This window comes from Cavia porcellus, unplaced genomic scaffold (genome assembly GCF_034190915.1).
Source record: "Cavia porcellus strain 051 isolate PalLab524CR breed Dunkin Hartley unplaced genomic scaffold, mCavPor4.1 scaffold_9, whole genome shotgun sequence".
Classification (NCBI taxonomy): domain Eukaryota; kingdom Metazoa; phylum Chordata; class Mammalia; order Rodentia; family Caviidae; genus Cavia; species Cavia porcellus.
Window position 1 is genome coordinate 75,390,292 of NW_026947492.1, and position 53,789 is coordinate 75,444,080.

A 53,789-nucleotide genomic window follows, 5' to 3' on the forward strand; every position below is an offset into this window, starting at 1 on the left:
GGATTGATGGTGTCAGTGCTCCACCCACAAAGGGGTGGAGCCAGGATGTGATGTAATGGCAGGAAGAAGGTGTGTCTTGCTCTTTGCTGGTTCCTGCTGGTTGTTTGCAACCGCCATGAACTGGAGCCCAGCCATGCCAGACTGTCTTGGAGCCAACTGAGTACAGATTGAACCTCCAAAAACTGTAAGAAATAAACCTTCCTTTCCCAACTTTGGGCTTCAGGTATTTTGTCTCAGCGAAGAATAAAAAGTAACTAAGATACCAGTGTAGCACTCACACCCCCAATCCAAGCACTAGACAATGAACCAATTATAGATGCATAATGCAAAGGCATGAGGCCTGGGGGCCACTGACATAAACCATAACATATGGTTACTGTAGGTTTAACTTTTCCTTTTTTGTTGTAGTGGGGACGGAACCCAGGACCTCACATGTGCCGGGCAAGTGCTCTGCCAGCCAGGTACACAGCAGCTGTGCCTTACACTGTGAGGCTTTTCCAAACCATTTCCTGCATTCCAGTGACCCTGCATCCTTGGCGTCCTTGCCCGGATGGTCTTTTTGATGATACCTCCTCTAAGTTTATTTGTACCCTGTTACAAGGTCAGCACTTGGTACTGGAAGGCATTAGACAAGGAAAGTATTCACTCGGTAGAAAAACAATTTAATTGTCTAAGAAATGATGCTTAACAGAAAGAGGCTGCCTTGGTTTATCCCACACTTACTACCTTTTTAGTTTACTGCAAAGGACAGAAACCTACTTGGAGGAGCGACTGTACCCCAGTCTCGTGAGTCCCATCGGAACCAGAAGTCCTATGTGGCAGTCACAGTTTGGGGTACAAAGTGGGGTGGGGGGACAGCCGGTAGAAGGGGCTCCCTGGGGCTGGGCCGGTGCCGAGCCCCGTGTATCCTAAACATGAGAGCACTTACCGTTTTAAATTTGCCATCGAGTAGGGCATAGGGGTACACGCCTGTAATCCCAACACTCCAGAGGCTGAGGCGAGAGGAGCACCTCATGTTTGAGGCCAGCCTGGACTACATAGTGAATCCAAGGCCAACCTGGACTACAGAGCAAGACCCTGTCTCAAAAACAAAACAGAAAAATCAGCTCGCCTTCAGAGACATGGGGTGCAGAGGTCACGGTGCAGCCGTCACCACCCCAGGTTTCTGGGCTAAGCTGTCTTTGGCTTGAATCTTTCTGCAGGTCTGGGTTAGAGGCTGAGTCCAGCCTCTTCTGTTAGAGCAGCATCACCCCAAGCTCCACAGCCATTTCCCAGGCCAAGTAAAGAGCTGATGGATGTCTGAGTTTCCTGGTGCCAGCTCTGGCCCCACAGAGACCTGTCCAAGGTTATCTGGAGATGAACTGATGCAAAGCAGATGGAGCTGCCCTTGGCCAGGGGCGCATCCAGGCCCCTCCAGCCAAAGGCAGGCACCATGGCTGGCTGGCTCCATCTTCCCAGGTCAAGGACAGTGTTCACCCTTCTGATGTTCGGGTCCCTGCTCTCTCCCTCCCAGCTGCCAGGGCCTGAGCTCTTTATCTCAGAGTGCAGTGGCACAGAAATCTGTCTTCCCAGTGGGGACTAGACCTCAAGATTTCACCGCTCGAGGGCAGGGGGAGTCCTGGGCCTGGTGGAAACAGCCTTAATGCTTCTATGTATAAACCAGAAAGGGATGGCAGCCTGCTACCAGCAGACAGGCTGGCAGTCAGGCAGTTACACTCAGCCTCCTCTTCACTGTGTGACCTAGGCAAAGTCTCCAAACCTTTCCAGCATCAGCTTCATTTTAAAACTAGAAAGCCTGATTAGATAACCGCGACAGAATCACCATGCCCACATCTGCGGGCTCCAGAACAAAGCCTGCCCAGGGCAGGGCCCAGTTCCTCTTCACACGAATGGAGTGCCCTGCTGTGAATGTTCCCTGCTGTGCGTGTGCCCTGCTGTGCGTATGCCTGGCGGTGCGTGTGCCCTGCTGTATGTGTGCTTGTCTAATGGCACAGTTGCTGTGCATGTTGTTGACTGCTTGTTTGTTGACTTCCACAGTTTCTGAGTGGTGATCTCTATTTTATGCTTTGATCCCCCGCAGTTCTTGTCGCCCCATTTCACGCAGCCAGGGTAGAGAGAGGAAGTGACTCGGCCCAGATTCCCCTCCCCAATTCAAAAAGCTGGAGCCCGGCTAGCATCCCCTCCTCCCACGGGCTGGGCCTCTGCTGCTTCCCGCACATGGCACATCATACAATGCATGAATGTATCCTAGGCCCGTGGAGGGACACTGTGTGCATTTCAACAGCAGATCCCGAGTGTGCCTGGAGAGGGGTCCAGGCCGCGCTGAGTCCTGTTGGTGGCTGCAGCTGGCACTGTCCCTCAGCCCTGCTCCCACTTGGCTGCCCTCCTCCTCCTCCTTGCTGGCCTGGGGCTGCATCCTCACTCCGGAGCTCCTTCCCAACCCCTCTTCTCGGGGAAGCGAGTGTGTAGTGTGCCCAACCTGGCAGCTCCTGCCCACAGCTGTCAAGTCTCATGTAGTGCAGCCAGTGCCTGGGGACAGGCCATGCCCACGATGCACCTGTGACCTGGGCCCTGACAGCAGCCCGAGTCAGGAGAAGACGCCAGGCCTGTGACAAGCCGTGATGCAAGTTCAGTCATGAATGGGACCCAGACCTGAGGACAGGAGCCGAGGGGGTGGCAGCAGGACAAGTGGCAGCAGTGCAGGTGCCCTGTGCCCTCTGGGTGCTGTTCTGCTCTTCTGCTGACTTTAAACTATGTGTGCATGTGCATGAATGTGTGCATGTGTACATATGCATCTCTGTGTGTGTGTGTATGCATGCATGAGTGCCACTGAAGGTTGAATCTAGGCCTTCACACTGACCTACACCCCCAGCTTTTTCATTGCTTTGAGACAGACTCACTCACTTGTCCCAGCTGGACTCTGACTTGGGTTCTAATGGCTCAGTCTCCCAGAACACAGGGATTACGGGCATGCCCCATTAGACCCAGCTGAGTGACCACCTTCTGTTTACCCTGCATACTGAGGCTTGTAGTCCACCTTTGCCATTCATCCTTTTCTCCTGACAGCTGATGGGCGCTGGTGTCCACTTCCTGTCAGCCCTCCCAGGCCCCTGGGCCCTGTGCAAGGCCGAGGCTCTATTGCTTGTTCATTTTGGGGTGATCTCCACTCCATGGCCTTCTGGGCCTGGGCTCCTCCAGCCGGGGGGAAACACTTTCCCTGTGTCTGCCAAGCGCCCCTCGGGTCACAGTCCAGGTTCACAGCCTTCCTCCTCTCAGCTGTCAGGACGACCCTTAGGAGGGATCCTCTGGAGAATCCTGCCCTCACACCTGAGTTAGGGTCCAGGAACTAAGCACTTCCCTGCGCAACTGATGCCCAGCATGGGAAGGCATCCTCAGGTTTGGAGGGGTGCGGACGTGGAGCTTCCACCTTATAGCAGACGCAGTGGGTCGGGCAGCTGTACCCTGAGACGTCTGCAGCTCTGGGACCTGGGAGCCCCATTAGGGGCTGCATCTCACCATCCAGAGTCAGGAGAGCAGGACCACACAGGACACATTGAGAGGCCAAGGTCGCTGTGACCCTGCTGACCCTGCATGTGGGGGACACTGCTCAGTTCGGCTCAGCTCAGTGTGCCAGGGTCCCTGGTGGTCACTGTGCTGGGCAGCAGAGCTCCGAGCTGAACGTGCCTGTGAGACCGACCTCTGGAACCCCTGCCCTGCTGCCCAGAACTCTTTCATTATCTGAAAATCTTATCCTTTATTTATTTCAAATTTATATTTCATTCTTCTCCACCAATAGAATTCCATCCATGTAAATCATTCTAACCCTGAGAGACTTCCGTGGATCTTCTACATCTCTGCCACAGAAGTATTTTAGGAAATCAAAATAGATTTAAAAATTTCTATCATTACAAACTCTAAAATGAAGCTTTTCCATCTGGACTAAGTGTTCAGTACAGTTACAGAACAATGTTCCCTCGGTTCCCCAACTTAATTCTTCCCAGGATTCTGGCTCACAAACCAACTGGACGAGAACAGAATCCAACCCAATGGTCAGTTAGGGTCAACACTGACCTTATAGGCAGTTCTCGTCCGGTTCGGTTTGCCACCAGAATAGTGGAGGGAGTGCAGTTCACGGACCAAGGTACTGCTGTATGCTGCAGTGCATAATTAACCAATTAGCAGTCACCACAAGCTGGAGATCAGAGCCCAGACAGGCCTAGGTGCTGCTGTGGTTCGGGGCAGGTGTGGCCTGGCGGGGAAGCAGGAGCAGAGGCCAGCAGGCCCTGCCCTGTGCGTCCTTGGGGTCATGTGACCGACCAGGCGGGTTTCCACAGCCCAGAGCTGGATTCCCCTTACACACAGGCTCGGAGCAGCCCTGCAGGCTTAAAGCACAGCCAGGAAATGTCAACTAGTACTTTGAGCTGTTTCCAAAATATGTGCTAAGAGCGCACTGTCACCCAGTGTTAAAATGCTCCACATTCTTCCGCTGGCTCACAGCGAGAGTGTATCATCTTTTAGTCTTGCAAGAGGACCTGTGCTTTGGCTGTTAGGATAATTTGGTTTCTCAATTGTTAGGATATGGATCTGGAGTTTTTATGAAGCCTCAACAGTGTTAGGATTAAGAAAATCTTTTTCCCAGAAACACTAAATCTATTGGAAGACAAATTAGGTAGAAACCTTGGAGACATAGGAGTAGGTAAAGAATTCATGAACAGGACTCAAACTGCACGGGAAATACTTCCCAGAATCAATAACTGGGACCACTTCTTATTAAAAAGTTTCTGCATGTCAAAAGAAATCTGCAGCATAGTGAAAAGAAAACCCACAAACTGGGAAAAGATTTTAGTGAACTCTCTCTCAGACAAGGGCCTCTTGTCTAAAACATATAAAGAATTAAAGAAACTCAGACCTCCAAAATTCAAAGATCCAATCCAAAAATGGGCATCTGAGATGAATACCCAATTCTCAGATGAAGAAATGCAAATGGCAAATAAATACATGAAAAAATGCTCATCATCATTGGTCATTAGAGAAATGCAAATTAAAACCACACTGAGATACCATCTCACTCCTGAAAGAATGGCCAGGATCAAGAAAACCGACAACAAATGCTGGAGAGGCTGTGGGGAAAAGGGAACTCTCCTGCACTGCTGGTGGGAGTGTAGACTGGTACAGCCTTTGTGGAGATCTGTCTGGAGATTTCTCAAAAAGTTGGGACTGGAAGTCCCATTTATTCCAGCTATTCCACTTCTAGGCATATTCCCAGAAGAACTGAAAGCATCACACCACAGTGATATATGTGCACCTATGTTTATAGCAGCACAATTTGTAATCGCCAGATCATGGAAACAACCCAAGTGTCCATCAACTGAGGAATGGATAAAAAAGTTGTGGTATTTCTATACAATGGAGTATTATTCAGCTATAAAGAAGGATCACATTGAGATATTTATCAATAAATGGGCGCAGCTTGAGACCATACTCATAAGTGAAATAAATCAATCTCGCATGTGTGAATACCGAATAGTTTCCCTAATGTAAGTAATGATTCAAATATATAAAAATATGTGGTAATCATGATTCCCCATTAGGTGGCCTTGGAGCCTTATAAAGTTTTCACTCATTAATTAGAAAGGCTTTATTCTGGGCTTCTTGATTTGAAAATATTTGAAGCTAGAGTATATGAAGTTTTATCCAAATATTTCAAGGAAAAAGACACTATGGTAACTACTATTAAGTCAGGTTATATGGTGGTGAAGTACTAGGTTGTTGAAACAGTCATGCTGTGACCTCTATTGTTATATTGTTATGTCCTGTTTTATCTCAATCTCCCCCTTATTGTTTTAAAAAAATTAGTCATTTCTTATGTTTGTCTTAATTAAAGAAAAAATTCAAATAATTAGGATATATAAATAATAACTCTTTTTGATTTCCTATTAACTTGTTTTGAAGTCCTGTAGTACTCCCACGATCTTGTTTTGACTGATTAGACTCTGTTCCATTCTATATGGTAGTATCAAGTTTGAAGACATAGGCAACTACTTTGAAGACAATAAGATTCACTAAGATACCCATTCTGGTTTGACTATTGTCTTCTTTGGAAGTCCTGTAATGTTTACAATGCCTAAGTTGTATTGGTCTTGTTCTCTACTGTTTTGTCCAACTTTATAATATCTAATGAGATAGACAATTCTTTTTAAGGAAACAAGGGACAACGTTGATAACCATAGTTGATAAACTTGTACTGTGTTCTACACCATGTGCTATGTCTATCCTTGGTATTGACTGACAGCTTTGTTTTGCCATATTTGACTGTATTCTCCCCCCCCCCTCCCCAAAAGTAATAAGCACTAAGGAGTAATGAAAAAAAAAAAAAAAAAAAAAAAAAAAAAAGAAAATCTTTTTCCTGGGGCTGGGGATTTAGCTCAGCGGCATAAGCGCCTGCCTTGCAAGCAGGCGGTCGTGAGTTCGATCCCTGGTACCGATAAAAAGGAAAAAGACAAAAAAAAAAAAAAAAAAAAAAAGGAAAAAAGAAAATCTTTTTCCTGGGACTCAGTGCCAATCCTGCTTAATGAGGGTACACAGCAAAGATTGTGGTGTCAGCACGTTCTTCTCTTCATACACCTTTGGGAATCTTTTTTGTTTTCGTCAAATGTCAAAATAACTATTTTACAGTATGCCATGCTTTAAATATATTTTTATCAATTCCTTGGTGCCGCGTCTCAAACCTGGCCTGCACAAGTGGCCAGTAGAGAAGTCAGGCCCCCTCAATGGGAACCCATGCTGAGCTCAGGGCCATTCAGCCTCAGCCCAGGACTGTGTCTTCTCTCCTGGCATCTTAACCTGTTGGGGTCTGTGCCTAGATCCCCGATTCCCCAAATGGGTGCATGGTGAAGGCTCAAAGGAATGAGACAAGCGGCATGGTCTTAGGGCTCCAGGTGGACTAAAATCCTTGGCAGAGCTTGTAACTCTGCTAGCTGGTCAGCTGGCTGATCCTGGATAGCCCATATTTAATCAGAACAAGCAGGCAGTTGAGTGGACAATGGAGGAAACCTGAGCAGGATCTTGGGAGGGATTCAAGGACCCCTCAGAGTAACAGAGGATGCTAATTAAGAAAACTATCCAGAAGTCTTCAGGAGGCCTCAGCTGTGGCCTGTCTTGCCTCTTGAGGTGTCTTCTTGTTCTCAGGTCCGCCATGTCCAGGCCACACCACAGCCCTGCACATCTATTCAGCTTCAGCAGCTCCAACAGTAACCCTGGCCACTCTGCTCTTTGACTTTATAGCTCGGGTCTTGCTGGACTAAGGAAGGACAATTACTGTCTGGAAACTGAACATCAGAATGAATTCATTCAATCTAAAAACTAATTTCCTCTGAAGCTTTTATTATTCCAGGGTTACCAGGTGCTGTAGGACATAGAATCACACGGATCCCTCCCTGCCATGATCAAGTGTCAGTGTGGCCACCGCACCTGTCTGGACCCCCCAGGATGGTCACCCCCAGCCGGTGTTCCTTGAACATCCCCAGGGAGAAGGCACAGCCGAGAAGAACGTCCCCAGAGGGCACAGACATTGCTAGAAAAACTCCCAGGGACCCGTACCCACTGCCCAACTGCTTCCGGTTCCTCAAAATGGAAGCTGGGCACAGCAGGTTATGGGCGCCCCAGGCCAAGGGTTTCCTGTGAGACCTGGGCTCCCTCAGGGCTTGGGCTGCCGTAAGAGTGGACAGATATTTCGAAAGGAGTGGACAGGGAGAGGTAAGTGGTGTCGTAGCAGGTAGCAGCCCTGGAGAGGTTTGGCCTCGTTGGTTCCGCACTGCACTCAGCCCACCCTTAACGGTTAAGTCTGGGAGCTCTCAGCGCACAGAGTCCAGCAGCAGGCGAAAGGCCGAGGGAGACTGTGAGTGACCTCACTCCATGACCCTCAGAGGACACACTCAGGCTGAGCGCCTATAGTGGAGAGGTCAGTGAAGCCACTGAGGGTGGCCTAGTCTGTGTTGCGGGGCCGGGCCGTTTGATGCTGTAGCCCTTGGGTTTTGTTCCCAGCCAGGCACATTTACAAGGTCGCTTTGCTCCTTTAACCCTGGGTCTGCGCTGGCCTGTGGGGCCCTCCTCCTGCACGGGAGGGAAGTTTCGGGACATGCCTGGTTCCCAGACTGCCGTTTTTTGTGGGTGCTGTCTCTGGCCCTGCAGGGCTCTTGCTGCAGACTGGGGTCCCAGGTCTCTGCCACAAGGCTCTATCTGGTCCTATGGGCAGAAAGGAGCCGGACCCCATATCCTGTGGATGCACAGACCATGAAGTAACTCTCAAGTGCCGGCTTCGGATCTTCCCACTCTCTGTAGATGGTGTGACTGAAACCATGGTGAATATATTTCCTTACCTTAATTTATTATGGTAGAGCACACATTACTGTGAGTCCTCAAATTCCCTCTTCTTGCTCCAAACATGTGTATCCTATTGTTTCTTTGTTGCTGTTGTTGAAATTTTGAGTCAGGGTCTTGCCAAGTTTCTAAGCCGCCTAGGCTGGGCTTGGACCTGTGACCCTTCTGCCTCAACCCCAGAGTGCTAGGGTCATCGGTGTGGCCACGCCTGGCCCTGCTTTTCTAACGTCACAACACATCCTCCCTGTAGACGGGGTCTCCCAGGCAGCCCCTGCCTGGCATGGCATCCTCATCTCTCTGCAAGGCCAGAAGCACAGCGAGGCTTCCTGACTCCACGGTGGGATAAAGAAGCAGCCACCACAGCAAAAGCCCAGGCAGGAGCCTCAGCAGAGAGGTGAGTGGCCAGCAGGGGAAGATGGGGTGGTGCTGACCGGGCTTCAGGCTGACCTCTGGCTCCCAGCGTCTAAAGGCCTCAGCAGGCACTGCTGGTGCAGTGGTCAGGCATGTGGCCGGCTCAAGCTTCGGCGTGTCGTGTTTCCTGAGACTGTAGCAGGCAGGGTGGTGCTCTGGTTCCGTGGGTACTGCTGTGTCTGATCCAAATCAGGCCCTGTGGCCACCTCCTGCTGTGTGCTGCTACGCTGTGAGGGCATGGCCCCCTCTTCTCTCCTGCCCCTCCTGACTCAGCCTCCCCAAAGTCAGTCCCTGCCCCCATCTCTGGCGACCGTCACTCTGCTTCCCACCTCTATGAGAACAACTTCTTAGATTCCACAGCTGAGCAAGGCCACACCATACTTGTCTTTGTGGGTCTGGCTTATTTTATTTAACATTATAATCTCAGTTTCACAAATGACAGGGTTTCCCTTTTGTGGCTGAATAGTATTCCACTGTGTGTATGGATATAGAGTCACTTAAGACCGTCAGATAGTTTCTCCCAAAATTAGACATTCACCGTCCTGTTGAGCCAGCAGTTCTGTTCCAAGAGTTATCGAAGAGAACTGAAATGTTCGTCCATGCAAAGACTCAGGGCGGCTCTGTTCATAGTTGTTCAGAAAATGGCTAAGAAGTATACTGGAGGTACCTCACCCAGTGGAATATAACTCAGCCTGCAAAAAGAGCAAACTGCTGAAATGAGCAGCTACATGTTAGAATCTCAGAATGCGGTTGTTTTTTCATGCAGTTCAGAGGTCTTGGTATAATTCCATTTCGGGTAGCTCTAGGACAGATCTTACTCCTGATAAAAAGGGGAAAATCAGGGCAGGTGCAAGATGTCCAGCCTCATCTACCTTGAACTGAGTGGTTTTACTGGAGGTAAGTTATGTCTCCATGAAGTTGATTTAAATACATTTTATAAATTATTTGCACTAAAGCATTTACAAGCTTTATTTAAAAACAGAATTGATAGTATCTTCCATTTAGTGAGCTTTACTGTGACTCAGCCTGCATCTCTGGGTTTATAGCATAAACAGGCTTTCATAAAAGTATACTCTACAAAAATCAAAGGTATACACAGTTTCAAACTCACTTTTAAAAGCAACTTGGGAGTTTTGACAATTCCTAAAACAATTCTTTCCAGTCAAGGAGTGCATAGCTCTAATTCTAGCATTCTGGGAGGCTGAGGCAGGAGGATCCAGAGTTCAAGTCCTGGCTGGGCAAGTTGATGACTTAACGAGACATTGTCTAAAAATAATAATAATAATGAAGGGGCTGTGGAAGGGGCTCAGTGTGACTGAGTTCAGTGCCCAGGACTTTAAAAATAGCTCAAAGGCCCCAAAACTTTCCTCCGAAAGACGCTAATGCCATAGTGTCATGGAGAACCTGCTCTGTGTGAGGCTGAGTGGCCGAATTCACCCTCTCAGAACTTCAGGCCGCTGACAGAAAAGGGTCGAAGCTCCTGCCTCAGGGTCCCTGACACCTCTAGATGGAGATGGATACGTCTCAGTATTAAATAATTTTATTTTTGGAAGGACATAGTTTTATAACAGAACTTTTTAAAAATAAAACTTACCAGTATAAAAAGTGTGTGACCCAGTGTGAAGTCCGGGCTGGCCTCCAGTGGGCCTGCTCTGCGGAGGTTGTGGTCACTGGTGGAGCAGGCAGCGTGAGTTTGGAATCGGGGCAGGGGGCACTGACAGGCATGCAGCCTCTGCAGGTCCCAGCCAGGCTGGGCGGTAGGAACAGTCCTGACACAAAGGCCACATGGGCCACACTGGGCCAGGCCAAGGACAGCCAGTGAGCTGCTGCCCCGCAGCCCTCCTGGCAGCCCCAGAGGCTTTCAAGAGTTCGCAGATGCCCAGCGAGTCACAGCCTGACACCGGGCCAGTGGGTCTGTCCGCCTGGCCCTCCTCGTTCCCCCGATTGTGAGCGACACGCTGGGCACCGTCCCGGCTCGCAGGACAGCAGACACGATGCTGAGGCAGTCACAGAATAAGATTGAGGATGGAATAGGTGGCCCAGGAGGTGGAGAGCTGCGGGATCCCAGGCAGGCAGGAGCAGGTATCACCCGCAGAGCGCAGAGCGCAGCCCAGGGTCCACCGGAGGGAGGGAGCTGGGGAACAGCACAGGTGACAGACCAGCCGTTGGAAGCCCGAGGGGTGTCCCTGTCGGGGCTGGTGCTGCGCAGGTCCACACTGGGTCAGGAGGGGTCACAGGCCTGCAGCCCTCCCGGCCCCATGTCTTCGTGAATGCTGGGGGTTTTGTTTTGTTTTTGGTTCGATGTCTCCCAGAGCCTGGGGATGTTTAATTGACTTGTTAGGTATTTGAGTCTTTTTGGTGGTTGGGAAGAAATATTTTTTGCTGTGGCTGAATTAAGGGTGAGCTGAAGGCCACAAAGGCCACGTCCCCATTTTAGGTAGACTCATTAGTGTTTTAGGGATGTGAATGAGGGTGAAATCCCCAGTGGGATGGTGGTGGAGCCTTAGGATTGGAGCGGGCTTGGCGCATGTACAAAAGGGAGCTGGAGGTTATTTTTAAAACTAGAAAAGAAGCATTGAAGTTATTTTTTTTTTTTTTTAGATAAGTTGATTCTGGAGCCTGGAGCCAAGGTGGGCAGATGCTGTGTTAGCCATGGCTGAGCCCCTGGCTGACAAAGCCCATCAGCAAAGACCTCGGGGCTTCTGCACGTGCGGCCCGACATGAGTGGTCCTGCATTGCACAGGGCTTTGGAGTCCTCCCTTCCACCACACGCTAACATGGCTTCTCCCTGCTCTGGCGCTCTGACCCCCAGATGGACACGAACTGTGGCTCGGATGCCCACCGCAGATCGCAGGACCAGCTTGGAGACTGACGGGGGCCAGCGAGGGCCATCAGGGTTCATGTTTTCTGAATTGGTTAAGACAAATGGGAAAATGTGGTCAGTGGTGGGTCCATCATGCTTTCTGTCCACGGAGAACACAGAGCCTGTGCAAGCGTGCAGGCACCAGATCTCCATGCACACACACAGCAGTTGTGTCAGGACACAGGGATCAGAGCTGCCTGTGCACAGCAAGGTGCTGGAGACCCGGGCCACACATGAGGCACGTGCTCTCTGGGCTGCACCGCAGCTCCAAAGTGAGTCTTTGAATGCACAGGACACTTGTGGTGCACACCCAGGGGAACCATGGCAATGCCATGTTGGTGCTTCTGGGACTGCACACACCGGCCATGCCAGAGCAGTTCTGATGGAAGCTCCAGAGCTGGGTGCTCAGGGACACCCCGCAGCCTGCACCAGGACGGCGATCTGGACCTCAGGAGGCTCTTGTGGGCTCTCTATGGTCAGCAGGCTCCAGGAGACTCAACTGGGTGTCTGTGTCATCTTGGGGACCCTGGGAAACAACATGGCTGAGATTTCCAAACCCCACACTGGGACAAGAAGCATCTGGGTGGACTCTCCTGGGTTTTGAGGGGGACTTTGTCCACAATTCCTCAGGACTGAGGAACTCATCACCCCCTGGGGAGACCACAGTGCCAACGGCAGCACCCACAGCAGGGGACAGACCAGCTTCCCCTGTGGTGGGCATGTCCCAGGGCTGATACCTCTGTGGGGCACCCCCACCTTGTCAGGGCTCCCCACGGCTCTCCGTGCTGACAGGTCTGGTGTGGATGCAGCCACCACCCTGCAGAGAGAACCCAGAGCCAGCCCTGCACCCTTGGCGATCACAGGCACAGTGTCACCCAGTCCGGAGTGCAAGTACAGGAACGGGCAACCCTGACGCCTCACAGATCCCTGAGGTGAGAGACCTCACCTGGTCATGTTGCCAGGACAGTGTCTTCTCGGTTGGGCCAGCAGGCGGCCATCTGAAGGCAGTCCGAGCTGCCCACATGGCTTCCTGAGGCTGGGCACCCACACGCTCTGTGCTCAGCCTGGGTCCAGGACAGGCCCAGAGTGTCATGCACTGGGATCCGGTCCTGCAGGTCCTGCCCAGGTAACCCTGCCCCTGGGAGAGCAAACAAGATGGAAAATGGAGATGTAGATCAATAGCACTGTGAGGAAGTCCTCAGAAGACCGCCAGGATGGCTACTGCAGAGGCCAGTCCATGGAAGGCCGGCCTGTTGCTGAGGGAGGAAGAAACACAGTCATGTCCTCTCTCGGTCGGGAGCATGGGGGTGGCACCCAAGGACTCAGGACACAGGTGCATGGGTGCAGGTGGCCTGGGTCCTCTCCCCTTCCCTTCTCTCCTCCCACAGAGAACCGACACGCAGATGCAGCGTATGATCCCAGTGACTCAGAAGGCAGAGGCAGGAGGATCCCAAGTTGGAGGCTGACCTGAGCAACCCACCTGACCTTTTCTCAAATGAAACATCACAGTGTAAAGGGCAGGAGGTGGCTCAGCAGTGCCCACCTGGATTCCATCCCAGCACCGTGTGAGAAAAGCAAGGCTCTGGTCTCTCCGTAGCTTTACCCTTGCAGCCTGGTGGCAATGTTTTCTTTACCAAAGTTCGGGGGCCCCATCCACACCCCTGGCTTCCAGGGCTTCGCTTCAGTGCCTTTGTGCTCCAGGGCCCTTCAGGAATGAGCTCAATTACCAACCCCGAGAGTCTGGAACCCAATCTGTCTTCTCAGGATCCTAGAGGGGGCTTGGTCACTGTCACCCCAAAGCCGTGGACCTCACCCAGGGTGGCTGGCAGCACCTCCTGCTCGGGCCTGGGACCTGTCTGTGTGTGTGGCAGGTCCAGTGGTTACCAGCATCTTGGGATTAAGATTTTACTGTGAAAAGCTTTCCTTCAGATACGTGCCACGCACATTCCAAAATAATCCTGTCAGCAGACCACGTTTTTCAAGTTAATGATTTGAGTTTGAGCAGAGCTTATTACCCATTAGTCTCCCAATTACTCTTGTGTTTTGAAAACACAAAAACAAAACAGAAAGTGCTGAGACAACCAACTCTGGGGGCTGCGATGTGTGGCGGCCCACGGGGACTTCCAAGACACACGGACCTCCTCCGCCCCAGAGCTCCCCCCGCTGGGGCCTGGACTCACTGAGGATCTCACCTGCACCGTGGGGTCCCTTCCTGGCCAGGCCATAGCAGGACAGCATACCACAAGTAGACTCCTGCTTTGTGCAAATGAAGTTAGGGCCTGGAGGAGCAGGGAACAGGACTCCACGGGTGCTCTCTAGGTCCATGCCAGCCTCAGCCAAGGACAAAGGGCCGGCCACATGGTCCCAAAGTCAAGAATGTGACTCTGGGGCTCAGACAGCCTTGCATGGCAATCCCTAATCACATGACCCACTGTGTGACCCCAGCCTTCATCTCCTCCCGGGACAGGGGCGACCTGGACGCTGTTGCTGCTGCAGATGGTAAGGACCTGGGGTACCAAGGCTTCCAGGGTGAAGTTGTCCCCACCTTGGGATGGGGACACCTGCCTTATTCCCTTTCACTGCATCTTCATCTTTGCTGAGCCGGAAGCTGAGCGCTAGACAGGGGTGAAAAAGGAGGGACGTGCAAGGAGGACCCAAGTCTGCCCTAAAGCCACAGCTGACCACTCGGCCTCTGTGGGGAGCCTGGATGCACCATCCCCACCATGCTGAGCCTCACATGTGACCGACCCAGGGCTCTCTGGGGTGCAGTGGATGCTGACTCCACCACACTGCCCATCATAGCATGGCCCCGGCTGGGCAGTGTGGTGGCCTTGATGCCATCCTCCTGGGGCACAGTGTGCAACCTGTCTGTGAAGTCCGGTGGGAAGGTAGGGAGTAGGTACCAACAAGGCTGTGGGTAGTGTGGCCTGTACACACATGTACACACGTGCACGTGTAAACACACACACAGGAGTGGCCTGACCCAACAACCAGTGTGATAAAATGCAGCTGTGTATCAGTCAGTTTCCCGTTACTACAAGGGAAGCCAGGAGGTGGGTCGCCTTATAGCAGAAGAGGTTTACGGGGCTCAAAGTCCCAGGGGTCCTAGGGAGGATCTCGGGTGGGGTACATGTGGGAGGAGGCCCAAAGAAAGGAGGCCAGACTTACACCCCACTCCCTCAGTGCCACCCTGAGTACCAGGCCTCCAACATGCAGAACTGGGGAGAGAAGCAGGGCCCACAGGGGAGGTCACTGGCCATGCAGGGAGTCCACAAGTGTCCTCTGGGTCTATGTGGTCACTACTAAATAGTGTGAACAGAGGTCTGGAGTCGATTTGCACACTAGGAGTGTGCAAGTGTGCAAGAGTATGAGCAGACTCACCAATAAGTCACTTAGAAGTTCAATTAGGGAAACAGATCACCCATCCCTAAAATACCGTGGCATTTCTGCACATGACATCTGTGGTACAAGGTCACTTCCTCAGCTCCGTGACATCAGCCTGGCTGTGTTCTCACTTGCTTGTGAGAATTTAGCAGCAATGCCTAGACTTCTTCCTTCCTAAATTAATTATGGGGATAACACAGCAGCAAATTTGTCAGCCTGTCACAGTAACTGGTCACCAGGAATAGATCGAGGACCTCGAGTGACCAGGAGTCCACCCTAGGGGACAATTGAGAAAGGACAGGGAGGGAATGGGGCCTCTGTGTAACAGATATAGGATTCTGGTCCCACAAAATGAGTTTAGATATTTGGTGTACAGCATCATGCTTGTAAGCAACAGTGCCTTCTTTAGTTAGAATTTGTTAAATTTTTAAGAAGTAAGAGAAGGAGAAAGGGGAAAGGATGGGAGGGAAGAATAAGGAGGGAAGTGGGAGGGAGAGGGGATAGGGAGGGAGGGGGAAGCAAGGGGTAGATTTCAGGAAGCGCTTGTCCTCCAGACACCCTGGCCCAGCTGTCTCGCTGCCTTAGAGAAGCCTCATGGTGCAAACTTGCCCTTCCCAGCGGGAGGGTTCAGGAAGGCACAGAGCCCGCAGCCTTCTCTTTCTGGGGAAGAAAAGAGACAGTGTTCGCTAGTGTCCTGCACGAGGCCTGATCTTCTTAACCTCAGGAGTGCTGCAGGCAGGAAATAGTTTATCTTTTTAAATTATTTAAATTTTAAAAAACGTTGAACTTAGAGAAAGCAGGAAAGGTGCACAAAGGGTGGCACCGCCTCACCGTGCAGCCCAGGGCTCTGAGGCCCTGCTGTGTGGTGCAGCCCGGTTCCCTCTTCCTCTCTGACTGCAGTCTCGGGGAAAATGTCCCTGGGTTCTTCTAGCACTAACCGCTCCACCCTCCATGCAGTGGGTCCAGTCTGTATTGAGAGGGGAAGCTTGTGAAGTCCTTGGCTCCGTGGGGCAAGGAGGTCGGCTGGCCACAGCATCAGGCTCGCTGCTCTCTGTGCTGCTTTGGTGGCAGGTTTGTTTGTTCCCTTCAATGCAAGTTTATTTTTGGAATAGGTAAAACATTTAAACCGGCTACAGAACCCGAAGCAAGGTCAGCAGGCAGCCGCCTCTTCCTCCCATGCAGATCTGCAGGCCAAGGCTCCTTGGGGCTCCTGCACAGGCGGAACAGCCGAGGACTCCCACAGCCCTGCTGGGTTTCCTCCGGATTCCGTCTCCAGTTTTCTGCATTGCCGTGGTACCAGGAGTGTCCAGCGGGGCTGGGCTGACCCAGTTCTGGGACCCCAGGAGCTGGGGCCACGCTGGTGCCTGAGAGCTACACAGCGCTGTCACTATTGTGGAGGCGACAGATTTGGGGTTTCGGAGCCGGCATCACTTGTTCCCAGATGACCCTACCCTGTGGGAAAAACAGCCACAGCTGTGGGTGTGCAAGAGTGTGTGTGTAGCTGTGTATTTGCACGCTCACCCCTCACTGGCGTCCTCCTCTCTCTGGGTGCCACCTCTCCCCAAAGACTCACCCAGGAGCCTCTGTGTCCTTGGAAGAGACTCGGCCTGCAGCAGGTGGGAGGCCTCGACAAGCCGGAGAATCCACTCCTCCGCTGCTGGGTTCCCACACCCTTTTCCTTCTCTCAGAGAAACACCTGAGTTTGTGGCCTGGAGTGAGAGAAAAACACACAGAACCTTTGCTCCCCTCTGATAAGAATAAGTAGTGCCCCTAGGACTGGAAAACTAGCCCTGCCCCAGGGCGATCCTGGCAGGCTGCTCTGAGGGGCTTTGGTGGCCTCTGGCCTCTTGCACAGGCTAATTTATGTGGTGAATCTGATGGTTGGAAAAATCACCAGCAGCACCATGTGCAGTGGGAGGCGGAGGCTGCTGAGAAAGGAGCTCAGGAAGTGGGGCATCAGTCTGGTCCCCCATAGCCTGCACGGAGCCTTCGGACAGCACTCTGATCCCTGTTCCTGCATGCGTGGGCCCCTGGCGCTTCTCTATCCAGCTGGGCCATGAGCAGTGTCTTCCACTCCCACTACCGCAGGGTCTGTCTGGAAGCTGCTGCAGGGTTTTCCACAGGAAGAGTCTTTTCCCTCTCAGCACACAGCGGGTTGGCCTTTCCCCTCTGTTCTTGTCTCTCACGTGGTGCTGGGCCCCTGATGGCTCTGGTCAGGAGCATGGGGTGGAGGCGTCCCTGCCTGGCTCTAGAGGGGAGTCTGATGTTGGTGAGGCCGCTGAGCTGCGCCTCAGCACTGTCCTCCTGGAGAACCGTGCGCAGTGACATTTCTCTCATCCGTCTCTCTTGTGGGAGGCAGGACATGGTTCAGGCCACAGAGTCATTCATAGACAATGGCCTGGAAACACAGGAAGCACTTCCTGGCCGGCCGGTGCAGCCCACGTTCTGCTGCCCGGTCCCTCCTGTCCTGTCCACAGGCGCTGAGCCTCCTGGGTTGGTGGGGACCTCTCCGTGCTGCCTGTGCCCCTTCACGCAGCTGCCCAGGTGGCCTCAAACAGCCTCTTGTGCCCTAGTGTGCAGCAGTGCACAAGGCAAGTGTGCACCTCACCCTCCGGGGCCTCGGGACCAGGGAAGCGAAGCTGGGGCACATGTGAAACATGGCTGTGTCCTCATAAACTGCAACAGGTGCTGCCAAGCAAGAGAGTGGGCTTCGAGGACAGAGGGCGGCCTCAGACACAGGCAGCCACAGACACAGACACAGGGACGCGAAGTGGAGGCGCTGGGAGGGCGAAGATGGGACAGGTGTGTGCAGGGTGGCAGATGGCTGGGGCGGTACAGACGCAGATGGAAGAGCGTATTCTGTGGGGCCTTGGAGCGTGTGGGAAGCCCCAGACACTGTGCCGAGCCTCAGGGCCCACTGCAACAGCCCCGGTGCCCAGCAAATTGGGCTGATGTCTCCTCCCTGCCTTCTCAGAGCATGCTGCCCCATGCATGTGCACTACATGGCCGTTGTGGTGTGATGTGTGCACTACGTGTACCCCCGAGTGTGCCCCTGACATCACACATGACTTTTAACAGCCCCTGCAGTTCCCAGGGCGATGCCTCCTATTTAAGCTCCTCTCCCACTAGGCACGTGAATCTAACAGCTAAATAATGCTGTGCATCACTCACTCTGCCATAAATAACGTGAACCCCAAGGAGAACTCAGTTGTGCGATAAACTTTGCTTGCAGGTACCTGAGGTTTCCTCAGGGAGGACTGGAAATGGAGCTGTGAGCCGAGGGTTCATGCATTCCAGACAGGCACAGAGGGCCCAGACAGTGCCCTGGGGTTCACCGAGGGACCTGTGAGTGAGTGCAAGGGTCACCACTCCAACAGGACTGTGTCCAAACCCGTGGATCAGGCTGCAGGGGAGACAGGAAGCCCCGAGGCCCCAGCTTGACTCTGTGTCCTCGGCCTCTCTGGAGCTTGGTCTGCAGCTCAGCGTGAAGCCAGTGTGGTGCTTGCTTCCTGGCTTGGTGCAAGGTGAGGGGAAAATGTGTTCGGCCAGAGTGGATACAGGAAGGATATTAGTTCTTACTCTAGACCTGGGGAACACGTGTGCCCTGCTCCAGCTCTGCAGGCTGGCCGTGTGGCCTTGGAGCCCGTGGCCCTGCCCTGACACCAGTAGTAACACCACCTCTGCGTGGCCCTGAGCCAGGGTGCTTGCCCTCTGCCGAGTGGAACACAGTCTCGGAGCCCCAACCTCTAACTGCTTCCCAAGCAGCAAGAAGCTCAGGTCCATGCAGAACATCTGCAATAATGGGGAGCCAGCTGCTTTGAGGGGTCGCCTCCACTCCTGTTCCTGCAACCATCAACTGCTTCTACCCGTTCCCACTGATTCCTGAGGTGAGAAAGCTTAAGCGCTTAGGACAGTGGAATCTCCCAGAACATTAGGGGATGGCAGTGACCACGCCGAGTTGGCATCCTTGTCCTCTACTCCTAGAGGAACCTCAGGGTGACCAAGGTTCATGGTGTCCCCAACAGGGCAGTGTCACCATTCCTGGGGTGTCTGCCAGAAAGGCCACTCAGGCCTGTCCTAGGGGGCAGCATGAGAAGGAAAAGGGCGGGCAACCAGAAAGGCTTGGGAGGACCGAAGGCTGAAAAGTCCTCACATGAGGGTGGGGATTTTCTAATTATTACTCTCTCCTCCTTCTGGAAGGCTGTTCTGCCCACCCCTGAAGGCCAGGCCAGGTCCCCAGGTGTGTACCGCAGGCCACACCCATGTGGTCGGGCACAGGGCTCCTCACTGGTGGCCAGATGGGCCCAGCTCAACCTGTCAGTGCTGGCTCCTCCTGCTCCTGGGGCTGGTTTGGTTTTGGTTTGTGTTGGTCCTTTGTACTCCTATTCAAGCTTCTGGAAGTTTCCATGGACAAGGCCTTCAAAGCCTGTCCACGCAGACAAACGCTTTCCCCGTGGCTGGCTGGCTGCCATGGATCTGGGACACCCATGAGGTTGGATGGAGGGAACAGAGAAAGGCAAAGCTTTGATATTCTCTGGCTTTTCTTCGATTCTTTCCTCCCTGCTCCTTTCAAAGGTTTACCCTGAAATGTATGAGACACTCAGGAAATCAGAGATGCTCAGGGGCTCTGCAGAGACTTCCACAGTCCTCCAAGTCTTGATATTTAAAAGCTGAGTTTACCATCCTTAGTAAAACATCGATGCTTATTTGGTGCATTTTTAGCTTTAATGTATATTTTATAGTGGCAAAGGAGGCAAAACCTCCTGTTGAAATCATGCCTCTTCATCCAGGCTCTCAGATTGGGTTCTCAGATTCTGAGTTACAGCTGTTGGAATTGTCAGCTGCTAACTGACTTTCATTGCAAAGGCCCATGCTCACTGGTCACCTGTGCCAATCCAGTCATCCTTGGACATTTACTGGACTCTGATAGGTGCCAGCTGAAGAGACAGGTGGATAAACTAGGGGCTTCCTCTGAAGAAGCTGTGTCGCTGGACAAGATGACTCACTGTTACAGATGTCTGCTGATTCCCCTCAGTGCCCAGGGTGCCTCCATCATTGTCCATGCTGGGGAACTGTCACCCACAGGAGTGTTTGTGTGAGTGTGCGCAGACATATTCATTCACACTCACACACACATTCACTGCACCCAAATAACTGGGTGGAGGGAGTTAAAACAACTTCTTTAGAAAAAAAGTTCTCAAATGCAGCTCGTAGTTTAGGAAGGCATATCTATTTGTTTCCCATAATGCTTCATACTACAGTACTGTAATCCAGGTCATGAAAAAATTTAGATCATTTCCATAGTTTGGAACGCATTATAACCTTTACATAAATATAACCTACAAATGGATAGCTATGATTTTACAGCCTCCTAAATCCTCTCTTGTGAAACGGAGCCTTTGTTCTCAGAAAATGTCTGTAAAATAAACCAATAAACCTGTTGGGGAATGCATAGGCTCTTGGTCCGGCACACAGTTGAAGCCGTTTTATCAGCCTCCTGCCTTTCTGCTCCAGGAATTCTCAGCGTGGCGGTTTAATGGCTGCGGTTTTCTAGGAGTGCACAGTTAAGGACGGTGAGACCCTCCTTGGCCTCGATCTTCTGTGCCCTGATGTTTCTCATTGAGCTGCATAGAACGAACCAGGTTTCTCGTCCTCAGTGTGGGGGGCTGGTCTGGTCTTTGTTTGGGGGCCTTAGGGCTGGGACCCCTACTCCACACTGGATGCTGACAGCAGCTTGTCCCCACGTTGGGTGGTGGCTCCCAGGGGCTACAGTGCCGCAGTCCTCACAGGGCACTTCGGCCCCTCCAGTTTTCTGGGGTGTTTTCCCATTTGCACATGCAGTGAGGGCAGGTCCAGGAAATAACAATTTTACTTTCATTTTAAGATAAATAAAAGGTTGAACTACACTAGCTAGCATTGATTCACATAATGTTGGATAAGTGCTAAAAAAAAAACAAAACTCCTACAATTCAATGGCTCCTGAGGACCGAGGCTGGTGCACACATGTGTGTGACTGTGCATGTCTGTATGTGTGAGACTATTGGGCAGAGGGTGTTGTGTGACCCTTGATTTGGATGTGGGGCTCCCGGAAGCAGGAAGCAGGAAGCAGGAAGGGGAACGTGTACAGTGAACACAGCCCAGGAAAAGACCACACGACAGAGGGATACACTGCAGCTGCGTACTGTGCGTGGAGGAATGTGAGCCGCTACTTTCCAATGACAGTTTACAACTCTCTCTCCCTCTTCATGAACTCATTTGGCTTCTGCCTTCAAACTCCCAGAAGCAAGGATGAAGTGAGGAGCCCCCTCTGAGCTGCCCCTGGTCTCGAGGCTTCACCTCCGCATTAGCGAGGGGCCTGTGGTCCCACTCCATGCCCCAGCCAGGGTCCACGAGGTCACAGCACGGGTGAGAGAGGCAGAAATCTCACGCAAGCGCCAGACCATCCCTTGGCCCGGTGGCCTCCCTCGGTGGCCAATCCGGGCCCCTGGGCTGGCGGATAGTGGATTTATGTTAGCGAAGGCGATGTAGGAGAGGAGATTAAGTAGCCTTCAAAGGGTGCTGGAGGGGTCGCGCCTCTGTGAGCTGCCTGGGCGGGCAGGGAGCCATCTGTGGGGACTGGGCCAGTGCCAGCAAGGGGAGGCGGCGGCTGCGGATGAAGGTCACGGGCGCGGGTGCTGTGAAGATCTGAGCCCGGTTTCCTTGAGGGCCCCATGTCCTTGATTCTGGCTTCAAAGTGCGCTCGCTCCCTATGGATCGGGACCGTCACACCTGCCTGGCTGCAGAGTGCACAAGACAACAGAGAGCCTGTTGACATCCTCAAGGCCACAGCCGAGCCGGCCCTGGACCTCCGCTCCTGCTGCCCCCTCTTTCCAGCGAGTGTGGAGACGCTGTACACCCAGGAGGATGCAGCAATGGCCCACCTTCAAAGCTTTGCACTTCATGGGTTGCACTCTAGCTGGTGGCCACCACCAGCCTGTCCTCTCCCTGGCCCGGAGGCCACTTGGGCCAGAGCTGAGCAGGTCGGAGAGGGTCAGCGGTCCATGGCAACGCAGTGTGGGATTTCCTTTCCTTTCCTTTCCTTTCCTTTCCTTTCCTTTCCTTTCCTTTCTTCTTATCCCCTTCATTTCCAGAAAAGTCATAGGCACAGCAAAGAAGTGGGAGCCCAGCTGTGCCTCTGTCTCCCTCTGGTGCTTAGGCTCCTGTGGGAATAGTAGGGAGGGAGGCGGAAAAGCCCGGTTCCTTCCTGGGCGCCGTGAGTAATTCCCTGCAGCTACCTGCTGCGTCTCCTGGCTTCCCGCCCAACTTTCCAGAGCCCCCCCCCCCCAGCACTGGCTGGCGTTTTAAATTTCCATTTGTTGAAGACCTGCTGACCCACTGGGTCTGGCTCCTAAGACCCGCCCAGAGAGACCACATAGGACCGTAGGTGACATGTCCCTGTGTCACCTGGCAGGCAGGTGCCGGGCAGCACCTAGATACTTGGGAGAGAGACATTTAGGATTTGCTGACAGTTTCTTGTTTTGACTTGGATGAGTTTTGGTTCCACATATGGAATGTTCCCTTGTTCTCTGACTTTTGCTCTGAGATAGTGAAAACACAGTCCAGCCCTCACACCCAGAAGGAAGACTCAGCCACCCCACCCCAGCCTCCCCAAGGCCCCTAGGTTTCCTATTCCCTCCCCTGGAGTGGGCATCGCCATTCCTAGCAGGGATCCGAGCCTCACCTCCAGCACCAGCTCCCACCGCCTGCCTGTCAGGCCCGGCTCGGCTGTAATTCAATGCTGAGACCCAACGGGGCAGCCCAGGTGCTGTGTCTCAGCCCCTGCAGACTGCCGGGGGAACATTTAATCTGCTGACTTGATTCAGTTAGGCGGGTCTGGCAAGGGTACCTGAACTGTAAATTACTCCAACGCTTAATTTATTTGGTGCAGAAGGCTCTCTCTTCCACCTTAGCTGTCTCATAGCTGGAGATGAAACGCCTCTTCGTTTGCAAGTCGTAAAAGCTTTAACAGACTTGTGCCTCCCTGAGTAAGAGACCCCTTGGGCTTCGAGCTTTGCAAGTACAGACCTTGCCGGCAGGCACGGCTGGCGCATCTACCCCCGAGCAAAGCTGCTGCGGTGTAAACAGAGTGCAGGGAGTGGAAATGGTGGCCAAGCTTCCAGGGTGAACACAGGACCTGGGGGAAACTGAAAAGCAGGTGGAAGGCCAGCAGAGTGCCCTCCACATGACCACCCCTGGGGAGGAGGATAAGACCCGGAAAGTATGACCTAAACCTGTTCCTATGGGAAGTCACTACCCAGCGGGTGGGTATGTCGCTGTTGCACATATTGATCTCACACTTAGCATACGGCTTGAAACAGGACCTTTGTGATTTCAGCAGGAGGCTGAGGCAGGAGGATGGCAGTCTAAGCCCAGCCTGGACAACTCAGCAAATGAGAAGGCCCTTTCCTAAAATAAAAAATACCTGAGGAGGTAGTGCAGTATGAATGTCCTGGATTTGATTACAAATGCCAGAAAATAAAAGGAGAAAACAAACAGCAGGTCCCTCCAGCAAGTGCCCTTCAAGGGGGTCTGTCGCCTTGCTGAGGCTGGAATCTGAAACCAGGTCGGAATCTCAGAACTCTGACACAGAGCAAGCCTGAGAGCCAGGCATGCGCTGGTTGGGTGAGAAGAAGCAACTCCATGCAGGCCACGCGTGTTACCAGCCACCACAGCAGAATCAAGATCATCAACCCCAAGCAGAAACCTCAGGTCCAGCTGGGGAGCTGGTGCCCGCTGCACAGAAACATGGAAGCAGAGTCTTGGCTGTAGACACCAAGGGCGGGTTTGGGAAGTTCTCCTAATGCACACATCACGGTCCAGATAAAGGACTGTTTACGTTTTATCCACTTCCATGGAGAATGGCTCCTAACCAATGCCAAGAGCCCCACGGGCAGGGCTTGGGCCTCACTTTTACTACACTGTATTTCTGGTATGAAAAACGCAACAAGTATCGCTGTCTGTGATTAAAATTCCCCTCTGTGCCCAGGGTCATAGTTCCTCATCACATAATTGATGCGATTGCATAAACACCACGTGGTGCTGCAGATCCCCAAAGCGCATTTCGGGTCTGAGAGGAGACCTTATCTCTGGAACACTTGCAGAGAACACGGCAGGCTTGCAGGGTTTAAAGCACCTCCACCAATCTCGAGTTTCCTTACTATCTGCAGTGCGCGCTCAGGCTTGAACAGAGCCAGACTGGGAAGATTAACGCACAGCCAGAGAGAGGAAAGAAGCCTTTAATTTTTCATCATCTCAGTATACAACCTGGCTGGAGTTCGACCTTTAAAATCCTGTGATTGTTCAGCGCCTCAGAGAGGTTAAACCTCAAGCATCCAGCAGAGTAGCTATGGGGACCGTCTCCTCCCCTCCCCTCCCCTCCTCTCCCTTCCTGTCCCCTCCTCGACTCTCCCCTCTTCTACCCTCCTCTCCCCTCCCCTCTTCTCCTCTCCTCTCCTCTCCTCTCCTCTCCCCTCCTCTCCTCTCCCCTCCCTTCCTCTCCCCTCTCCCCCTCTCCCCTCTTCCCCTCTCCTCTCCCCTCCTCTCCTCTCCCCTCCCTTCCTCTCCTCTCCCCTCCCTTCCCCTCTCCCCTCCCCTCCCCTCCTCTCCTCCCCTCCTCTCCTGTCCCCTCTCTTCCTCTCCCCTCCCCTCCCTTCCTCTCCTCTTCTGAATGGGATATTAAGAATAGTGGCAGCAGGAGTACGAAGCTATTAAAAATGATGGCGCATTCTTTACCTGCACACACCACCCCCTGCTATGTTGGCAAACACACAGTGATAAAAAATAATGTCAGCTTTGCACTGGAGTTCAGAGGGCAGCCTGGGGTCCAAACCTACCTCTGCCAGCTATGTGACTATGGGGGGTTCTGCCATCTTGTCAGTGGGGTGGGTGCTGGTGCCTGGTTGTTGTGATGCCAGGAAGTACGAAGTAAGGGAATGTGTGAAGTGCTGAGTGCACAGTTCTGCCCTGTGATGCTGGATATTTAGAATTTGCTTTTCACACAGAATTGAACTTTCACAAAAAAGTCAAAGAATCAGAGTTTTACTAGGGAAACAGATATGATACGGGACATACAAATGTGTAATAACTTATAGCAGTGGTCAGCCACAGGGTCGGATAAGGAAGCATGTGGAGGGCATCTGCACACTGGAGCCTGAAGGGCGCAGTCCAGGTCTACAGCGCACTGCAGTATCCATGCGAGTCCGTATCAGGAGGCCAGTGGGTCTGTGATGGAGCGCCGAGGAGTCCAGGCCGGAAGGCTGAAACCTAGGCTGCAAGGCTGAACAATCCAGGCCAGAAGCTAAAGGGTCTGTGCTGGAAGCCAGGAGATACACAGAAGCCGATCTGTGCTTCGTGTTTCCCCTTTTACCATCCCAGCTCAGCCACCTAAGTGGGTCCTCTACACCCTAGGCTGTGGAAACTCTAAGCAAGTTTAGTGAAGCTTCAGAACTAAACTCCTCAAACTGACACAATCACACACCTGTCCCAAGGGTGAGAGTTTAAAACTAGATGTGCTTCCCAGATCAGGGTTTTTACCTTATAGTGGAAGTCTCTTGTGAAGTAGAATCATAAGCCTACAGAAACCACAGCTTAGACCCCAGAGATTCATTCCATGACCTGACACACAGAAGGAAGGAGACAGTAAATAATCAATTTTTAACCAGAATAAATTTGTCCTGGGAATCAAAGAATGATGTTCTGAATAGCAAGCCCTAAAAAAGCGTTCCTAGCTGGTGGCCTCAAGAAACATCAAGGAGACTGGTCCTGCCCACCTCTCCATGAACAGCGCTGTACGGGGTGCTGCGTAGCAGAGGTTTGGTATCTGCAAAGTGAGCAAATGGCCGAATGTCAGCAGCCCGACCCTCTAATCTGCAGGATTTTAGAGTAGGAAGGGGCTGCCTGCTCATGCCAGCACAGATAAGGAGCCCACAGGAAAATGACCTAAAACTAACTCTGTGGGGAGCTATTAATGGAAAGTTCTGGGGCATTTTCACACGAGGCATTGCTTCCTGTAGTGTTTTCCTAAAATATGAAATTAGAAGCACTAGTCTCTTGAGAATATTGGGGAGGGAAGGGTAGGAGTTAGTCGATATTCAGATAATTTTATTATTATTTCTATTACTTTTTGGTCTTTTTGAGACAGGGTCTTGCTATGTAGTTGAGGCTGACCTTGAGCTCACTTTGTAGCCCAGACTGGTCTCAAACCTGTAAGGATCTTCCTGCCTCAGCCTCCCGAGTGCCGGGATAACAGGTGTCTGCCACCACACCTGGCTTCCTGTGCTCAGATAGCCTTGGGAAGTGCTGACAGGTGAAGAATCATGTAACAGCAGGTCTGCAGGAAGGAGACAGCACCATGAGTGGGGTTTCCGAACATTCTGAAGGGTGACCCTCTGGAGTGCATGTCCTTTGGTGGTGCTAGTGTGTGGGACACAGGCCAGGAGATGGATGGCTCGGCTTCAGCCGGGGCCCATTTGGCACCTTGTGCGTGATCACATCATCGCAACAGAGGCTCAGCTGGGTTAGAGAGCCAGGAGCCTTTCACAAGCAGAAGTGGACGAGGCAAGAAGGGGGTAATAAATGGGGTAGCAAAGGTCAGTATGCGCATGCACTTGGTGAGTGTCATTAGAAAGCTTTGGATTCCAAAGATGAGGAACCCGCCAGGACTGATGGGAAGAAGTTGCCTTGGAGATAGATCTTGTGGGTGAATGTGTCTTCAGCGTGGTCTGCAACTTTGTTTGCTATGCCTTTATCTTACCCGTATTTGTGATGGACAGATTTCCCAGCCAGGCACTGGCAGCCTCTTCTCACAGCCGCCATGACCATTTCCACCGTCTTCTGTGTTCACTGCTGCTCCTGGGAAGTCTGCAGATGCTCTCGTAGCCTGCCCTCCCCACACGATCTTTCTTTGCCACGAGACTGCTTCTCATGTCCTTGTTTCTCTGTGACAGTCGGAGGGGTGACTTATTCTGCTGCGTCTGTGGATTTGAGCCTTTGCATCAGTTCAGAAAAGCTTCCAGGTACTAATGTTCCACACCACACCTCCTGCACTCTGTTGTCTCTGCAAAATCTAGGTAAATGCATATTAGAAAACTTCTCATTCTGTCTTCTGCATCTTTAACCTTTTTGAGGGATTTTTTTGCATATTTTCTGTTTCCTATTTTTCCTAGTACATTCTAGGTATTTTCTTCATGTATTTCTTTGATTCACAAATCCTCTCTTCAGATATTTAACCTAGTTATTAAATTACTTTCATGATTTAATTTTCCGTTTTAATTAACCTTTCCTTTTTTCCTCCTTCTCCACTTCTTCCCTCCCTTCCTCCTTTCCTTCTGATCCACCTGATCACCCCAAGAGTCTTTCATTCTGGCTTCTCTTTAGAAACCCACTTCTTACTTCATAAATGTTTTGTGATTCTCTGTCAGAAAGGCAACAAGACATAGTGATAAACTCTAGTCTTAAACAGCCTGAATTCTAGTGTTTTCATGTAAGAGAAATTGAGGACAAATTACTTAATTTGTCTATGGCTCATCTTTTTCATTTATAAGATGAGATAACAATAGTACTCCATAGAGTTTTTAGGAGAACTAAATATGTCAAAATTATAGAAATTTTTATAATAGTACCTAGCACACAATTGCCCTATACATTTTTGCAAATAAAAAAATTCTGCACCTGCACATTTCAGTGTCTAAATTCCTTGGGGCATAAGCTGGCTGTTCATCACCACCGTGGCTTGCTGACCTTTGATCTGGACCCAGGCGTGGTGAGAGCCAATGGCTGTCCTGCCTGAGGAGCTGGGGAATGGCCTCTTGCAACCCCGCCCCGTACAGAGTATAAAATCTCCAAGTCTTGGTTCCTGCCTTCTTGATGTTCCAGGGATTTGTGCTGGGCTGAGATGACACTGATTTCCTGCGGGGTCCCACTGTCTTCTTTCATGAGCATGGCTGGCTCTCAGCTCCTGTTCCAGTTCACTCTCTGGGAGTACAGCCATCCTTAAGGGTTCACATACTACTGACAAATACAGCCATGCATTTTAAAAATGTCCCTTTTCTTGGATTTTAGAGAGGCTTTTGTTGACCCACCTGTCCATCCGTATCAACCAGGATGAGTAGCAACAAGCAGCCCCACGCTCAGTGGCTTTTCCTACTGACTCCAGTGCCCGTCAGGAGAGGACGTGCAGCCGCCACACCTGGGGCTCAGAGACTTTCAGCTCTGAGCAGCACGAACAGCTGCAGCTCGCTTGGGATGGACCAGAGTTCATCCAGGGCACATTCAGCTCCATGGGGTTTGGGGAGCACGCTTGGAAACGGGAGAACCAGGAAGACTGTGAACGCCACCACCAACTACTCCATCCTTCTGCAAACACCTTTATATTAGGCATGACTGTAACTGTACATTTTTAAAGTTTTATATAAAAATCTCAAACATATGAAATATAAAAGAACAGTATATAAATAACCACAATTATATTTTAAATGCCCATATAACTGTTCAGATCAGGGGAAATTCAAGTAAATATTTTTCCTTTTTCCTCCTTTTTTATTAGTGTATTTGTGCAACAAAAAATGGAAGACATTCACTGGGGGAATTGGTAGCTGTGGGTATTGCATCTTGATCCTTTTTACTTCCCTTTTGCCTCCTCTCTCCCATTTTATCATTAAATATTTCAAACATACTGAATTTAAAACACTTAAGAGGTTTTTAAATCACAAAAGTAATACAGCCTTATCAATTAAAAGGTTACATTTAGGAAAAAAAGATAAGCGTTATGCCGAGCACTTTAATAACGTGCATTCCAAAGGAGAAGGAAAGACAGTGGGGTGCATGTGTAGAGTGCGTGCAGGAAAGCCGGGGTCTGCTTCACTGGGACACTGGCACCAAGGGCAAATGATAGTAGAAGGTTAAGTGGCAGCCGCTTGGGGGACTCAAGAGGCAGGGTGGGATGCCCCCCTGTAGAGAATAAGAAGCCACTGGAACATTTCAGCAGAGAAATAACCAATTCAATCCGGGTTTACTAAGTGTCTGCCATGTACCAGGTACTGCATTAGACCAAGGGATTCTTCAGGGAGCTTACGACCAGTGACCAGACCGAAAACACACCCAATGAGAAGGATCCAGACGACAGAGGGAGACAGCAGACCCCACTGTGAGGGACCCAAGATGGCAGCTGCAGTAAGCAACCAGGTCCATGCTGAACAGGGCCCGAACCAGAGAGCTGGTGATGGAGACGCCCGTGGCAGGGAAATCTGTCCAGTGTTTGAGTTATGCAGATGTAGGAGACAAGGAAAAGGAAAGATGCAGAGCACATCTGAATGGGAAAATGATCCCATTCATAGAAAGAGAACTATCAGGAAGAGCAGTTGGCCAGGAGGAGAGGATTCTGGGACTCCATGACCATGTGTGGTGAGAGGACCCAGCCCAAACTGGGTATATGCAAGCAGTGTGCAGGGGAGGGCAGCTGGAAATCACAGCCTCGACCCAACAGGAGGGTTTTGACCATCGCAGATGGTGCTGCCCAAACAAGGGAGCTGCAGAGCAGGAGGCTGTTCAAACTCACAAGATAGGGATGTGAAAATGAGAAGGTTGCTCTCCTGAAAAAAGAGGGGCACAAAACTATTGGATCAAGTCTCGTCAGTCATAGTGAAGGACACTCACCCCACAGATCTGTTTCTGAGGCCTGTTAGCCTCCAGGGAGTCTACAAAGTACACTGTACAGATCCATGGTGTAATAATATTGATACTGTATTTTTAAAAAGGGATTTGCACTTGGAGGGCTGTTGAGGCTAATGTAGAGAAGGAGCCCTAGGGCAGCTGCCTTTGAGTAGTGATGAGTTTAGGAGGTGCCCCTACAGAGAAGAGTGTGGAACATTCTAGAAGATTCTTTCTTACTCCTTGTTAGAGCCTGGCTGGTCAGTTGCCAGCAGGAAGTGTCTTTGCTCCAGGTGAGGCCTGGCTCAACCTTGGTAAATATTCTTCCCTGAGGTGCTGCTGGGCCTAGAATGAGGGGTATGCATATTAGCTCTGTGTTAGTCATCTTCCCATCACTGAGACACAATTCCCAATCCCCATGGCTTTAGTGAAGTTTGTTTGGGCCCCGCAGATTCCATCCTTGTTTGGTCAGACTCCAGGCAGAAGAAGCATGGTGGAAGGGTCTGATGGAGGACAGCTGCTCACCTTGAGCAGACAGGAAGCAGAGTGAGAGAAGAGAGGAAGCAGAGTGAGAGAAGAGAGGAAGCAGGAAGAGACACAAGCCAGTGACCGGCCTCATCCGAGCAGAGTCTACCTCCTAAGAGCACATTTAGCTACTTCATGTCTTGGTTTTTCATGACTTCATGACTTTTCTTTTGTTGCTGAGACAAAATACCAGGTGCCTAAAGTGAAGCAAAGAAAGGTTTATTTAGCTCACAGTTTTTGGAGGTTTCCGTCCACACAGCTGGCTGCAAGGCAGGGTGGCGTGGATGAGGGGCAGCTGTTCATGGCAGCTGCAAACAACAAGAACAGAAAGCGCGAAAGGGAAGAGCACAAGCTGCCTTCCCTCCCTTATAAAATATGCCGGCTCCGCCCCTGGGCGGGTATAGTGCTGGCACGGCCAATCCCAGCACCAGACAAGGAGCCAATCACAAACACTAGGCTCAGGTGCCTTCGAAAGGCCCGCCCCCTACAACTGGATGAGGCTTTGGGGGACAATTAAACACAAACCGTAACACCCCATAGGTCAATCACCTTTCCAAAGCCCCCCTCTGAGCATTGGAGGCTCTGCGGTGACCTCCAGATTTACACTATAGAAACTTCTTTTTGTGCATAGCTGCCAATCTGCTCCCAAGAGGCCTGGCACAGGGCAAGTGTTCGGTGAATGTGTGGGCAGATGAGAGCTGAGGGCGAGGCCTGGACTCCAGACACTTGGGGACAGGCACTGAAGGCTTGACCTGGAGTCCCCGGGCTTCTCTCTCTGTGCTTGCTGCCTCCCTGGGAGAACACAGACCTTGGGGAGACAGTGAGTTTGGTGTGGTGGGGTTCAAACCTTTTTACTGTCTCTGCCTTTGAAGCCCTCTGACCCCTTCCTGGTGAGCTGCTGACCTCCTCAGGTCTGAGAGTGCTCTGTATCCCTAACTCTTGTGCAGAATGAAGTTGTCATCACAGTGATCATGAGAGTTCTTTATACATCTGTGTCCTGACCAAAAGCTGGAGTGGAAATGTGTCTGTGCACCCCATCGCCAACTTTGTGCAGAGGAGGACAGAAACCAGGGTGCTAGAAATATCACTTGTATCCAGACTGCACTAACCTCTCCTTTCGTCTCCCCAGGAATAGTTAGGGGACCAGGGATGCACTGTGACCCTTGACCCGGGCAAGGCAAGTTCTCCCTGAAGGTCACAGGACTGAGGAGTCACACAGCACTGTGACCCCTGGAAGCTCCCAGGAGACAAAGACAGGGATGCAGGAAGCTCATTTGGGTCCCAGGAAGCTTGAGTGTGAGGCAGGAAAAGAAGAGCCAGGTGCACACCATGTCTCAGGAGGCCGAGGTTAACCCTGGGAGGCTGAGATGGATGCCTGGGACCTGACCCGGGAACAAGGGCTCTGCCGTGACTCCTGAGCTTTGTGGTATAGGGAGATGCAGGGAGCAGAGACAACACTGGGGCTGAGAGTGGTCACTGACACAGTAAACTCAGTGTCCCTGATATCCAGGACAGCAGACAGGCCTACCACAGCGGCCTGCATGCAGCTGACTGGCAGTGTCCCCAGGCTGGACGTCACAGACACCCACTGGCAGCCAGCACAGCCGGGACCTCCTGCGCTGAAAGGAGCACAGTCTGCAGAGCCACATGCCAAGAGCTGGACAGTGCTGGCCCTGAGCGCAGCAGCCACTCCTAACTCAGGAGGCCTGAGCTCTGGGGCCTCCCAGGGGCCCTGCCTGCTGGCGTAGGCCTCACCAGAGCTGCGTTTTCCTGGGTGAGTGTCACACTTCACCATCAAGAAGCCTGGCCATTTCCCTGCGGTCTTCTTCTGCCAACTCCTGGAAAAAACGGAAGTCAGGGTGGTTCTGACCTGACCCAGCCCTCTGCCTGTGGCCCAAGAGGGGGTGCAGTCACCCTCCTTCTGGCCTGCTCCCCCAGCAAGGCCTCTTCCTCCAGAGCAAACGTCTCCATTACAGCCGGGATTAGATTTACAATGGAACCCACTTAGCAGTTGAAAGTCCTAAATTCATCCCCAGCACAACTTGCAGAGCAGCTGCAAAAGAGACGGATGTCACTCCTGGGATCAGGAGCCTTGAAGGTTCTGGGGGAAAAGTTCAGCAGAGTGAGCCTCCACCCAGCCGCAGGCAGGTGAAAGAGTAGAGACTCTTTATCCCCAGGAGCCTGAGAGGACACGGGGCTCCAGGGGGATGACTCCTCAGAGCCAGGGTCAGAAATCCTGGCACTCACAAGTGTCTGCCATGACCTGGGCACTCAGGGAGTCAGCCAGGGTCCTCAAGGCAGGTGCTAGAGGTTTGCTTAGAAATGTGAGGTTCTTGCACTTTCTTCCCTTGGGAAAAGAGACCCCTCCTGCCTGGGGAGTGATACTGTTCACCCCGAAACCCCAAAACCCTACCGATACTTCCAGCCTAACCTGGGTATGGGCCAGGCTGCTTCAGCCTTGTCTACGGCCGGGTCGTTTTATAGATCCATTAAATCTACATTTTCTCCTGGGCTCTTTCCCCAGCACCCCCAACCCTGCTCTCGCCACACACTCTAAAAACCCCTTAAGCCCCCGAAATAAATCTCTATAAACCACCTAGCATTCAATCAGGCTTTTACTCTATCTCTTTGCAATTAGAATAAATTTACTGCACAGAGAGATGAGGGGAAACGGACAAGGTACCTCTTGGATAAATATACGGCAGGGAGAAAGTCAGGCTCTGTGAAAATTATCTCTGCGAATTCAACAAGAACCGGGGTCACGGGAACCGCGCATACCAGGCCCGCTAATTAATGGGCCTGCAGCTGGCGGTACCACTCGGCCGCCTCGCTCCAGCTGCCGGCTCCATATTTCTCCTGCTTGCAGGACCATTCTTGGACCAAATCCCATCTCTTTTTTCCTCCAAGTACAAAAAGTACATAAGTCCATCCTGGAAGGTTGCCAGCCTTTCAGGGAAGGAGGGAAGTGTTGTTTCTTCACTATTTTTATCTCCTCTCTAAAGGAGAGGCCTGGGGGCAGGGTCCCTGCGATTACTCTGGGGCTGTGGTCTCTGATGGCCGGGTCAGCAGGATGCCTGTCACTGCCCTTCAACTCAGTGGACCCCAGGAGATTCTGTGGCCAGGCTGGAGGCTAGGCTGAGCTGCTGCAGAGAGAGGGGGAATCGGAAGAGCAGAGGTGGCCATGGAGGGGCCGAGGTCGCCAGGGAAGCTTGAGATGAGATCCTGAGTGGGGTGAACCACCGGCCCGGGTCTCCGGAGCCACTGCCAATGACCATGCCACCCCACCATGGGGACAGCAGCCTCAGTGTCCGACTGGGAAAGGTCTCAGGCACAGACCTAAGTTCAAGTCCCCATCAAACACCAAGTAGCTGTGACCCTTCGTGACCCCATCTCCACCCCACTCTCAGCAGTGGAAAAGAGCTCTTGTAGGCGCCTCCGCCACGGCGCTGTGTGCAGCCTTGGGCACAGCTCTGGGCCCAGCGCTGGTCTCTGACTGTCATGGTGCTGACCCAGGCTATGGGTTACACTGAGCTTCTTCATGGGCAGCGGAAGGGTGTGGAAAGGGGCTGGCCTCCCTGGGCCCATGAAGGCACCAGAACTGCTCTTGGGGCAGTGAACACTGGCTGTACCCGTGGCCTTGTTTTCCTCCTCCTTTGGACTCTCTCACTCCCAAGCTGCCTAGTAGCAGGACTGGGCGTTCTTCCACATGGTGACAGACATGCAAGCCTCGCCCAGAAGTAACTGGGAAAGGCCTGACTCAGCTGCTTTCAGGGATTCCCCAGGTGGTCGTTATCCTGCAGCTCCAGGCCTGGAGCCCCAGGACAGCTGCCCCGCACCCTAGACCCCAGAAGGGGCCCCACCCTCTAGTGCCAGCTCTTTGCAAAGGAGGTGCAGCCTCGAGGAGCCCTTGCGGCAATGGGGACTGCTCTCTATCATGACCCCAAGCTGTAAAGTGATATTTGGGCATTTTAAAAGCCCTGGGCCACTTTCTGAAATGAAGGGATAAGGATTGAAAGGAAGCTTTGGGGGATTAGACCCGTCTTCCTCTTTGAAGCCTTTCAAGCAACTTTCATCTGCTTTTTGAGCTCTACTCCTTCGGCCTTCTCTGGGGGACGGGTACCTCAATGGCTCTTTTAGCCCCGCTCTGAGAGGTATTACAGTGCAGCAGGAGTGGGGCTGAAGAACAGCCCAGCTCAGGATGCAGGGATGGCTTCTGGGAGCCCTAGAAGGCGCTCAAGACTTCCATGTGGAGCAGGAGCCGCTAGCAATGCAGGTGGCCACGACACAGAGGCTGCTGGGGCTCTCCTGGCCGGGGACCTCCTGTCAGACACGCAGTGCCTTGCGCTGCGCCAGCGTCTTCTCACAGGCTCTGAGATAGCAGTGCTGCTCCAGGATCAGATGGCCTCATGCTTAACTGGATGGACAGGACACGAGGAGCTCAGGCAGTTTTCAAAGTTTGCTAAAAAATTTACACAGCAAGAACTTGCACTTGGGACTCCCAGTGTTAATCCAAGACCTTGTCTACACAGCCTGGTCAGCTTTCTCCTGCCCAGCGGCCTGGGCATGTGGATCCAGCTCCAGTCCCCGGTTTCCCAGACTGTAAGTTCTGAATGCTTTCTCGCTGGCTTCTTTGGAGCAGGTAAGTCTCTCCCTCCTGTGGCCAGGACTTCCGGGAGTGATGTAGGGTGAACTGCTTACAGGCCAGGCAGAGCCAGGGCACAGAGCCAAGGCTGCCAGCTGGGCAGGAGAGGCCACTAAACCACTTGTGTACTGAGGAGACCATAGGATAATTTGGAAGGGGACACAGCCCTCTCCCCCCAGAGGCTTCAAGCCTGGACAGGGATGGAGAGGGGACAACTTCAAAAATAAGTGAAAAATTAAGAACCTCTGAGCCTAAGTTTAAAAGCAGTAAGTTTGAAAAGTGTCTCACCAAAATCCTTTTTTTGACTGATCCTGTTTTTCTAATTCCTTTTCAGTGTTTTAATTCATTGCCTATTTTTTAAAAGTGTAATAACATAAACTGTAACTGGCCACTGAATTTAAAAGCTTTTTGAAAATTTTATCTTACTTTTCTTGAGCCTAGAACCAAGCAGTTCTCAGCCTCCTTGCTACTGGGTCAGCAGCTGCTCCTGGCTCCAGCCTGGTGCTGAGTAAAGCAGAACAAGAGGCCGTCACTGGAGAATTCGGAACACAGTGCATGGTCCCTATTACTGTCCTCTCCTGGGCAGCCACTGTCCAGTCCACCCCAGGCTCAGAGCAGCTGACCTGAGTGTGAGCACCCGCAAGGCGGCTTTGTCCAAAGGGTAACGGACGATGACTAGCACGAGGAGAGGGGCAGAAGAGCCAGAGTGCAATGCCCGTTCTCTGTCAGGTTTGGATGCAGCACAGGAAAGGGGCCGAGTGCACTCCCACCCCAGCACCTCTCGGGGAGCACCCTGGGAGGAGAGGTGGAATAAACCTGCACAATTCCTGGGGTTTTGCTCAGCACAGTTCCCAGATCCATCACTCAGTGGAGGAGCAGAGACCTGTGGGGTTCAGCAGGACTGCCCCGCTCCATCCCAAACTGGCCACGTGGTTTCAGCTTCTCCAAAGCCAGGATGCCACACACCAAGCCAGAGCTTCATTTCCCGAATTGGCCAAAGCCTTTTACGTGAGGAAGCTTGGTCCCCAGGTGGAGACCAGAGCGGGCTGTGGACAGAGCATCCTTTGGAGGTGATTGGCTGCTGGGGGCAGATAGCAGCAATCTTCCTGCAGAACTTTTACGGTTCATCTCTGGACCTGGTTGGTCATCAGGACCTGTGCTGCACCACAGTGCTGAGACTACAAGCCTCAGTCTCCCCACTGCAAAATAATCAGCTCAACTGCACCCTCTACTAATGTGGAGGCCGAGGGCTGCTGATAAACTGGGTTCAGAGAAGGCCCTGCACCCTAAAGAGGAAGATCCTAGGACACAGTGCTGGCATCAGGGTTTTTGTTTGGTTTCGCTTTGTTTTGCCCCCTTAATAGGGCCTTAGGGATTCAGTAACAGGCCCCCACCCTGTCCACCCCAAAGGCCTGGGGAGCCCATGTTCTTGCTAGGACTCAGAGCTGCAGACTGGGCACCCAGCCGTGGGCCAGCGCCAGTACTCAAGCCCTGGGTGCACAGCCAGGCCCACGTAGGGTAGGAATGGTCGCCCCTTGGACCACTGTTTGTGGCTGCTCTTCAGCATTCGTGAGCTCCACCAGATGCAGATGTGCTCATCTGCCCTGCAGTCTCAGGCCCTTGAGCTGCTGTAAGGAAACCCCACAGATGCATGGTGACCTGTGAAGGGTGAGTCTCAGAGCAAGTGTGGCGTGCCGAGGCTCACCTCAGCCACCGTGTGCTGGGTATCACTGTGTTTCACATGGGATCCCTGGGGCAGAGCTCTCTGGGGCCCCTCCAAGGGCACAGGAGTGGTCCAACCTCAAAGGCACCCTGACACCATTGCACTGGGAATGAGGATCCCAGCATTTCAATATTGGGGATGTTCTTTAATGGAGACCAGCCTACAGGCAGACAGCTGCTGTCCACACCAGGGCTCTCGGGACATGGCCAGCAGTCACCAGTGGGCAGGCAGCACCTCGGAACCTTCAGCGCTGGGAGAACTGCGGTCTTCAGAGTGAGCGGCTGCGGACTCTGACACTGACTGTCAAATCTGATGACTGCGTTTCTAGGAGCGGAAGAGCAAGGCTAGCGGGGCCTGGTGGGGGAAAGCTTCCATGTGCGAGATGTCACTGCCAGGGGACCCGACTGCAGTCCTCACCAGGGGCAGATGCAGGCTGACAGCATAGCGCTTCCTCTCGGAAACCTTGGTGGCTCGCAGAGGAGAGCCACCCTCCCTGCTCTGCCTCCCGCACTTCTGTGTTCCTGTGAGGACCTGAGGCTGAAGGTGCTGGCTCCGCTGCTTGCTCTAAGCCGCTGGAGCTGGGAGGAGCAGGCCACAGCCGAGAGGCCTGTGCTTCCTGGTGACTCCAGGAACACAGGCAGATCTGTTGGGTCAACCTTACAATGATGTCCAAGGCAGGAGGGTGACTCGCCCCTTTCACAGATAGGGAAACCAAGGCTAAGTCAGGTAGAGAGCAAGGAAGGAAGCTCCAGTGTCTGTGGCCGGCTCTGCTGAGTCCTGGCCCTGCATTCTGATCCCTGACTTTGGACTGGACCCCAGAACTCTCACGACCTGCTTTCACTCAGGACAAGGACAAATGCAGGCCTGACAGGATTGCCCCAGAGGAGGTGGTGACGCGGTAAGGGTTCTGTGAGGTGCGGGTACAGCGCCTCTGGCTGTCCCACTGGTCCATTTCTGAGCACACCTCTTACATCCTCTGAGAGCCTGGGCCATCGTGACCGGCTTGTGTCTCTCATGCCCTCCCTCTGTTCCCTCCTCCTCCCGCTCCCTTTCCCTTCTGTGAAGGGTCCCCTCCCGCTTTCCTGCTACCTGGCACATCTTGAGGGCTCAGGAGGAAGATTCTGCACCCAGCGAGATGCCAGTGGGTGACAGGCACAGTTCCTGTGGCTCGGGAAGAGGCTGGAAGGGTTTATGCGGTGGCCGAGCATCCGGGCACCAGAGTATGGTGAACAGAGACACTGGGCCAAGCATAGGCTGTGCAGGAGCGCTCATAAAGTGCTGCCTGGAAGAGACCACTTAGTGCATGCTCTAGACAACACGGGTGTGGAAAGAAGCCACGGACATGCCTTGCTGCTGGGTAGACCGACCGAAGGTGGGCTCCACCCCCCACCCCATACCCTGCAGTCCTGCCTGTATCCTCCAGCACCTAAGTGGACTCAGACCTCTCAACCTCTGGCAGCTGCCTGGATGAAACATCTTCAGTCCACAGGTGGCTCCCAGACCCATATACCAACCCCGTATGAACAGAGATGGCCACAGGTCACTGCGAGGCTGCAGAGAGTTCTCCAGATGTAACAGAGATCCTGCAGGAGGAGGACAGAGAAAATGTCATGAAAGGTAAGAATTGCCCATATACATCCATGATGGTCACCCCACCAGAGCAGAGTGCTGGCGGTAAGTACACTGACAGAAAGGTGGATACAGTGTTATCTGTCACTTGGGTCCCCTTCTATTAGATCAGGCTAGGCACGAAGAGCTAAGAGCGACTGTGTGGTAACAGGTGACAGGGCTCCGGGTACAAGGACTCTTGGAACTGCATATGGCTACAGATGCACACAGTGCAGTGAGAGGAAGCCACCAAGCCACTGGTGAACCCTCGGGGCTGGGGCCACATGCCTCTGAGCGGGGAGGGACAGGTGGGCCCCCCCCCAGGCTATCTCTTTTCTTGGCCAGGAGAAAGCGCCTCAGGCTTTGTGAATTTAGCAGGAAGGCCTGGCACCTGGAAGCTGGGCTGGTGTATCGGGGAATAAACACACACATGCCCAAGAGGCTGCTCGGCAGTGGTACTCCGGGTATTTATCCTCGCAGAGATGAAAACTTACTTCCATGCCAGCACCTGTACGGGAATGTGAGAACAGCCTGATGTGTAAAAGCCCAAATCCAGCGACAACCAAAAAATCCTCAGGTACACAGCCTGCAGGAGCCCGCACGGAACAGCAATCTGGGGATAGGCGGTCAGCAGTGAGAGTGGCTGGGCACTGAGCTGAGGGTGACAAAGTCCATCTAACAAGGTCACAGGGGAGAGAGGGGGAGCCCTGGGGGTGGGCAGGGAAGGTGTGAGGAGAAGCTGTGAGTCTCCAGGGAAGGGTCTTAATCAGGGTGAACTGACCTGACTGACGGGCTCCTGGCCACAGTTCACACCAGAGCCCTGGCCTTAGGTCCTGGACCATAGGTGCACCAGGGGGGATACCCTGTGCTCTGGTTTGTGTCCACTAATTAAGAGGAGAAGAGGTCTCGGGTCTTTCAGGCTCTTTGTGCCATCCGGATGCACCTGCCCTTCATGTCTTGGCTGGAGTTCATTTGATGGTTCTCACTCTGAGAGCTGAGTCCTTTATCAGGTGAGTGGTTTGCAGAAATTCCCTTTCATCCTGTCACTGTTCTCTCTCTCCCTCTCTCTCTCTCATTTATTTATTTATTTATTTATTTATTGGTGGTACCAGGGATCAAACTCAAGACCTTGCACTTGCCAGGCACGCTTATGCAGCTAAGCTAAATCCCCAGCCCCATCATCGTTGTTTTCTTTATCCTGTTAGCAAGGATTTTCCCAGCGCAAAGGTTTTAAAAAATTCCAATGAAGTCTAATTTACAAACCTTCTCACAAAGCGTGCTTTTGATGTTGTCTAAGAACCTTTCTCCCTCAGCTCAGATCTGTGGACTTTCTCCATGTTTTCTTCTACAGGTTTTAGAGTCATGAATCATTTTTGGAAATATATATATATATATATATATATATATATATATATATATCCCTAAATATAGAAGAAATTGATCCCAAATTGTAGACCACTTAGAACATGAACATAATTCTGGAGAAATTCTGAGTCAACAGCAGTACCAACACACAGAACCATGTATCAGAACTGTCTTGTAGTTTTCATAAAAGCGTGGTCTCTTTACAATGGAAAAGGGGAACCCCACACAGGCCCTGCAGCGAGAAGCCAGCAGCCCCGGGTGCCAAAGGAGGGGTGTGGAAGGAGGGGAACTTGCTGCTCAGACATCAGTCAGGGCATCACCATGCAGCAGAGACAGGAACTGTGACCCTGCCGTGCAGCTCCTGTCCATGTTCATGGTGCAGTGGTCAGGCACCAACCGCAGTCATCCAGGACGAAGGAGCCACGAGAGTGCAGGGTGCCACAGAGGGAAGAAACAGGAATTGGGTCTGGGAGCTCAGCTGGAGTGGCGGAAGGTCAGGGCTGTGGGTGGAGACAGACTGAGCACATGAAGACACCCAGCCTGCCCTGGCTGGTTTGGGTGGGGGTGACAGGTGGGTTTCCCCTTCTAGAATGATACTGGAAAAAAAAAAATCCAGACCAGAGGATCAATGAAACAGATTAGAAGATGCAGAAACAACTCCAGATGACAAAAGTGTCAAACACATTCACTGGAAGAAAGACAGCCTCTTTAATAAATGGCTGGAAAAACTGGTTCTGCACATATTGAAGATTAAAATTGGGTCCGCATCTCTCACCATGCACTAAACTAAATTCAAAATGGATCAGAGATCTAAATATTTAAATAGAAATATTAAGTCTGCTAGAATACAAACTAAGTGAAACTCTTAAAGACATTTGTGTAGGCAAAGACTTTATGAGTAAAACCCCATCCACACAGGGGAAGCTCATCATAAAGCTTTGCAAAGCAAAAGGAATTACCAACAGCCAGGTGTGGTGGTACACATCTGTAATCCCAGCACTTAGGAGGCTGAAGCAGGAGAATGGTTGGAAGTCCAAGACCAACCTGGGCTAGAAAGTAAGCCCAAGGCCAGCCTGGAATGCAGAGTGAGACCCTGTATCAGAAAGATGAAAAAAGAAGGAAGGAAGGAAGGAAGGAAGGAAGGAAGGAAGGAAGGAAGGAAGGAAAGAAAGAAAGAAAGAAAGAAAGAAAGAAAGAAAAGAAACCACCAACAGAGTGAAGAGACAACCCACAACCTGGGAGAAATATTTTCCAGGTGTACCTCAGCCTAAGGGTTACTATCGAGGACATATAAAGAACTCAAAACAAGATTCTTCCCAGACTTAAAGACCCAGTCCAAAAATGGGCATCTGAGATGAATACACACTTCTCAGATGAGCAAATAAGAATAGAAAATAAATATGTGAAAAAAATGTTCTACATCACTGCTCATATGAGAGATGCAAATTAGAACAACACTGAGATTCCACCTCACCCCAGAGAGAATGGCTACTATGAAGAAATCAAGCAATACAAATGCTGGAGGGGCTGTGGGGAAAAGGGGACTCTTCTCCACTATTGGTGAGAATGCAGACTGGTAAAACCCTGTGGAAATCAGTGTGAAGATTCCTCAAAAACGAGAATTAAAGGTCCCATTCAACCCAGCTATCCATCTTCTGGGTATCTTTCCAGAAGAATTAAAAACACTGTACCACAGTGATGTATGTGCATCCTTATTTACCTATTTATTGGTACCGGGGATTGAACTCACAACCTCATGCTCGCCAGGCAGGTGCTTATGCTGCTGGGTTAAATCCCTGGCCCTGTGCACACATATTTATAGCAGCACAATTTAATAGCTAAATCCCAGAAACAACGCAAAAGCCCATGAACTGAGGAATGTATAAAAAAAAATATGGGAATTTTTTTTCCATAATGGAATACTACACAGGCACAATGAAGGATAAATTTGAGACTTAACAGGTTAATGAATGAGCTTGAGACCATACTTATAAGTGAAATAAATCTGACTCATCTGTAAACATCATATTGTCTCCCCAGTGTGAGAAACTGAGAGAGGAAATAAAGTCTAAAATGTACAATAAATATTGTGAAATGGGAAGAAACTGTTTAAAAGCAAAGAGAAACTGGAACGGGGGAAAGGAAGAAGGCAGGGAAAAGCTAAATTGTATATACACACAAGATGGGATAGTCCTACTGCTAATTTCTCTCGGTTCACTGAAAAGAGAGGTCTGGGCTAATATTGTTTGGACAATTAAATGCCTGCTATCTTGTTCTCTGAGTAATTTAAAGATAACAATATGCAATGTATTAACCACTCTTACTGTCCTGTTACCTTGTTTTGAAATTTTTTCTCTTTAAAATAAAATTTAAAATAAAGAAATAAATAAAATCCTGCAATAAAAGCCCTGCCTAGGGCTGGGGCTGGGGTTGGAGCGGGACCCTGGCCGAGGGCAAAGGGGTCCACAGTTTGGCCTCAGCACTGCGGGAAGAGGGAAAAGCTGTTCCTCGCACCCCTCCCTCAGCTTACCCAACCCCCGTGGGGACAGGAGGAGACCTAGGCTCAGTGAGTGTGGCCCTGCCACCCTGAGCACCAGCCCCTGGTGGCATCCAGGGGACGACTGTCTACCCTCGTTACTTGTTTATGCCTGGGCCTCCCTGGCCAGGCCCCAGGGTCAACCCCGATGCAGCCGCTGTCCTGACAGGCCACCGAGGCAGCCCCGAGTCCACCTCTGAGGTAAGAACTAACTCAGTGCCACCCACGGTAAGGGCTGGCCCTCGAATGCCAAGTCCTTCCGTTCCTCCCCTTCATAGAGCTGTCAGGCCCTGAACTCCTGGGGGGCCCAGTCCAGTAAGAAGGACAGTGGACAAGGGGCAGAGAAGGCCTGGGAACGGAGCTGTACAGAAGCCACCCAGGGCATGGGGGAACGCGGGTCCGGGTCTTCCTGAGCTCATGAGACCTGGGCCCCAGCTCCAGCCTGGTCCTCAGATCCAGACTCAGCTTCCTGTGAGATCCCCAGGGACCCTAATCCAGCAGGGTAAATCAAGGCAGAGGGGGAGCCAAACAACCGAACCAGAGACCAGAGGGCTCCAAGCCAATCTCTGCAGTCTGGTGGCACCTAGGCCGAGCCCTGTGGCTCCCTCTCCGCAGGCAGTGTTTCTGGCTGGATGACTCAGGGGGGCCTGTGCTCCTCCCCGGCGGCACCCATGTCCTGGAGACCTGTCTCTAGGCAGCCACAGCGTCAGCGAGCAGACAGAAGTTCAGGCTGGAATTCGGATCCCTGGGCTTGGGGAATCTCCACACCCAGGAGGAAGGGCTGCAGAGGAGAGGGGAGGTTCCCGCAGGGGCTGTTTATCTTTTCACTGTTTTCCTGGGTTGGACTTCTGCTCTCTGAGCCCCCTCCTGCACAGCGGGCGGCTGCAGGTCGGGAACCCTTGAGGGTCCCGCTGGCACCTCCCAAAGATGCCCCAGTCCCTGCTCATATCACATGGCAGCACAGCGCTTGCCACACAGTGACCCCGCTGCCCACCAGCTACCTCAGATACATCGGAGAGGTTCACTTCTGTGTTACTGTCTGTAAGTTTGAAAGGAACTCCCACTTATGGTAGCAAAACCAAAGAAGCCTCCAGGACATGGGATAAAATGTGAAACAGAGGCAGCCCCCTTTCGGCCCCAGTCCCAAGGGTGGTGCAGGTCCCCCAGGTATATGGGAGCCACGCTGTGTGTGTGTGTGTGTGTGTGTGTGCGTGTGTGTGGCGTAAAATTTCCTAGGAGCCCTGTTAAAAAGTGAAAAGAAACAGGTGTAGTTCATTAGGTACTTGATTCAAACCAATGTATATAAATAATCGTTCCAACATGTAATCAGCATTATCAGATTGCTGAGACAGAGTGGCCATTTTTCTTCAGCTTGGTGCTGTCCTCTGCAGGTGCTGGGTTTTGTCCTTGAAGTGCATGTCCCCCTGGGAGCTGAACTCTCATCGGCACAGGCGAGGCACCGAGATTTCCTAAGACAGTTGGAGAAGGAGGCTCACGTGTCAAAGCTGCCGCTGTCAACACACCTCACAGCTCACTTAATAATGGAATGAAGTGCCAGCTTTCCAAGTAGATTAGAGGTAATTAGAGTTAAATAAATTAAAGCAAGGGCAGTGCCCCACACCTGTGCTCACAGCCCCTGAAGGGCCTGGGGCAGGAGGACCCCAGGTTTACTGAATGTGTAGGCACCCGTGAGACCCTGCCTAGGAGAAAACTTTAAAATGGGTTGGGCTGGGGCTCAGTGGGGTGGGGTGGGGCTCAGCATGGGTGAGCCCTGGGTTCAATCCCCCATGCTGTAACTGAGTAGTTAATTGAGGATTCATTCCTCAATTAATCCAGCCGGGTTGTGAGCACTCCATAGTGTGTGTGACTGCCACACCAGGCGACAGACTCCAGGAACCGTGAGGAATCTTCCCAGTCCCTTCCCTGTCTCTGAACACGTGAACACATCATTAAACAGACGTGGTGGGGGTTACACAGCTCACACACACGGAATCCAAGCTTCATTTGGGGGAACACAGTCTGCCGCAGCTGTATTTTGGGTGTTTTTCTCTCCAGGTCGCAGGGTCCCCCACCATTGGTGAGTCCTGTGTGGATTTACCAAAGGGCTTCCCTCCTGTCTGATGGCACAGGATGGTGCTTTGGACCTTGCTGTTCCAAACACCGCGTTTCCACGTCTGTGCCCGTTCCTGGGCTTCCTGATGCCAGTGCTGGCCCCTCACACTGGTGGTCTCTCTCTTTACCTGCCTCAGTGAATGCCAGGGTAATAAACGATGGTGAGAAGCAGCCTTTGCAGACCCAGGAGGGCATGGCCACATTAGGTCAGGGCTCCATCGTGCCTTTGGTGGGGCTAGGACTGCCAGGTGGGCACAGTGGAGCTGGCAGAGCCGTCCTGTGCCTCCCAGGAAGGTCACCCTCCCTGGCTCCATCATTAGCAGCCCGCACAGGACTGGCTGGGGATGGCTGGGCCTTCAATGGGGTGTCACACTGTGCCCCAGTGAGCAGGGAGCTGGCGCCCAGAGCTGTGCCTTGACATTTATATCCACAATTGAATTCACTCCCTTGAGCTGGCTACAATCTCAGCGCCTCCACCTCCCACTGAGACCCAGCATGGAAGCAGCCATTCTGCTGCAGGGGTAAATGGAGAGGGCATCTGTCCAGCTGGCTGGGGGGGTGGGCCCGGCACTTCCCATGGGAGTCGCAGCCTGGACAGAGGTGCAAGGCCTGGAACAGGTGATCTCAAGACACCTGCAGGTGGGGTTCCTGGTTGGCCAGGTGGCCTCTTCCAGCTCTGCTTACTGTGGAGGCCCAGCCCATGATCCACACCTGCCCCCCAGACTCAGTGTTTCCCCTTCCCACCCGGAACACACAGAATCTGGGGCTGGACTCCCAGTAGTCACCTTTCTTTAAAACTTCATAAAAAGATTTGTTGGGCTCCCGGTTCTGGTGGCTGGAAGGGCCGCAGTCACAGCTGTCAGGGGCCCCCAGGCTATCATTACACAGCTGGGTGGGTGAAAGCAGCTGGGTTGTGCAGGCGGGCCAGGCCCAGGCGCAGGGTAGGGGCAGGGGCAGCCTTGCTCACCAGCCAGCGCGCTGAGCTCTGTGGGATGCGACCCAGTCCTACAAGAAGAGCTCTGGTGACATCTGGTGAGGGTCACCGCCCCTCACCAAGGGCCCCTGAAGATCACTGTCCCGCGGATTTGCCGTTTATCCCCACAGACACCCGTGGCCTCACCACAGGGGCTTGCCTACTGGGTCAGTGGACCGGATGGGCCAGTGTGCAGCTTCCCAGCACTGTCTCCTGGCTCCCTTTGGACACTGCCTCCGCACACCAAGGACACGGGAGTCGGCTTTGTCCCTGTCCCTAGGAGACACGGGTCCGGAAAGGGCCAGGCTGCCCAGATCTCCAAGGTGATGGGGAAGCAGCAGCCGTGCAGCCCTGCCCTCTCCGTGTCCTCCTGGCCTCAGGGACGCTGTGGCTATCAGTGGCAGGCTCTGTCTGCTCATTCTGTTTGCAGCCCCACCGGAAGTGCCCCTCCACAGAAAACCCCACGGGACAGCCAAGTGCAAGTGGCCACGCCCCTACCCCAGGCTGCCCAGTGCTGGAGATGGACAGCGCCCACTTCTTGGCAAGGAGGCTGCACCCGGACCTGGATTATCAGCCAAAGTTTATCTTTGTTCCATTTGTCAAAACACCATTGTTCTCCCTCCTCCTGTGAAGTTTCGTTTCTATTGTTCAAAAAATCCAACGTCCCGGCCGCCTGGGTGGCTGGACACAGACGGCCACTGGGGTCCCCAGGCTCTGCTCCAGATCTAAGGGTCTGGGGTCACCTCTGGCCAGCACTGTGCTCCATGGCACATGGTGGCCACTGTGCTCCAGGACCACGAAAGTGTAGGCCACAACAGTGGAGGCCACAATCCAGCAGTGCGTACTCTCTTCTCCCAGCTACAAGGGCTTGACAGAAAATAGGAAGCTCACCGAGGAGACACCACACTGTTCCTTTTCCCTTTTCTTTGTCCTTTCCCTCCCTTCCCCGCCCTTCCCTCCCCCTTTCCTTCCCTTTCTCTTCTCCTTTGACATGGTCTCACTCTGTTGCCCTTGAACTAATGATCCTCCTGCCTCAGCCTCCTGAATTGCTGGGATTATAGGCACAAACCATTATACCCAGTTATCACATTTATTTTTATTTTAAAGGGAACAAAACAATGAGAACAATATTGGGAAAAACAAGACAGTAGGAAATCGTAACAGCTACTATACTGTGTATTGCTAACCTCTAAATGGACACTCAGCTTCACAGATCAAACACCATCTCAGTTACTTATGTTACTCCATTGCTATTATCCTGACCTAGGTTCTCCTGAATCAGCTGGCGCTCACAGGAGCGGGGCTCCTTTCCCTGCCTCCACCAGGCTGACTCGCCTGGTTCTCTCCCCGCCACCCCAACCACTATACTATTTTCTAGAGCGGTGTCTGGTGGGTCTGACGGTGGAAAAGCCTGTGGCTCTGAACTGTCATGGTGAAACACACACTGCTCCCCATCCCCAGGGGAGCCGGTAACCAGGGCACAGGAGGCTGGGATGCATGGATCACTGGACACCTTTATGGTCATTTGTCATAGTGCTGGGCACCAAGCCCTCGGCCTCTAGCTATGCCAGGGCTCTGCCTGAGCTACATCCTGGCCTTCCTGGCACCTGTGTAGTAGGGGGATGTTTTACAGCTCTCGCCCAGGGTCTTCAAGGGTCAAATGAAATAATCTAAGAAAATGTGGAATGCAGGTTTCCCGTGCCATCGCTGGCCTGTGAAGACCCAGATGACACCCCAAGCTTCACTCCCAAGTCCTGAGGATGCAGGAACAGGGCCACTGCCCACTGCCCACGGGGCTCTTTCGTGACGTGGGCACAGTACCAGGTGCTCACGACTCTGCCACTCTGCTCAGTCCTCACCCATGCTCAGATGACTCAGAGGGGTCTCCCTGGGGGCCCAGGACCAGTAGATTGGCACGTGGCTACTGCTCACTGTGATTAACAAAACAATAACCAGGGACACCACGCAGCCTCTATGAGGATGTGACAGAGCACAGGGATCATCAGCAAAGCAACCTAATTCCTCTTCCTCCAGCCAGGGGTCTCAGCAGGACCTGGTAGGGGCAGCAAGGTGACCTGAGGACACTGAGAACAAGCTGTGTCTAAGGGGGACCTGCCTTGTGGACCCCAACCCTCCCTCCCAGATCTCCAAGGTGCCCTTGTCCAGATACAAGACTGTGGCCTCCACCACAATGTGACCCTCCCTGCTTCAGCCTGCTGGGAAAGGCAGGTGACCAGGGCCTCTGCAAGGGAGCTGGGGCAGTGGGAGAGGAGGGCCGTGAGTGGCAGCTGGACTGGATCCTGTTAGGAAACAGAGGAGGGGAGGTGGGCACTGGTGACAGGACTCGGCAGCCTGGGGCGCACACCTGTGACCCCAGCACTCTGGAGGCTGAGGCAGAGCTGGAGGCCTGGGCTACACAGTAAGTTCAAGGCCAGCCTAAACTACACAGTGAGACCCTGTCACCAAAACACAAAGGAAGGAAATTGTGCCAAGGCTCACAGCAGGGTGGCTATTGCTGTTTCTAACTATGGCGCTTTATTCTGTTCTGGTCACACAATACTTCAGTCGGCACCGTGGTTCTCAGAGTCGGCACCACCCTCAGAGCTCAGGCCTGGGCCCAGTGAGCAGTGCTTTGCTCTGGGGACCTTGTGAAGTGAGCCGAGGCCGTGGCTTAGAAAGGGCTCTGGCACAGACAGAAAACATTCAACGGCAGGAGTTGTGCGCTGGGGGAAGCATTCAGGGCCGTTCTGAGTGTATCTGAAACGCTGCTTAGGTCCGCTGGCCGGGAGAACCTCTTTTTCCCTGGTCTATGGCTGTCCCGGAGGGTGCTGTTGGGGACAGGTGTCACTAGCACTGTGTGAGGAGGCGTGGCTTTGCGGGCTATCTGGTTATCTTCCTCTGACCACTGCCATGGCTTCAGCAGTGGCTCCAGGGCCCTGCCAGGCCAGAAGAGCCCCCCTCCAGGGTCCTGGCAGCAGCCTGGGAGGCAACGTAGACAGCAAGAGACACCACCCTGGGTGCTGCTGTGGTCATTTCTCTCCTCCAGCACCCCCCCCCCCCAGGGCTCTCTGCAAAATGATGGGGTGGGGAGGCGTCAAGCACAGGCCTGACAGTGGTCACAGAAAAGCTGCGGCGGAGCAGAGCGCCGCACCAGAAGCCAGCTCGGCCTGTGCAGCGCACTGCAGGAATGAGTGGATGGGTGGATGAGTGAGGGACCGCTGTCCTAGAAAGACGGCACTGCTTTCCCAGGCTGCTCCGGGAGCTGCTCAGACTCCTCTGCCCCGCAGGGTTACTCAGCACACAAATGAGATTTCTGCACAGAGGGACCTGCTGTCCCACAAATCTTCGCCTTCTGAGAACAGCATGAAATCGCAGGGACCCACGGTTTCACACATGCGGGACCCACCAGCACGGGCAGGGGACGCGGTCCAAACCCAGAGGCGCAGGGAAGGGGTTTGGCACCAGGAACCCCGGGGCCCACTGGTGATGGACATAATTAGAGCAGGGCTCCACAAACCCAACCACGCTCCAGGAAAACGGGGCAACCCTGACCCCGCAGACGTCCACTCGTCCAATCCAGTGACATACTGTGTTTATCTGGGACCTAAGTCGTCCACACTGACTTCATGTCCCAGGGCAGAGTCCTGGATTCCAGATCCGGTGGATTTATCACACCCTGGCAGGACTGGGCTTTCCAAACCTCGGATTGGATTATGCTCTGCATTAGAGAAGGCTCATCCTTTCCAAAAGATAACATCTTGTTTCTCCGGCCTGAATTTCCCTGCCTTTCTTCAAGCCACAATTTGTGAAAACAATGTGTGAGAACACAGGACAATGGGAAGTCCTCCGGCGGGAATTCTGCAATAAATATGTCAGGGCATAAACTAGCTGGTGATATTTATTTGGTTCTTAAGAAGGAAGTATCGGAATACAATAAATCACAGACATTTTTCACCATCTCGGATTTCTCCTGTAATGCCTAGATGTTGGCAGACCTTCTGGATTGCGCTAATTTATTTGTGAATCATCAAAGAGGGACATAAAATACGCGGCTCCAGGCCGGTGCCTCGGCGGGAAGGGAGCCGGCAGCCACAGTATTTCCCTTAGCCAGAGGTAAACATGTCAGCAGGCCAAGCGGCTCACTGCTGGCTGCACTCCGAGGGGAGAGATGGCCAGAGTCGCAGCCGGGCTCGGCGGTCCTTTCTCATGGTGCGTTCCGTGACTCAGAAGGGGACGCTCTGCACGGGACACGGAGCCTGGGTCAGAACCATATTTCTTACCGGCGATTCCGGCAGTGCTGGCCGCTGACAGCAGTGCTCTGGAATTTGCCGGCCCTCGTGGGTCAGCCTTCTCTGTAGGCACCGCTTTTAAATTTCATGCGACAGCAAACCAAGTTCCAGTGAATCTGTGTCCTGGGAGTGGTCAGACAATGCCATGCCGGAGAGGAAGTGAACCCCGTGTCTGCCGTGGTGGCTGTGGCCAGCACGGAGGTGGACACAGCCCAGTCAATGGGGCTCACGCCAGGACACCCGTCTGCTCCCCACTGGCGTTCCCACCTGCCCGCTGGCGCTCACGGTGAACTAGCTCCCTGGGGGCAGGGGACCCAGCCCAAGCCCCCTCCTCCATCAAGCTCTCCTTTGCCCAGCAGAAGCCAGGTCTGCCTGTCTCCCCCTGGATGCCGGGCACACTCCCAGCCCACAGGCCCCCGGCAGTGTCTGGCGTCTCTGGGAAGCAGGTTGCCCAGTGCAGACACCTGAGCCGCTCTCCTGGTCCTGCACAAATTCTGGAGAAGAGCATGTTTTGGTTCACAAATTTGATGATTCATGAAGAAAAGAGGCTTTTAAGAAATTACCGGTGGGAACTGGGCATGAGGGCATAAGCTAGTAATCCCAGGAATCTAGGAGGCTGAGGCAGGAGAACAGCAAATTCAAACCCAATGTGAGCAATTCAATGGTTTAGTGAGACAATTGCCTCAAGGGGCAGTGGTTGGGATGCAGTCCCCGGTGAACACTCGGGGTCCAGAGTCCAGTTAAGTCCAGAAAACTAGGAGACCAAGCCATTGCCTGGCTCCTCCTCAAAGGCATTCACAGAGCTGAGTCTGTCACTCTGTGACCACTGGGTCACAATGAGAAACCACTGGTCAGGGAGCTGACAGCTGACGCTGCTCGCTGGTGGCCCTCACTGCAGGGTTAGGGTTAGGGTTAGGGTTAGGGTTAGGGTTGCCGAGCTCCTCTGCAGGTTCACTACCACAAAAGTTGGCCTCTCCTGAGAAACTGTGTTTCCTGATCCTATCACACTGGAAGGACATAGCTACTGTTACTTCTCCCTCACTAAGCCATACTATTTTCACTCTTCGATTCCTAACTTTAACCCAGTCTTTTCATCTCCCTGGCCCCAGCAACTCTTCCTTTCTTTCACCTTTATTATGCCCATCCCGGACTGGAGGGAGAACCCAGGGCCTCAGGTGTGCCAGGCAGGCACTTGGCAACATCCCCAGCCCTTTTGGTCTTGAGCCAAGGTCTCTCTAAATAGCTCAGGGTGGCCTTGGAATTGCAGTCTTCCTGCTTCACCCTCAGGAATAAATGGGGTTACAGCACGTGTGTTACCACACCCAGTTCTAAGCCTTTCTCAAATCTTTTTCATAAAATACAATTTTAAGGAAGTGGAATATTACTTACCAACCATCAAATCCCAGGTAAGAACTTTGGGAGTAGACGCAGAGCAACCAATAATTAAGTTAGGACGCAGGTTAAACAGAGACTGTTCCTGGCAAAATTAAAACCCAGGAATAAATAATAAACATAGCTGATACTATGTATCCTGTTCCCAGGTGGGGTTAATTAAAGATAAACATTCCCTGGCTCAGGGAATCTAGTTTAAATTATGTGCTTCGTATTTATCTTGTGTCACATGTGTTGATTAGAGTTCAGTATTTATTATCTCTTGGGAAATTTGTAATTAGCCTCTGTATTGGAAGGGGAAAGATACTGAGCTTTCTAAAACGTACTTAATTTCTCCCAAAGAGGAGGGTCCCTTCGCCCTGCAAGAGTGGGCACAGCAGAATTCTGGCTGTTTGTGATTTACAGGCTTGGAGCCCTTGCTGTTGACTGTATCGGATTTCAAATGACTGGATCTTGTTTTTCTTGAGCAACTTCTCATAAACTTTGTAATGTCTTGAGCAGCAAGCTGATACTATGTTCAAGCCTGTTTACTGAGCTATTAATAAAAGCTATGCAAGCAGCTCCAGGAAGAGGCTCAAACTGCCTTCTCTCTCTATTGGCTGAAAACAATTTCCTGTCTATTTTGAAAAATTAGGGGAAAAAAAAGAAAGCAAATTTGGGACTACCAGAGTCCTTGACTTAAACTGGATGTTCTGCAAAGACACCCGCTGGAAAGAAATGGAGTTTGAAATTTTAATCTAAAGGCCTCAGAGCCAAAAGGCAAAAAATGAGCCTGGTGTAGTTCACATCTGTTAGCCCTGCAGTCTGGAAGGCTGAGGCAGGAAGATGACAATTTCAAATCCAGTCGGGTTACTTAGAGCCTAGGGAGACCCTGTCTCAAAACAAAACAAAACAAAATGGAGCTGGGATAAAACTCAGTGTGAAGGCTCTGCAATCCCCAGTCTCTCTCTCTTTCTCTCTCTCTCTCACACACACACAGGCAACACACTGTCAACCCCTGGGCTGCAAAGTTTTCATAAATGAAAGAAAGCAATTCCCAGCATTGTCACTGGGCTTGCAAACAACAGAGGCTTGTTTCTGCCACATGGAACCCTGCTGTCACTCAAGCTGCTGCCAGCTGGTCCGTTCTTTGAGGTCAAGGTTAAAACTCCCCATGAAACAAACTCAGGGTTTAACAACAACCAGCTCTGAAGGGCTGATCCCTTGTCCCTCTTCCCCTCCCCCTGGCCCTGCTGCACCCTCACTGTACACACAGCTCTCCAGATCACTCTGAGCCACAATGGTGTCATCCGCCCATTTCACAGCTAGAAGAGTCAGGCTCACAGACAGCAAGGAAAAGACTGCCCAGGCCACACAGGAGATGCCAGTACTGAGGCCCAGCATTCTTCAGGAAAAAGCTCCCCCAGTGAAAACTAAGGCTGAGGAAGGTCACACTTATGGCTGCAGGGAAACAAGAGGTCAGCAGGGTCCTGTCTGCCCACACCTCCCACCTGAGCCCACTCAGACAGCAAGCCAGTGCTGTGCTTCGCCTTCCCTCAGGACATTCACAGCCCACTCGCCCCCCACCCCAGGCCTGGTTTCCTTCCACTCTCTGATGCACAGGAGGGGGCACCAAAGCTAGGACTTCTCCTCCCATCCCAGGTCAGGATTCCCCAGAGGCTTTTATACTGAGCCCAGGACTCTCCCTCCAGGCTGCACCGGCTCTGCTAGCAGCCCTGTACCCCGCAGATTCCAGGGTCCAGGGACCCAAACTTGACTTTCAGTGTGGCCACCCGTTTCCTACCTCGGGGCCGGGCACAGGTGGACCGACCCCAACTCCCCAGAGACAGCCAGCGTGGCCTTGCTTAGGCAGAGGCTGCTCCTCCGCCTTCCCGGCCACGGCACAAGGGTGGAGAGGGCTCCCTCAGAGCGCCTGGCCCGGGAGCGTCGGTTTAGGTCTGGGTAGCACAGAGCCCACCACTCCCCAGGGCTTCTTCCTTCCCCCAGGGGTCTCTGTCAGGTCCAGTAAGTGCTGCTGCTGCTTCACCTCGAGGAAGAGCAGGCAGGGCTGCCCGGTTATCATGAGGGTCACCTAGTCAGTCATGGTGCCGGAATTAACTCAGTTTTATCAGAACACAGAATCTGAGGTGTCTTTAACACCCATAGGCAAAGGAGAGAGGACGAAGCCTCCTTCAATCCTTGCAGCCTGGCACTGGCCTCAGGACCTCTCCCAACCAGACAGGTGCTCAGGGAGAGGGTGGGGTCCCAAGTCCCCAGCTTTGCTGGGGTGCTGGACCCCAAAAGTGACCCCAAGGATAGGACTTGGGGGGAGGGGATGAGCTCCCTTTGTTGGGGAAACAGCAGGGCGTGGGGAACCCTTGCTTTCCCTGTGACACCTTGAACTTTCACAGGAGCCCTAGGAAAATCTTTTCTAACAGGCGAAGACTGCCCCATCTGCCCGACTTCAGAGAGCCCTGGGTTGGGCGTCCTGGGAAGCTTGGTCTGGGAGGAAACCTTCTGGATTCCGCCCACCGCCTGGGCACTGTGTCCTTGCCAGCCGGCACTGTTCCCCCCCGCCCCCCGTTGCGGCCAGGTGCTCCCCGAGACAGCCACTTAGCTATGCAAAGGACTGGAGTTTTGTGAAGTCAAACCAGCCTGGGATTGGGGTTTCGTTCTATGGAAAACACTTGTCTTTTGCCTTTTTCTTTCTTTCCCCTAAGCTTTTGCTGCTCAGCGCACACATCTGCGTTTCTTTTTCACCAAAAACTCCAAATTTGAGCTGTGGAGACACCACCCGCCCAGCTCACTCTGGGAGCTGCTGCCAGGGTGCTGCCCGGTTTCACACTGGATCCCCTCCCGCCCCACCCTGCCCCCGGGCTTCAGGCAGCACCCGGGCACCCTTAGACACACTCACAGGGAAGAT

At 52.5% G+C, this 53,789-nt stretch overlaps 2 long non-coding RNA genes across 2 annotated transcripts; one reads left to right on the forward strand and one right to left on the reverse strand.

Moving 5' to 3' along the window:
- The first annotated feature begins 756 nt into the window (after positions 1 to 756).
- On the forward strand, positions 757 to 12,816 carry LOC134477717 (uncharacterized). The gene is made up of 2 exons (XR_010049875.1): positions 757 to 8,773; positions 11,392 to 12,816. It is a non-coding gene; the product is annotated as an uncharacterized LOC134477717 (long non-coding RNA).
- Positions 12,817 to 25,125: 12,309 nt separating this feature from the next.
- On the reverse strand, positions 25,126 to 39,542 carry LOC111755363 (uncharacterized). Its single transcript, XR_010049876.1, has 5 exons — positions 28,156 to 39,542; positions 26,829 to 27,048; positions 26,243 to 26,405; positions 25,610 to 25,690; positions 25,126 to 25,352 (listed from the first exon to the last, which is right to left on the reverse strand). It is a non-coding gene; the product is annotated as an uncharacterized LOC111755363 (long non-coding RNA).
- Positions 39,543 to 53,789: the final 14,247 nt, after the last annotated feature.